The sequence below is a fragment of the Pongo abelii genome, chromosome 12 (assembly GCF_028885655.2).
Source record: "Pongo abelii isolate AG06213 chromosome 12, NHGRI_mPonAbe1-v2.0_pri, whole genome shotgun sequence".
Classification (NCBI taxonomy): Eukaryota; Metazoa; Chordata; class Mammalia; order Primates; family Hominidae; genus Pongo; species Pongo abelii.
This window is the reverse complement of record NC_071997.2, coordinates 46170509-46242597: the sequence shown is the minus strand read 5'-3', so window position 1 is coordinate 46242597 and position 72089 is coordinate 46170509. Positions and strand designations below refer to the sequence as shown.

At 44.3% G+C, this 72089-nt stretch overlaps 1 protein-coding gene and 1 long non-coding RNA gene across 4 annotated transcripts; one reads left to right on the top strand and one right to left on the bottom strand.

The window, feature by feature from the left end:
* Positions 1 to 15703: 15703 nt before the first annotated feature.
* ST3GAL5 (ST3 beta-galactoside alpha-2,3-sialyltransferase 5) lies at positions 15704 to 68128 on the bottom strand. 3 transcript variants are annotated; one of them, XM_024242638.2, is made up of 8 exons: positions 67918 to 68002; positions 46617 to 46803; positions 39905 to 40028; positions 37734 to 37845; positions 24391 to 24734; positions 22906 to 23092; positions 20925 to 21083; positions 15704 to 16939 (listed from the first exon to the last, which is right to left on the bottom strand). In XM_024242638.2, the coding sequence occupies exons 3-8, from the start codon at positions 40024 to 40026 to the stop codon at positions 16691 to 16693; spliced, it is 1173 nt and encodes a 390-aa protein (XP_024098406.1). In that variant the 5' UTR covers positions 40027 to 40028; positions 46617 to 46803; positions 67918 to 68002; the 3' UTR covers positions 15704 to 16690. The 3 variants fall into 3 exon arrangements, with proteins under 3 accessions (XP_024098406.1, XP_002811867.1, XP_024098410.1); XM_002811821.5 differs by lacking the exon at positions 46617 to 46803 and having other exon boundaries at positions 67918 to 68128; XM_024242642.2 differs by lacking the exons at positions 37734 to 37845; positions 39905 to 40028; positions 46617 to 46803; positions 67918 to 68002 and adding an exon at positions 27808 to 28177.
* A 199-nt stretch (positions 68129 to 68327) lies between these two features.
* LOC112132097 (uncharacterized) lies at positions 68328 to 71358 on the top strand. The gene is made up of 3 exons (XR_002913915.2): positions 68328 to 68896; positions 70260 to 70289; positions 70775 to 71358. It is a non-coding gene; the product is annotated as an uncharacterized LOC112132097 (long non-coding RNA).
* The last annotated feature ends 731 nt before the right edge of the window (positions 71359 to 72089 follow it).

Below are 72089 nucleotides of genomic sequence, written 5' to 3'. Positions count from 1 at the left end.
GATGTAGGCGGGGAGGCTAGGTCTGTCTCGCCTTTCCACATTTTTCTGTATGCTTTATATTTGCTGGCAGCTGATTAGATTGTGGCCACCAGATTAAGGGTGGGTCGGCCTTTCCCAGCCCACTGACTCAAATGTTAATCTCCTTTGGCAACAACTTCACAGACACTCCCAGGATCAATACTTTGTATCCCTCAATCCAATCAAGTTGACACTCAGTATTAACCCTCACACTTGGTAACAGGAGATTTCTGTAGCCAGGAAAGTGAGGAAGTGGGAATGTATCTCACAGGATGGTCCAGAAGAGACATCAGAGTCTTCCCTCTGGCCTTGCAGGGGCCTATGCAGGTAGCTGCATGGAGCCCTTCTTTGGGTCAAGGAGATGATGTCACCTTCACTGACTTTTGCACTTCCTTGAGTCTGCAGGGGAGTGTCTATCCAGCCTCGGAGTGAGCAGCAGCAGCTGACCAGATTGGAGGACATTTCCAATGTCTTCCCTGGCAGCTGTGATGTGTTGTGCGGTGGCAGCTGAGGATTGCCTGCGTGTAATCTTTGAGGTTCCAAGATGCTTGTTGGAAGTGGAGCCTGGCCAAGCAGCAGAAAGGACAGCTGGATCCATGCTGGGTGGGGTGAGGTGGGGTGCGTGTCAGGGAAGTTGGTTTCAGCTGGAACTGGAGGTTGGCTCCAGCAAAGGAGGTTGAACATCACTGATTCCTGACCTGCAGCACCCAAATGGCCACAAAGAGATGTCATGGGTTTTGAGGAGGCCACAGAGCCAACAGTTTTAGTGTCTTCAGAAGGATGAAGAAAACTTGAACAACATTTTAAAATAGCTTTATTGAGATATAATTCACATCCCAGAGAGTGCATCCATCTAAAGGGTACAATTCAATGGATTTTAGTATATTCACGGAGCTGTGCATTCATCACTACAATTAATTATAGAACTTCTTCATTTACTCAAAATACCCCAGCACCCCTTAGCTATCACCCTGATTCCTCTATCTCCCCCAGCCCTAGGCAACCATTAATCTCTTTTTTGTATCCATAGATTTGTCTTTCCTAGACATTTCATGTAAATGGAATCACGCAATATACGACCCTTCTTTCACTTCGTGTAACGCTGTCAAGGTACATCCACGTGATATCAGTTACTCATTCTTGTTATGGCCAAATCACATTCCGTTGTATGGATATACTACATTTTATTTATCTGTTCATCAGTTGGTGGACATTTGGGTTGGTTTCCATGTTTTTGGCTGTTAGGAATAATGTCACCATGAACATTCATGTACAAGTTTTTGTGTGGACATGTGTTTTCATTTCTCTTGGGCATATGCCTAGGAGTGGAATTGAGTCACATGGTAACTTTATAACCATTTGAGGAACTTCCAGACTGTTTTTCAAAGTGGCTACACCATTGTACATCCCCACCAGCAATGTACAAGGGTTCCAGTTTCTCCACATTTTTTTCAACTTTTTTTTTAATCATTTTTTTTTTTTTTTTTTTTTTTTGGAGACAGAGTCTCACTCTGTCGCCAGGCTGGAGTGCAGTGGCGTGATCTCAGCTCACTGCAACCTCCGCCTCCTGGGTTCAAGCGATTCTCCTGCCTCAGCCTCTGAAGTAGCTGAAACTCCAGGTATATGCCACCATGACCAGCTAATGTTTGTATTTTTAGTAGAGACGGGGTTTCACCATGTTGGTCAGGATGGTCTTGATCTCTTGACCTCATGATCCACCCGCCTTGGCCTCGCAAAGTGCTGGGATTACAGGCATAAGCCACCGCACCTGGCCTCATCTGACTTTTTAATTAAAGCTATCCTAGTGGACATGAAGTGATATCTCATTATGGTTTTGATTTGTATTTCTCCCATGGCTAATAATATTCAGGACCTCTTTATGTGCTTATTGGCCATTTGTATATCTTTTTTAAAGAAATAGCTATTCAGATCCTTTGCTCATTTTTGAATTGGGCTATTTGTCTTTTTATTCTTGAGTTGTAATTGTTCTTTATATATTCTAGATACAAGCAACTTATTATGTTTATAATTTGCAAACAATTTTTTCCCATTCTTTGGGTTGTCTTTTCACTGTTTTGGTAGTGTCTTTTGAAGCCCCAAAGTTTTTTATTCTGATGGCTGGTTTATCTGTTTTTTTCTTTAGTTGCTCATGCTTTTGGTGTCAATCTAAGAATGCAGTGCCAAATCCAGGGTCATAAGGATTTATCACTATGTTTTCTTCTGTGACTTTTATAATTTTAGTTCTTCTTTATAGGTCATTGATCCATTTTGAGTTAGTTTTTTTATACAGTGTGAAATATGGATCCAACTTCATTCTTTTGCATGTGGAAATTCAATTGTCCCCACATCATTTGCTGAGGGGTCTATTCTTTTTCCATTGAAAGAGGTTGGCACTCTTGCTCAAAATCAACTGGCCATAGATATATGGGTTAATTTCTGGGATCTCAGTTCCATTCTGTTGATGTATAGATCTGTCCTTATGCCCATACCACACTGTTTTGATTACTGTCATTTTGTAGCAGGTTTTAAAATTGGGTAGCATAAATTATCCAATTTTCAAGATTTCTTTAGCTATTTGTGTTTTCTTGCATTTTCATATGCATTTTAAAAGCAACTTGTCCATTGCTGAAGTCGAAATTTTGATAGGGATTGCATTGAATTTGGAATCTGGGAGCATTGCTATCTTAATAATGTTAAGTTTTTCAATCTATAAACATGGGATGTCTTTCCACTCATTTAGATCTTCTTTAGTTTTCAACAATATTTTGTAGTTTTCAGAGCATAAGTTTTGTACTTCTTTTGTTAAATATATTCATAAGTATCTTTCTGATGCTAATATAAATGAGTTTTTTTTTTTAAGACAAAGTTTTGCTCTGTCACCAAGGCTGGAGTGCAGTGGTGTGATCTCAGCTCACTGCAACCTCTGCCTGCCGGGTTCAAGTGATTCCCCTGCCTCAGTCTCCTGCGTAGCTGGGATTACAGGTGCCCACCACCACACCCAGCTAATTTTTTGTATTTTTAGTAGAGACAAGGTTTCACCATGTTGGCCAGGCTGGTCTCGAACTCCTGACCTCAAGTGATCCACCTGCCTCGGCCTCCCAAAGTGCTGGGATTACAGGCATGAGCCACTGTACCCAGACTGGAATTGTTTTCTTAACTTCATTTTTGATTTGCTCATAGCTACTGTATAGAAATACAACTGATTTTTGTACACTGATCACATATCCTTGTAAACTTGCTAAACTCATTTATTAGTTTAATCATTTTTAGTGAATTCCTTAGGATTTTCAACGTACAAGATCATGTTATCTACAAATGAAGACAATTGTACTTCTTCCTTTCCAATATGGATGGCTTTTACTTCATTTCCTTGCCTCATTGCCCTGGCTGGCCTCTTTAGTACAGTGTTGAACAGAAGCTGTGTGAACAGACATCCTTGTCTTGTTCCTGATCTTCTGGGGAAAGCATTTTGTGTTTCAGCATTGAGTGAAAACCCCTTAGCCGTGGCCTTTTCTAGATGTCCTTTATCAGGTTGAGGAGACCGAGTTCTTCAGAGGAGGAGCTGTGTCAGCTCTGAGGTGACGCACAGCATTGTCAGCTTTCTGAGTCTGAGGTCCTGGCTGGCTGGGAGGAGATGATGTCCTGAAGGATGTGGACATGATGGGCTGGGGCTCTGGGGACTTGAGGGGAGACCCCGCTGCAGACCTGGGTATGGGAATAAAAAGGCAATATCAAAGGCAGTAATTGGACCTATGGGAGTGGACCATCTTGGGAAGAGAAAAGAGCATCGGGGCAGAGATGTAGGAGAGGGGAGGAGAGCCCGAGAAATGGTCAGAGAAGGAGGAGAAAATCCAGACTGTACAGGGAGGAGAGAAATGCCCCAGCAGCTGAAGATGGTGCCAGAGCCTACTGGCTGGGGGGACCTTGCAGAAGAATGGGCCAGACCCGCTGGGGGCCACCTGGTAGCCCAGCGCTGAGAGCTGTGCACACGGCCTCACAACACCAGGTGGCGTGGTGGACCACTGTAACAGCCACTCCTCTTAGCCCTGGTGGTTTCTTTTCATTAACGACAAATGAATGAGCTGGGGCCTCGCCAAGCCCCTGTTCAACTGACAGAACCTCTGAAAGGGGCTGTGACCTTCCTGAAAGCATTACGGGGGCATTGTGGCAAAGGTGGGGCTGCCTCCTGGCCTCCTGGCTCCTATCCCAGGATCTCTCTCCAGTCACCCCTTACCTACCCCAAAGGGATCTAGAAAAGTGGCTGGCGGAATACCCGGTCAGAAGGCAGCCTGGAAGGACTTGAGGTCCGCCAAACTCGTCTAGGTCCCCAGCACCACCTGCTTTTCAGTGTTGCCTGCGGTGAGATCACCTTCCTTGGCTTTCCCATCAATTCTCTGCTCCCAGTTCTCCACTCCTCATTCTCTTTCCACTCACAGCCACATGATTTTCAGTTTAAGCTGAATTGAGTCACTCTCCGCGCCCTTCGCCCCCGTAACATCTCTCAGGGCCTCCAAATTACTCCTTACCCCCACATTCATCTCCCTCATCGCAGCCACACCTTGAGCCTATGCTCACTTTGTGATTTGGTTGTTAAAGCATGTCCTGCTTTAACAACCCTTCTCAAAAGCTGCTGGTTTTGCCTGGAATGCTCCTCCTGCCCTCCTCTTGGCCTCCTAATTAGCATTTTAGTCTCAGTTTAGACTCACCTGGTTCCCCTGGTGTGCTCCCGTGGTGCACCTCCCCTTTGCTTTGACACCGCCTTTGTCATGTTGACTTGTTTAGCATCTTTTCCCTCTAGACTGAAGCTCCAGAACAGAAGGCAGGGTCCATGTTAGGTGCAGCCTGTCATCAGCGCCCAGCCATGGCTCTCTGCAGGCCATGGGAACTAAAGGTGGTGGTGCTGGCAGGGCAGGATAGGAGCTGGCACCAGGAGCCACAGGGCAGTATTTCGAGGACAGCCCTGCTGGGTACTAAGATACAGCCAAGAGTGTCTGGAATGATGGGCAGAGCATCAACTGGTTTCAGAGTTTGAACAAATGGTGTTCAGAACAGCATGGTCTGCCGGAATGGTCAGCCAGAGTGCCAGGACTGAGGGTCCTACGGGAGGACCCCCTTTGTCACTCTCACTTCCATATTCTGGAACCGGGGGTATTTTAGTGTGTGGGAAAATAAAGCAATCGTTGAGTTCGATTTCAGTCCCAAGTTTTGGAAAACGTGTGGGTGCATCTGCAGGAGATAGGTCTCAGCAGGGCCTTTGTTCCAACCCAGTCAGAACTCAACCAGAATTGGGGCCAGTAGATCCTTGAGCCAGACAATGACAACATGGAAGTACCCATAAAGCCGAGGGGTGACAAGCACCCAGCCATGCCATTCCTGTGGATACGAGGGTTGTTGGCCCATAGGGCAAACTCTTCAAAACATTTCCCTCTCCCTTCCCTCTTGCAGCAAGTTGCATCAGTGGGTGGTAATAGAGGTCCTGAATTTCCCCAGTGCATGGGTGGGACAGCTGAGGGGCTCCATGAATGTAAGTTTGTTACACAAAGGAAGTCACCTATCTCTTTATGTACATAGAGACTTCCAGAAGGCTAAAGTAATAAAAAATGTTCTAAATGAGCTTTTCTCCTTTCTATTTCATATTTCAATGTTACAAATATATAAAATCTTTTTTTTTTGGGAGTATTCAAACTTGGACAATAAAAATTAGGCAGTCCAGAGGCTGGGCATGGTGGCTCACACCTGTAGTCCCAGCATTTTGGGAGGCCAACGTGGGTGGATCACTTGAGGTCAGGAGTTCAAGACCAGCCTGGCTAACATGGTGAAACCCCATCTCTACTAAAAAAATACAAAAATTAGCCGGGCGTGGTGGTGGGCACCTATAATCCCAGATACTCGGAAGGCTGAGGCAGGAGAATCACTTGAACCTGGGAGGTGGAGGTTGCAGTGAGCCAAGATGGTGCCATTGCACTCCAGCCTGGGCAACAGAGCGAGACTCCATCTCAAAATAAATAAATACATAGATAAAAATTAGGCAGTCCTTTGTTTCTGCGGGAAGATTTGACTCTGACAAACAGGAACAAGACTGTGGTCTTCGAATCTGGCTCTTTACCTCCAGCCAGAATCTCCTCAAAATCGTTATCCCAAACTTGCCCACTTCCTGAAGACAGATGATTCTTTCTATTTGGGGGGAAGTTAAACCAATGTACAATGCAGGAAGCAGGCAAGTTCGGGATAACGATTCTCTGCTAAATGGGTTGAAAGTTAACATTGGAAATTAGTCCAATGTAGTCATTCGGATAATGAAAATTAAATTATATACATCTCTATTTTTAGTAGAGATGGGGTTTCACCATGTTGGTCAGGCTGGTCTTGAACTCCTGGCAGGAAGTGAGCAAGGGAGAGGGGTGGGCAGAGAGACAGGAGAGGGAAAGAAAATCAGGACTGCCTCTCTATGGAGGGGGACTGAGGAAAATTCTGGAGACACTTTGAAGTAGCTTCAGGCTGAGATAGATGTCATCAGGAGAGCCCCTTCTGAAAGTGACTCCAAACATCTTGGGATAAAGGTGTTAAAAACATAAACTAGGTCACTAGGAATAAGTATATAAAGCAGTGAGTGTGGTGGTCATATTGTTCAAAGACAATCTCAGGATATTTGACTTGCTGACTGGGCAGTGTAGGAACTGAGGTTGCACACCCCAGTGTGCGTGAACCTGAAAGGAGCTGCTCCTCTGTGAAGCAGGAGGTTGAATGAGATGGTTTTTCTATGCCTTGTCAGTCTTCTGTGGGACTAATAGTGGTCATGTTGGGAGAGCTGGAGAGTTTAGCAAGAAGACAGGAGGCCTGTCCCTCTGACCTCTCCTTAGCTGCCCCCCTGGCATCACAGTGCACACCATGTTCTTAAATTTAGGCCAAGTTTGCCGACAAAAGTGATATAGGTGAGCCATCGGCAAAAGATGGAGAAGGGAAGGCCACTGACACGTTATTCCACTCAACCTTTTGTTCGAGGACAAGATGCTTGGTTTAGGCTGGAATCTATACTTTCGTTTGTTTGGAATCAGTATGTGCTATGGTCTGAATGTTTGTGACCCCCAAATTCATATATTGAAATCAAACCCCCAATATGACGGTGTTTTGAGGTGGTACCTTTGGGAGATGATTAGGTCATGATGGTAGAGCCTCATGAGTGAGATTAACACCCTCAGAAAAGAGGCCCCAGAGAGCTCCTGTGCCCCTTCCACCATGAGAGGACACAGCAGAAAGACGGCCATCTATGAACCAGGAAGTGGCACCTCACCAGACACTGCACCTTGATCTTGAACTTCCCAGCCTCCAGAACAGGGAGAAATACACTTCTGTTGTTTATACACCACCCACTCTATGTTATTTTGTTGTAGCAACCCGAACACATGAAGACAGTGTGTGTGTGTGTGTGTGTGTGTGTGTGTGTGTGTGAAGGTTTTGAAAGTCACCCCCTTTTCAGCTTATCACAATGGAAGCTCACACAGCTCTAGAACAAAACCCATAGTCAAAAGGTCTTTTGTCCACCATTATTTTAAATACAAGGTTGTATTTAAATGATCAGATCTGTAGTAATTACCATCTTTTAAAAATAATCTTTGAGCATATAATGATGGCCAAAAATTTTCAAAAAGCAAATATGCAATACAATAGAGTTATATTATCTTGGTTTCCAAATTCCATGTAATAAACTCATGACAACTGCCTTGAACACAAAACACAGAGCCTCTGACTCAGGAATTTCCCTATTAGAGTCTGAAGCTCCAGCCCACACTTTGATATACCTTGGCAGGTCTCTGAAAAGGTAGGGTACACACATATTTTGTAAACTTCAGCAGTAATCTGGTTTTCCAAAATGTATGGATATGTACACAGACATTAAATGGGCCTATCTGGCTTTTGACACTTTTAAAAATACGATTTAAATCACTAGGACAATTACATATAAAAAAAGCAACTGTTCATTTATTGCTTCAGTTACCTATATTCCATTCCTCTTAGCATAAGACTCCCTTATCCCAGATTCTAGACTCAAGAGCTCTTCATTGTATTCAATCTTAGACCATCAACTGCCCATCTTCATGTTCCACCAAAGATATGAAATCAAATAAAAGCAAAACATATTTATTTAATGCCTACGACAGGCGAGGCCTTGTTGTAGGTTCTTGAGATGGAATAATAAAATTATTTCACTGAAGAGTTTATAACTTAGTTACAGATGTACACTTGAATTACTCATTGCTTTAGGGCTGATGGTCAATTTCTTCCCACTTCAAATGAGCCAGTCAGATGGGACATCTTGATATATTATGAGTAACAGTCAATGCGAAACTACTTTTTCATTTGACTACTGTTCTCATTTTTTTTTTGAGACAGAGTCTCACTGTGTCGCCCAGGCTACAGTGCAGTGGAGGGATCTCCCCTCTCTGCAACCTCTGCCTCCCAGGTCCCAAAGTGATAGGGTTAGAATGTAGCCAAAACAAAGTGATCCATGGTTTTAGAAATCTTTAACAGGCTGGGCATGGTGGCTTACACCTGTAACCCCAACACTTTGGGAGGCTGAAGCAGGAGGATTGCTTGAGTCCAGGAGTTCAAGACCTGCCTGAGCAACATAGTGATACCCCCATCTATACAAAAAACTAAAAATTAGCTGGGTGTGGTGGTGCACACCTGTAGTCCTAGCTACACAGGAGGCTGTGGTGGGAGGATTGCTTGAGCCCAGGAGTTTGAGGCCAGCCTGCACAGCATGGTGAGACCCTGTCTCTACACAAAATAATTTGCTGGGCACAGCAGTGCCTGTAGTCCCAGCTACTTGGGAGGCTGAGGGAGGAGGACTGCTTGAGCCCAAGCATTCAAGCCTGCAGTGAGCTATGATAGTTTTCAAGATACTGGAAAAGTAAAAGAAAAGAAACTAAAAAAAGGAAAAGAAGAAAAAACTCACTATTGTGCAAAAAGAAAAAATTTGAAGGTTTAAAACCCACTGGTAAAATTAAATACATGGATAAACCCAGTATTACTTTAATACTGTAATTGTGGTATATAATCCACATCATAACTATAGTATACAAATCTATCTATCTAGTATAAAGCCCCAAATACAAATCTATCAAAAACAATAATAGTTACAGCAACCTGTTAAGAGATAGGGAATATAGGCCAGGCGCGGTGACTCACGCCTGTAATCGCAGCACTTTGGGAGGCCGAGGTGGGCAGATTATGAGATCAGGAGATCGAGACCATCCTGGCTAACATGGTGAAACCCCGTCTCTACTAAAAATATAAAAAATTAGCTGGGCGTGGTGGCGGGCACCTGTAGTCCCAGCTACTCGGGAGGCTGAGCCAGGAGAATGGTGAGAACCCAGGAGGTGGAGCTTGCAGTGAGCCAAGATTGCACCACTGCACTCCGGCCTGGGCGACAGATCGAGACTCCGTCTCAAAAAAAAAAGAAGAAAAAAGAGATAGGGAATATAAAGATATATAAATTGAGATAACATAAAGCCAAAATGTGGGGAGGATGAAGTTGAAGTGTAGAGGTTTTTTCAGTTTTTTGTTTTTACATTTTTGTTTCTATTTTCTGTGTGATCTAAGTTGCCATCTCTTTAAAATAACTTGTTGTATCTGTAAGTTTTTTTGGTAAGCCTGATGGTAACCACAATGCAAAAATCTATAATAGATTCACTAAAAATAAAAAGCAATGCGTTAAAACATGCTATCAGAGAAAATCACTTACCACAAAGGAAGACAGTAAGAAAGGAAGAGAGGAGTTACAAAACAACCAGAAAACAAGCAACAAAATGGCAGTAGTAAGTCCTTACCTATCAACAAAAACACTGAATGTAAATGGACTCAGTTCTCCAATTAAAAGACATAGAATGCCTAAATGGATAAAGAAATAAGACCTGACTATATGCTGCCTACAAGAAGATCATTTCACTTCTAACATGAAGGGATGGAAAAAGATATTCTATGTAATTGGAAACCAAAAAAGAGCAGGAGTAAGTAGCTGATATAAGTAAGTACTTACATCAGATAAAACAGACTACAGATCAAAGACTGTAAAAAGAGACAAAGAAGATCACTAATCATAAAGGGAATAATTCAGCAAGAGTAAGTATAAATATCTATGTACTGAACAACAGAGCTCTCAAGTATATAATGCAAACATTAACAGATCTAAAGGGAGAGATAGACTGCAATACAATAATAATAGGGGACTTCAACATGCTACTATAGGTAATGGACAGGTCATCCGGACAGAAAACCAAGAAACATTGGAGTTAAACTACACACTAGACCAAATTAGGCCTGACACTTACAGAAATTTCACCCAACCACTGCAGAATACACATTTTCTTCATCAGCACATGGAACATTCTCCAAAACAGACTGTATATTAGGCCACAAAACAAATCTCAACAAATGCAAAAAAGTAGAAATCATATCAAGTATATTTTCTGACCACAATGGAATAAAACTAGAAATAACAAGGGGGCCTTGGGAAATACACAAACACATGGAAATTAACACACTCCTGAATGACCTAGGGCCAATAAGGAAATTAAGAAAATTTTAAAAATTTCTGGAAACAAATGAAAATGGAAAATGACATACCAAAATGTGTAGAATACAACAAAAATAGTACTAAGAGGGAATTTTATAGCAATAAATGCCTGTACCAAAAAAGTAGAAAGACTTCAAATAAACGACCTAATAATGTACTTCAAAAAACTAGAAAAGAACAAACTAAACTCAAAATTAGAAGAAAAGATATAAAATTCAGAGCAGAAATAAATGGAGACTAAAAAATAAAATCAATGAAATGAAAAGGGTTTTTTTTTGGCAAAAACAAAACTGACAAACCTTTAGCTAGATTAACTAAGAGAGAAGACTCAAATAAATAAAATTTTAAATGAAACAGGAGACGTAACAACTGATGCCACAGACATAGAAAGAATCATTAGAGGCTATTATGAACAACTACATGCCAACAAGTTGGAAAACCTAGAACAAATGGGCAAATTCCTGGACACATACAACCTACCAAGATTGAAACCATGAAGAAATAGAAAATTTCAACAAACCACTAATGAGTAATGAGATTGAAGCCGTAATAAAATGTCTCCCATCAAAGAAAAGTCTAGGACCTGATCGCATTATTGCTGAATTCTACCAAACGTTTAAAGAAGAATGATGACCAATTCCATTCAAATGCTTCATAAAAATTGAAGAGAAGGGAATATTTCCAAACTCATTCTATGAGGCTTGCATTACCCTGATACCAAACCAGACAAAGACACAACCAAAAAAGAAAACTATAGGCCAATATCACTGATGAACATAGATGCAAAAATCCTCAAAAAAATACTAGCAAATGGAATTCAACAACACATTAAAAAGATAATTCATCATGATCAAATAGGATTCATCCTAGGGATGCAAGGATGGTTCAACATACAAATCAATAAACACAATATATCACATTAAGAGAACCAAGAACAAGAACCATATGATTATTTCAATAGATGCTGAAAAAGCATTCAATAAAATTAAACACGCCTTTATAAGAAAAAAACCTTCAACAAACTAGGTATAGAAGAAACATACTTCAAAATAATAAAGGTCATTAGCTATGAAAAACTCCTAGCTAATATAATACTGATAGGGAAATCTGGAACTAGACAAAGATGCCCACTTTCACTACTTTTACTCAACATACTACTGGAAGTTTCAGGGCAATAAGGCAAGAGAAAGAAATAAAGAGCATCAAAGAAAGAAGTTTAAATTAGTCTTGTTTGCAGATGACATGATATTATACTTAGAAAAACCTGAAGACTCCACCAAACAACTGTTGGAACTGATAAGTGAATTCAGTAAAGTTGCAGCATTCAAAATCAGCATACAAAAATCAATAGCATTTACATATGCCAAGAACAATCTGAAAAAGAAATCAAGAAATCAATTTCATTTACAGTAGCTACAAAGAATACAAAATACCTAGGAATCAATTTAACCAAAGATGTGAAAGATCTATCCAAAGACAACTATAAAACACTAATGAAAGAAACTGAAGAGGGCACCCCAAAATGGAAAGATATTTCATGCTCATGGACCCAATGACATTCTTCACAGAAATAGAAAAAATAATTCCAAAATTTACATGGAACCGCAAAAGACCCCAAATACCCAAAGCAATCCTGAGCAAAAAGAACAAAGCTATAGGCATCACACTACCTGACTTCAAAATATACTACAAAGCTATAGTAACCAAAACATCACGGTACTGGCATAAAAAGACATCAGACCAATGGAACAGAATAGAGAACCCAGACCCAGATATAAATCCATGCATTTATAGCCAACTCATTTTTGACAAAGGCACCAAGAACATACAATGGGAAAAGGAGAGAGTCTCTTCAATAAATGATGCTGGGAAAACTGGATAGTTACATGCAAAAGAATAAAACTGAACTTCTATCTCTCACCATATACAAAAACCAAAGCAAATGGATTAAAGATTTAAATCTAAGACCTAAAACTATGAAACTACATGAAAGCATTAGGGAAACACTCCAGGACATTGGTCTGCGCAAAAATATTTTGTGTAAGAGCTCAAAAGCACAGGCAACCAAAGCAAAAACAGACAAATAGAATTACATCAAGCTAAAAAGATTCTGTGCAGCAAAGGAAACAATCAACAAGTCAAGAGACAATCCATGGAATGGGAGAAGATATCTGTGAACTACCCATCTGACAAGGGGTTAATAACCAAAATATATAAGGAGTCCAAACAACTCAAAAGTAAAAAACAAACTGATTTTAAAATGGGCAAAAGATCTGAAGAGACATTTCTCAAAAAAAAGACAGAGGGCCAAGAGGTATATGAAAAAAATGCTTAATATTACTAATAATCAAGAAATACAAATCAAAACCACAATATAATCTCACCCCAGTTAAAATGGATCTTATTAAAAAGACAGGGAATATAAATGCTGGCAAGGAGGTAGAGAAAGGAAACCCTTGTGCATTGTTGGTGGGAATGTAAATTAGTACAGCCACTATGGAGTATTGTATGGAGGTTCCTCAAAAAACTAAAAATAGAATTACCATCTGATCCAGCCATTCCACTACTGATTATATATCCATATTAGTCTGTTTTCATGCTGCTGATAAAGGCATACCCATGACTGTGAACAAAAAGAGATTTAATTGGACTTACATTTCCACATGGCTGGGGAGGCCTCAGAATCATGGCGGGAGGCAAAAGGCACTCCTTACTTGGCAGTGGCAAGAGAGGAGGATGCAAAAGTGGAAACCCCTGATAAAACCATCAGATCTTGTGAGATTTATTCACTACCATGGGAACAGCATGGGGGAAACCACCCCCATGATTCAAATTATCTCCCACAGGGTCCCTCCCACAATACATGGGAATTATGGGAGTACAATTCAAGATGAGATTTGGGTTGGGACACAGAGCCAAACCATATCAATATCCAAAACAAAAGACATATTGAAGAGATATCTATACTCCCATATTTATTGCAGCAATATTCACATAGCCAAAACATGAAATCAACCTAAGTGTCCGTCAATGGGTGAATGAATAAAGAAAATGTGGTATATATACACAATGGATATTATTCTGCCATAAAAAGGTTGAAGTCTTGTTATTTGCAGCAAGATGGATGGAACTGGAGGTGATGTTAAGTGAAATAAGCCAAACACAGAAAGACAAATATCACATGTTCTCATTCCTATGTAGGAGCTAAAAAAGTGGATCTCATGAAGATAGAGAGTAGACTTGTAGTTACCAGAGGCCAAGAAGGGTAGGGGGAAATGAAGAGAGAAAGACAAATATCACATGTTCTCATTCCTATGTAGGAGCTAAAAAAGTGGATCTCATGAAGATAGAGAGTAGACTTGTAGTTACCAGAGGCCAAGAAGGGTAGGGGGAAATGAAGAGAGGTTGATTAATGGGTACAAATATAGAACTTGATAAAAGAAACAAGACCTAGTGTTTGATAGGTCAGTAGAATGCCTATAGTTTACAATAATTTACTGTGTATTTCAAAATCACTAGAATAATTCAAATGTTTCTACCATAAAGACAAATATTTAATGTGACAGATATCCCAGTTACACAGATTTGCTCCTTATAATTACATGAATGTATTAAATTATCACATGGACCCTCAAAATATGTACATCAACTATGTATCAATCAAAAATTAAAATAAAAAACCCCTAAAACTGAAATTTTCTGCAGCTCAAAGTTCTAGAAGTATGTTAAAATACAGAACATGTATAAGTCTTCCTAAATTGCCTCAGAACCAGTGATTGCATTTATGTCAGAGGGTGTGTGTGCAGGTCTAGAATGCAATACAAAGCTGTCAGAGTGGCAGTGAATTCTCAGTTACTGGAAATCAACTTTAAAACACCCAGAGGCACCTAGCAAAGGTCTGTTTTCAGAAGAGTGTGCGTGGGGTAGGGGAGTAATGGGGCGCAGCTCTGAAATGAAGATGAAACTTCCAACAAATGAATGCCAAAGTGTGAAAAGTTCTTGAGAATGATCTCCAGCCAACTCCTATTGGCTGGTGGACTCTATAAAAGGTCTACAAAAATATGCCTTTTTAGGGTATCTACTTACCACCTGAGTAAGTAAAAGTTGAGAGACATGAGCAAAGCAACCTAAGGATGCAAGAAGGGCCTTACAGGGAGGAGGGATGGGGATGGGAGTGGGCCTGAGAGTTGCTGCAAGCTGACCAAGTGGAAGCTTTGAGCACCACACATCCCTGAAACCTTGAGAAGCAGGTAGGCAAGTCTCCTCATACCAGCAAGGAGGTGCTCGCAGCATTAAGAAAGTAGCATTAAGAACATTGTCTGAGGAAGTTCCGGCTTCTCCAATAACCCCGAGGGATGTGGGGGTGGAGCTGTGTGGTGTAAGCCCAGCCCCACCTGAGCCACAAGGGAGCTGTGGACCATCTTCCAGAGTCTCAGATTTTCTAAACTCATTTGATGGGTGATAATCTTAAAACATTTTCTCTTAAACAAGCAGTAGCTTATAGAGTAGGAAATAAAATTCATACAAAATTATTTGTAAAGACACAAAACCAGAGAAGTATGACTTTTGCTCTCCTGGCCACTCTGAGCTGGATCCCAGACCCCTGGAGACTGAAGGGACTCTGCTTTGAATGCTATGATCTGACTCCTGGCCCTGCATATGGTGAGGAGGAGGGAGATGGGAAGACGTTGGAATGGGCTGGGGGCCAAGGCTGCACTGGGGCTGCACAAGCAGTTGCAGGAAGGGAAAGTGGAAGGAGGTAGCATTAGTGACAAGAGCAGCCACAGAGTGGAGAACAGCGATGGCGGCAGCCGAGTCTGGGGCAGGCTGGGAACAGAGTAGCAGATCTTCCGATATCAGAGGCTAGAGCCATTAAGAGACAGAAGCTAGGGGCAGCCTGTCCTCGGGGAGGAAGCCACCGACACCCAGCATCTCTCCAGAAGGGTTCACAGTTGTCTGGACTCAAGCAGCTGGCAGGACCAGGCGCCTTAATTCTCTGTCCCTGACTACTGGCATCCACACAGAGGTCTCCACCTAGCAGCAGCATCCAAGAAGGAGGTTTTGGGTAGATTCATAGACATAAGCACCCAAATTAACCAGACTACGAGAGCTCCTCAAAAGTTTTTATTCTTTTTCATCTTTTTAAACTGGCACACTGCCTGGTATACACCGCCAGGTAGGCATTCAGAAAAGTTTCTTTTTTTTAAATACACAATTTATAATACTGGGAAGATTTCATTTCAGTATTTCCCAAAACATTATTCCTGGAAAGGGTGTACTCTCCCATGACTCTGGATAATAGTTTTGTTCTGATTTTTTAAGTCACCTCAGACAGACACTGGAACATGTTAGATCTAACACTTAAGTGCTTTGAAAGAGCAGTAAAAAATCCCCAAGGAATTCAAGAATTGTAATAATTGCTGGGAAGACTGTGGTTTCTGCAGCCCAGGGTGGTTTCACAGTTGTCAGAGGACACAGATTCTATGTCCCTCCCCGACCAGGGACCTCCAGGACAGCTTCCCTGGTTGGTTCTCGAGTCTTTCGGCAGAAGGCAGACCAACAGAGAACGGCTGTGACCTTCTCCGACCAGCCCAGGCCTCACGCCGCTGCGTTGCAGACCCTGTTTCAGCAGCATAGCTATGGAGCACGTCATCCTGGGAGTGGATCCTCCGTGGGTCACACCAAGCAGCCCAGCAGGGAACCAGAATGAGGCTCAGGGCCACCATCAAAAGAGTGACCTCCCCTTTCCTTCCAATTAGTTATCTGTATTCAATGTGCAGTGTAAACGAACAGAAGTTTTACAAATTAAATTACTTTCTTAAAAATCAATACAACATCATTACATACAATTCTCTTTGAGAAGTCTTTCCAATTCTTAAGTTTCATTTACAAAATGGTGTGCAAAAACAAACACTGACCTCAAATAAATAGGAAAAAAAAGTGGGAAGAGCTAAAGTTTTTTTTGTGTTTTTAAATTAAAAGTTAAAAACATCAGCTGCACTTCAAAGTATTTGCAGGATGGAGAAATACATCAAGAAGGCTGTCAAAAACAGCCCTCAGAGTTAGAGTTGCATTTTCAACTGAGGTTTTCTGTGTTCAAAATTCACAATGAATGCCTCCGCTGAGGTCTTTCACCACTCCCTCTTTGACCAGCTTTAAGAGGAACTTGGTTTCCGTTGTCACATTATGCATGGTCTGAAAGTTCATAGCAGCCATGCACTGATTGTCGAAGTAGTGCAAAGGTGTTCTGGGTTGATTGAGGTCATATCCAAAACCTGCCAAACTGACTTCATCGCACAGGTGTGTGGCTAAGACAACGGCAATGACACCGATTGTGGGGACGTTCTGAGAAAGGGAAAAGAAGACCAAAAAGTAAAAAAAAATTTTAGCGCAAGTCACCATTTTGCTGGTATTATACATGCTATGCAGAGTCATGAAAGCTATATTGGGGGCTGCAATTTCATACATCACATAATTTTATATATCATGAACTTTAGAATCCAACTCTCCATTTAAGTCAGGAATCTAGGCTCTAAAACATGGTCTGTGATGTTCACACACTTTCAAGGGGCAGCCTGACAATTCTTACACCAAGTTAAAAGGTATTCCTTCTAGGCCGGGTGCGGTGGCTGACGCCTGTAATCCCAGCACTTTGGGAGGCCGAGGTGGGCGGATCACGACGTCAAGAGTTCGAGACCAGACTGGCCAATATGGTGAAACCCTGTCTCTACCAAACATACAAAATTTAGCCGGGCATGGTGGCGCACGCCTGTAGTCCCAGCTACTCAGGAGGCTGAGGCAGGAGAATCGCCTGAACGCGGGACGCGGAGGTTGCAGTGAGCTGAGATCGAGCCACTGCACTCCAGCCTGGCGACAGAGCAAGACTCTGTCTCAAAAAAAAAAAAAAAAAAAAAAAGGTATTCCTTCTAAAATGTCTACCCCACTGGTCCTTCCTATATGTGATGCCCAGAATCATTAAAAAAAAAAAAAAAAAAAAAGAAAAAAAGCCTACTTCCTCTCTCAAGGACAAATGTCTATGAGGTCTGCTCTGGGATAGGTGGCCACAGGACCTTCCACAGTTCTTCCTAGGGCACAGTTTCTGGAGCCCATCCCTTCCTGAGAACAGAGGATTCTCAGTTCTCACTGCAGAAGACTGCGTTCATACACCGGCAGCTACATCCCACTTAAGGGCTCCATTGGCTTTGCTGGCAAAAAGCACTTCCAGGCCATTTGCCTATGTAGAGCTGCTAAGCCAGTTTCTTCCCACCCTCTGTTTGGGCAAGTAAATTTTGTTTTTTCTGAGACAGGGTCGGTCTCACTCTGTTGCCCAGGTTGGGGTACAGTGGCACGATCACGGCTCACTGCAGCCTCAACCTTCACAGGCTCAAGTGATCCTCCCACCTCAGCTTCCTGAGTCGCTGGGACTACAGGCATGTGCCACCATGCCCGGCTACTTTTTGTATTTTTTATAGAAATAGGGTTTCACCATGTTGCCCAGGCTGGTCTCAAACTCCTGGGCTCAAGCAATCCTCCCGTCCTGACCTCCCAAAGTGTTGGGATTACAGCCATGGGCCACCATGCCCAGCCGCAAGTACATTTTTAGTCCTGAATTAAATATTTTCACATTTGCTCCTTTAAAAATGTATCCTACTGACCTTGGCCTAGAATCTCCATTGTCTAAACCTTTCTAGATTCTGATGGTGTCCCCACTTCCTCCTCATGTCTGGCATCTTGTCATGCCTCCGGGAATGTGCAAATCTGGCATCGTGCTTTCTGGATCTCCATGCCAGTCTTGGGTAAAAACAGTACACAGGACAGGGAGGAATACAGAAGGCCCTGCAGCTCACTAGGCCTCCTCGAAGGCTGCCACCAATCTACTAATACTCTATTAGCATCCTTTTGTATAGTTTTTCATGTGAAAATTTGCCTCCCTTTTCATTCATCTTAGTTGAGCTTGTGGCTGCCATAAATATAACTCTTCTTTTTTGTAAAGTGGAACAACAGTGGACCCTCCAGAGTTCACAGATTCAGGTGGGATTAGGGAACATCTACTGAAGCCATCATTTGTTAAAATCTGCTTCCTGCTCCTTGATGCATCTACCTCTCAAAGTCAACCTCACCTGTTAAAAAGGAACTCAACAGCCATTCTGCATGCTTGGAAATAGAAACCAAGAGAAATTAACACAAAGGACACTTTCCTCCTGTTTAGCCAGGGCTCTAGGCGTTATTCTGTCTTCTCCAACCATGTACCCCCAGTGACCATCTTGTCACACAGGGAATATTCAATGTTTGTGGAAGGAGTGTGTGAAATCAACTGTCCATTGGGGTGATATATGGAGAGAACTAAAAAACCGATGAAAAACTCCCCAAAGCACGTTATCTCTATAGCATGCCCTTTGAGATCACATTTCCTATTGCTCAACGGGCTTCTTCATCTGCTGGAAGGACATATACATGAGGAAGTTTCTGATACTGCAATTTTAGATCAGAAGTCCTCTTTTAAGTTACTGTTTTTATCCAAAAGAAAAATGCCATTTTATCAATTATAAAAATAGGCAAATATTCAGTTCAACTAATAGACAGATTATAAAGCAGAAAGTAGAAGTCTTCTACAGACTTCCCCTCTGAAGAAGGGCATTCTTCACAGGCTGGTGTCTATTTCCAAGCTTTTATACTAAACACATACTTTTATTGTTAAAGTGTTCTGTATCTTTTTTTTTTTAGATGGAGTTTCACTCTTGTTGCCCAGGCTGGAGTGCAATGGGGCGATCTCAGCTCATTGCAACCTCCGCCTCCCAGGTTCAAGCGATTTTCCTGCCTCAGCCTCCCAAGTAGCTGAGATTACAGGCACGTGCCACCACGCCTGGCTAATTTTATTTTTAGTAGAGACGGGGTTTCTCCATGTTGGTCAGGCTGGTCTCGAACTTCTGACCTCAGGTGATCTGCCCGCCTCAGCCTCCCAAAGTGCTGGGATTACAGGCGTCTGCAACCGCGCCCAGCCTAGTGTTTTGTATCTTTATTTTCTCACTTAATATACTATGGAGGTGTTTTCCTAACTTTTTCATCCTTAACAGACAATACTGCATTGACTTTATCATAATTTGTTTAAACAATCCCATAATAATGAACATTTAGGCTGTTTTTAGTCCTCTGCTGTTAATGTTATAGTGTATATCCTAGAATATCCATCTTTGCAAATTTCTCTAATTTCCTTGTAATAATGTTTTTAGTGTAAAATTGGTGGGTCAGAGATGATTCATATTCAAAATGGTTTAATATTGCCAAAATATCCTCCAGAAAAAGTGCCAGCTGATCATTCTACCTACCTTCCTGCCAAACAAGGACATTATCAAACTTTTAAGTCTTTGCTAAGAAAGTGGGCAAAAATAGTATTGTGGCTCTAATTTGCTTTTATTTGATTATTGGTAAAGTTGAACATTTTTACATGTATTCTTTGGCTATTTTAATTCTTCTTTTGTGAAATGTCTATTCCTATTCTTTGCCCATTTTCTATTGGTTCATCTTTTTCTTTTTGATTTAATAAGAGCTCTTTGTATTCTGAGAGTGTTTACTCTCATTGTACATGTGATAATTTCCACACAGGTCTTAAGTTTTAAAGACACAAGTCAAGTTATTCAGATTAAGAAGCCGCAAGTAATAAAGGCACGCACACCCCCACACCCCTGGTGGCAGCACTTGCTAATTGCAGGTAAAGAATCTCTACTGCAATAAACAGCCTAGAGCACAAAGTTCCCAAATTAGGCTGCAAAATAAAAATCGTCTAGGGAATTTAGAAAATCTTAAAACACAAAACCATTAGAATGTCTGAGATGAGACCCAGGCATTAACTGAAAAACACTGTTCTTGAGGATTAACTTTTATAACTATCACCTACAAAGTAATGATAAAAATCAATTCTCACCTGAGTGGCCCACAGAGTGAAAATGTAAATATGACTTTTCTCTGGGGTACAAGGCTTTTTAATTTTTAAAAAATTAAAAAATAAAATGTAAATAACTTTTCAGATCACGAAAGTGCCTTTCAGTGTCCTGTAGTTTTATGGAGTCCTGGATACCTTAAATAGTATCTCAGTGATTCAAGTGTTAATGTGCTGCCTACACTAAAGAGAAGAGTCACTGGAGAGAAGGCCAATTAAACAATGAGGAGCCCTGCAGCCAAGTGCAAAGTGGTAAACACACATGGAGCATCTAATCACAGGCTGGGTTTCTCCACTGGAGATGCTTCTGGGTATACAGTTGAGCCAAAGTGAAATTTGTACACATCTCCCCTCAAACAGGGGATGATTAACTTTGAGTAGCAACAAAAATACCTTATCTCGGCCCCAGAACCTTGACTGAGGCTCTGAGTACTGAAGGATGTCAAAGGCAGTCTCTTTGATGATAACTGGATTCAAAATCCTGAAATGTTTTGGCTGCAGTGGGATTTTTTCTGCCACCTGCTTCCAAAAGAAGAGTCGTACCCAGAACGGCTAAGGAAAGCAAGCAAACAGTTGTTAGTCATCCTTTTAGGGGAGGGGAGAAAGCATTCCCACTCATCAGACCAAGGCTGTGGGTATGACCCCATGTGGCCCTGTGCACTGCCTTCTGAAGCAATCTACTCCTATAGATTGCAAAAGCTACGCAAATCCAGCACTTGAACTCAAAAAAGTAACTCTAAAATAGCCACTTCATACAGGTGGCACTGGACAAAGAGAGGAATTGCAGAACCAGCTTGTATTTGTTTGAGGTAGACATTCCTCAATGGTGCTAAAGCTATCATTTTGTCCAGAGAAGCCCAAGCGAATAGGTCCAATTTAAGGCTATTAAGTGCTATAACTGCCCTCACCTTGTATCCTCTCCCACTTACTTTATTTCCTAGTCCCATGAAGTCATTCCATATATGCTTCATCTTCCAACTAGAACTTCTGCCCAGTAGAAAATCCAGAAGACCATGATGACTGATATAGAATCAGCTTTGGAAATACAAATTTGTCATCACATGGAGTTTACGTGAAAAGTTGAATACGTCCCATTAGTTTCACAGACAGCTAGTTTGTGCATATGTCTATACATGTGCACACACTCCTCGACAATTGACCTCTGAAATGTATTTGAATATAATGGGTGAGACTATAAAGTAATGTGACCAATAAAGACAAAAGGAATATGACCAAGTGAGGGCCATCTCCTCCATAGCTGCCCTTCTGGAATGCCATGAATTTATTCCAACAAGGGAACCACTGACCAAAGCATTTTTGGAGCTCTTTAGAGTATTCCTTGATTTTTATATTCTTTTGAATATCCTCAAAAAGGCTTATATCCATCTAAGTAAATCTAATTTCTGGAACTAGCCAAAAGCTATGCAAGTTCATGTCTGGAGAACAAGGTGGGTGAACAACCTCAGTAACAGCAATTTTGGTCACAATCTGGATATTCCCATTAAGTAATGATCACCATTTTCATGTGACTCTTAATTAGGTCTGGCCCATCCATGCAGAGTGCACAGCTGTACACAGACACAGGAGGAAAGCACCCACTCCTGGATTGACACAACTGCAGCAGGGCCTCTTTATAACCATCTCATTCCACTCCCGCCACCAAAAGGAAAAATATCCCCACTGTATGGTACTTTACGATTTCAACTGGGTGGGCAGGGTTTCATTTGTCTCTTAGGAGTGTGAAATTTCACCCATGAAATCAAAAGCACCAAGGAAGTGCCGGTGCTGAGACCGCACCCAACCATCTCCCACAAGCTCCTAGTATTTGTTCAGTTTAAATTATAAACACCCTCATCACTGTCTCTACCAGGAATTCTCCAACCTGCCCATGTACAAGAACCACTGGAAGAGGGCCAGGTGCAGTGGCTCATGTTTGTAATCCCAGCACTTTTGGAGGCTGAGGCAGGTGGATCTCCTGAGGTCAGGAGTTCGAGACCAGCCTGGCCAACATGGTGAAACCCCATCTCTATTAAAAATACAAAAATTAACTGGGCATGGTGGCAGGCGCCTGTAATCCCAGCTACTCGGGAGGCTGAGGCAGGAGAATCGCTTGAACCTGGGATGTGGAGGCTGCAGAGAGCCAAGACTGCACCACTGCACTCCAGTCCTCTAGCCTGGACAACAGAATGAGACTTCATCCCCAAAAAAAAGAATTGCTGAGGGGTTTCTATAAAGAGAGTGATCATAATTTGAAAGACAACACAAAAGTATGCATTCTGCTCTGTGTGTTTAAAAATAAAAGGCTATAATTACAACTAAGTAAGACTCCTTCACTTTTCACTAAGGCAGATTTAATAGAAGTATTAGTGCTTACCAGGGTTTCATTTTTTACCATTGCTTGAAGCCAGTTGAAATCAACACTCTTAAATAAAACAGCAACAAACAAGTCATTGGAATAATATTCAAGGTCAGACAGTGGTGCGCCCTCTGGATAAGTCATCCTTATAGTAGTTTTATTTCCAACATGTTCTGAATATCCCTCGACTGGTGCACTGTTTAACCTATTTAAATAAAAAGGACAAAGACACACTGACAAAGCAGGCCATCAGCCATCTCTGTACACCAGGCAGTATCCATGTCATGTCCTCCACGTCTTCTTATGACTAAGAATGAGTACATGGTTTGCAGCCTCATCTCCCCTCCCAGCTCTGTCTTTCTAGGATTTCGAGGAATGCAGCCTTTAGTCCTTGAGCGAACACTTGTATCTAATCCCTGAATGTCAAGCAATTTCATCTAGCCCTAATATTTTCACTCAATCTAAGCATATTACATTTGGGACTTTCTCTGGGTGCCAGTAAAATATCCTCAGAAATTTCCCATTGTGCTCAGATATTAGTTCTTGCCAGAATTTCAAAAAAGGAATCAGAAGGGAAAATCTAGTCCACCATGCCTGGCTGACTTTTTGATTTTTTGTAGAGACAAGTTGTCTCTATGTTGCCCAGGCTGGCCTCAATTGAACTCCTGAGCTCACGTGAGCCTCCTGCCTTGGCCTCCCAAAGTGCTGGCATTATAGGCATGAGCCACTGCGCCTGGCCAGAAAACAATTTTTAAACAGTGAAACCAAAAAAGAATCTAGGATGACTGCCTATTGGCTATCATGGTGAGTCTGAATTTCTCTGTGTGCCTTCCATGTCCCAGCCAGCACTGCCTTCCAGGACTCACTAGCCCCAAGTCCCTTCTCCAGAAGCCAGGCCCCTCATTGACTCAAGTCTCTTTCTGTGTCCTCTTCTTGCCCCTGTCTGGCAGTTGTGGTCCTTTGCTGTTTTACTTGAATCTACCCACTTTCCAAACCTCACTTCCTCTGACAAGGTTCTGCCACGTACTGTACCGGCAGCATGCTCCTCCAACTTAGGGTCAGTACGACAGTTTGGAGCATCCAACCATTTTGTGTTTTTGTTTCAACTTCTCAAACAGTAAGTCCCTTGAGGGCAGGGACTGTGAAGAGCTTCCTGCGTCCCTCACTGTTCCTGGAGCCACACTGACCAAGAGCAGTGCACTGAGTTCTAGAGGAGAAAGGTGGGTTTTAAAAGCGATGTACCCCAGTCTGGGCAATTCAGAGAAACCCCATCTCTACTAAAAATATAAAAAATTAGCCATGCATGGTGTGTGCCTGGGCTCCCAGCTACTAGGGAGGCTGCGGTGGGAGGATCTCCTGAGCCTGGGAAGTTGAGGCTGCAGTGAGCCGAGATCACACCACTGCACTCCAGCCTGGATGACAGGAGTGAGACCCTGCCTCAAAAAATAAAATAAAATAAAAACAATAAAAATAAGTAAACAAACAAAAAAAAAACCAATGTACCTTATCACAACATCGAACTGGTTCAGGGTGTGGCCCAGTTCTAATCCGTGCAGTATTCCTCCGCTTCCAATAACCACACAGCGCCGACAGGTCTTGGCTTTCAAGTGTTCAGGGAGGTCGTGCTCTGGCAAGAGCTCCAAGAGGTTCTGGACTTTACTGGAGAACTTCCGGAACCCAAAAGGAGGATCGTACTTGGACTCAGCTTCACTGTCTTTGGGGGCCTTCCGCACAAAAGGGAGTAAGTCCACGCTATACCTGTGCTCAAATAACAGTGCCATTGATGTCTTGGCAAACTTGGGACGACATTCCTTCTGCAAGACTTGCTGAGCATATTTCTGAGCTCTCTGGAATGAAATCACACCAATCTGGGTTTTAAAAACTCTCCTGCATTAAAAATATACTCTTCTAGATGACAATTTGTCCTATGATGTCTGATGTAGCTCCCGTGTTGATTACTGTCTTTTAACACAGAATATTTGCTTTTTAGAGTTAAGTTTGGCTCAGAAACTTGAAGAAACAACCTGGGAGAATCACATGACAAGGAGATAAACACAGCAGGGTATTCATTTCATTGCACAGGCAAAGCAAGAAGGACTCCCACCTCCCACCCCCAGCGTAACACTGTTCAAATACATTTGGGGTGAAAATGTACTTTGGGGTGTTTAAGACTTCATGTTTCATAAAATTCTGATACATGCTACAACATAGTTAAACTTTGAGGACATTATGCTAAGTGAAGCCAGTCACAAAGAGACAAATACTGTATGACCTGACTTATATGAGGTATCTAAAGTAGTCAAATTCATAAAAACAGGAAGGAATGGTGGTTACCAGGGTTGAAGAGAGGGAGAAAAGGGGAGTTGTTTAATGGGTACAGAGTTTCAGTTTTGCAAGATGAAAACATTCTAGAAATTTGTTTCACAAGAGTTTAAATATACTTAATGCTGCCAAATGGTACATTTAAAAATAATTATGATGGTAAATTTTATGTTTTTTTTAACCACGATTAAAAAAAAAGGTTTCATATATCAGGTTCTCATCTAGCAGGATGACAAACAGGCTTATTTATCAGTTGAGGTACAGAATGTTACAGTCTAGAATGCAAATTACCTGAAAGAATCAGGGAACGTCCCCTTAACATAGAAATTGCATTGGTTTCAAAGCATTTTCCCAGCCTGCATTTCCATATGCATTTTAATGTTTTGCCTCAGCCAGGAGCTGCCCGAATGCAACAAAACTCAGAGGAAAGGCGGGCATGGCGGGTCACACCTATAATCTCAGCACTTTGGGAGGCCAAGGTGAGAGGATTGCTTGAGCCCAGGAGTTCGAGGCTAGCCTGGGCAACATGGTGAGACCCCACCTATACAAAAATTTTTTTAAAAAATGAGTCAGGCGTGGTGGTGTGCACCTGTGGCCCTAGCTACATGGGAGGCTGAGGCATGAGTATCGAGTGATCCTCAACCTGGAAGGCTGACGCTGTAGTGAGCCGTGATTGTGCCACTGCACTCCAGCCTGGGTGACAGAGGGAGACCCTGTCTCTAAAACAAAAACAAGAACAAAAACATGACCATCCTGGCTAATACAGTGAAACTCGTCTCTACTAAAAATACAAAAAAAATTAGCCGGGCACGTGGTGGCGGGCACCTGTAGTCCCGGCTACTCGGGAGGCTGAGGCAGGAGAATGGTGTGAACCCGGGAGGCAGAGCTTGCAGTAAGCTGAGATCGTGCCACTGCACTCCAGGCTGGGCAACAGAGTGAGACTCTGTCTCAACAAACAAACAAACAAACAAAAAACCAAAACCAAAACCAAAAACACAACCTTGGAGGAATACGGTATGCGTGTCCATTCACCCCAGTCTTCCTCTTGGCTCAGCTGGACAAATGCTGCCTCAGAACCCCTGTCAGGTAGTTCTTCCTATCTTTGTGCTTTTTTATCCTTGTCTCCATATTTAGCAGCCTTGGAATTGGCCGTGCATTACTCCTCCTATTCACTACCTTCTCACAGGCAGAAGTGTGTGTGTGTGTGTGTGTGTGTGTGTGTGTGTGTAATCCTATATTTACTGGGATATTTATTATTAGGAATTTAACATATCTTTTCAACTTTGTCAGTATCATTGTGAGGATTATTACTGGGGTATAGGTTTAAATGTTCACCCCAACTATGTTTTTCCTCAAGGCCTTGTTATTTTTATTTTCTGATTTTTGCTTAACACATTTTTTTAGGAATGCGTCTATCCTATTATAACAGAGATACTTAATATATTATAGCTTTGATAAATTGTTGGCATCCGTGAAGAGAACGCTGTCTACATCCCAAGAATCTGGCCCCATTTCTGAAAAAGGAACTGATATTCTTGGAGCCTCAGAAACGCTGCTGCAGACACCATGCATAGCCACTGCCTCAGTTCACCCTCACGACACTATGGCACCCTGCAAGACGATCATTAGTATCTTCACTTTGTAAGAGGTCTGAGCTGGCCCAGCAAACCTGGCTCCTAAAACAACAGCCTCTACCTATAGAAATCAGCACACAACCACCACCATTGATAACAGATGTTTAAATACGAATTGGCATCTTCATGAGGAAATCAGCAGGAAAGCCAAGCAAGGAATCCGCCTTGACCCTGAGCTCCCGAATGGAGGGGCTCACCCCTGGCCACGCCTGCCCAGCAGGTGATGCTCCGGGTGCTTAATGCCAAGCTGGTAGAAGCAGGACACACAGAGCGGCCACCCACACTGCACATTCATCTCTAAACCCTAGGCCCGAAGGTCATGAATGGCAATTTTTAGAGACCTAAAGGCCTAACTCTCCACTAGAGAATCATATCCCAAGTGTCTGGTTTTACAAATCTCCTAGGACAGAAGGGAACATCTGAGAAGTGGCAAGAGGGACCCGGAGAAGCTCACTGATGGCCACAGGACTAGAAAGAGGTGCGTGAGCAAGCTGGATGCTCGCTAGGCTGCCAGGTCTCCTCTTTAGAAGCTTCATCTGGAAAGGAGTGAAATTTCATTCCATTTCCATTCTCACCAAGAGGTTAATTTCAGGCTTCAAACTTAATTTTCTTCTTTTTTTTTCTTTTCTTTTTTTGAGACAGAGTCTCGCTCTGTCACCCTTGCTGGAGTGCAGTGGCGCAATTTCGGCTCACTGCAACCTCTACCTCCCAGTTTCAAGCCATTCTCCTGCCTCAGGTTCCTGAGTAGCTGGGATTACAGGCGTGCACTGACATGCCCAGCTACTTTTTGTATTTTCAGTAGAGACGGGGTTTCACCATGTTGGTGAGGCTGGTCTCAAACTCCTGACCTAGTGATCCACCTGCCTCCGCCTTCCAAAGTTCTGGGATTACAGACGTGAGCCACCGCGCCCAGCCCAAACTTAATTTTCTAGACTGTGGGTAGGGCACATTTCTCAGTAGTCACCTTCTGACTGTGACCCCTCCTGCGCCTAAGTCACAGTGGATGCAGTAAGTAAATCCTGAGTGAGTGTTCTACATGCCCTGGCAACATCTAAAGCCACAGCAATTCCTTGTCCTTTTTTGTTTCAACTCGTTTAACAAATCTCCACTGACTGCCTGGAGACAGGGCTTTTTCTGTAGAGAGCTCACACGGAACTCCATCTCACAGCCACTCAGAACACGAGGACCACATGGGCCACGTCTTCCACTCTGGATGGTTTCTGTTCTTGCTTCAATGGTGCACAACCAGATATCGTTGTCTTGGGGGCTTCCTCAGAGCTTGTCCCACATCTTTAAATGAGTTGAACTGGCATCTGTCTCAGCTGCTCTCCTCCCTCTCCACCGCTTGCCCGTGGCTCACAGCTCAGAAGAAAATGCCTCGAGGGGAGCGCCCCACCTTCAGGAGCTGCAATGAAGAGAGGAAGCAGTATGACTAGGCCGTGAGGACTCCAGAGCTCCCAGGAAGGCCTCAGAGGCGTCAGCTGGGGCCTGGGTGGCATTCATCCAGATGAGGCTCACTGGGAAGCCAGGAGCTGGTGACTCTCTTGTAAAATGCAAGAACTCCTGTTCGTCTCAAATCCAGGGACAAAAATAAAGGTTTCAGTTTTTAACATCTTCCAGGCTGAGCTTGCAGGTTGCCCACGATTAAGACAAAGTAGACATCTGGTAGTGCCAATTGTTAATGCTGTGGCAGTGTGCCATAAAAACATCATGTGAAATTCACAGAAGGGTATTAAAAACAATCAAAGTAATTTTCCTCAGCAAAATCCCCACTTTCATTTCCACTCTGAAATTTTAAGGACAACCCTTCTCAGAAATACAAGTAAGTGGCATAATTCTTAGTAAAAGGCAATGTTCTATTGCACTTATTATTTTTTAAAAATCCGGAACAGGGCAGAGCATTCAGATTGAAAGAAAACTCGTGTCTGGCATTAATGAGATGTGGGAAGGAGCTCAATTCTGCCACGGATCGCGTGATCTGGGGGCATCAGTGACCTTGTGGAACTTTCATTTCCCACAACTGTAAACTCTGGTGCTGGTCGCTTCTTCGCAGGTTGCTCTGATGCCCAAAGTATTTTGCCCGGTACCTGGCATGTGTGGAGACTTGTATGATATCACACAAGGACAGTAACTGAGGGTCAAGTTATTGACATATTTTACTCACATTTAAGTTATAACTTTTACCCAGTTAGAAGCAGAAAAAAATTTAAATAACCAAGTCATGGAAAGAACACTACACTATAAACTCAACCAGTTGGTGGCAGCCTGCGGTGGGGTTGAGGGTGGGGACTGACTGCAGAGGGGCTCCGGGGAACTCGCTTGGGCCATGGGAATGTGCTAAAGCGGGATTGTGGTGACAGAGGCGTGGCTGCATAAGTTTTTAATAGTCATCAAACAATGGGCTTCAGAGGATTAAATCTTATGTAGATTTCATCCCATCAACTGTTAGAAAAAAAATAATAATCAGGAGATCTGGAGGCTGGACTCAGTTCTAGATTGATTTAACTAGCAGCGTCATCTTTGTTAAAGCATTTCTCCCTAGGTCGAGGCTTCAGTTTTCTTACCTCTAAGATATCCCAGGAAGGCCTGGAAAATGGGGAGCAGCACTAAGGAGAGAAAAGACTGGGTTTGAAGGTGCTGGTGCCTGGGCTCACTGAATGCTTCAGCAGGGAGGGCCCTGCTTCCTTTAAAGACACGGTGTAGGTCTGCAGAGTCCGAGAGAAGACGATAAAGAAGCGGCTGAGTCCATCTGGCCATAATTAACTGGACGCAATGCCGTCCGCAGGGAGATAAGGTCTTTAGCTCTCAGAAAGGAGAGAGGGCCAAGTTCAAAATGCTGCTACTACACAGCCCAAACCGAAACTGACATCAACGTGCCCTCGTCTCTCTTTAAACATCTTTTAAATGCAATTTCACATCTGAACCACACTTTCAAAGTGTCCAGGCATCCCTTCAGAGCCCACTGGTAGTCTTTTTAAGAACTGGCACATTAAGGGACATATTTAAATAGAAAATACAAAACCCACAACTGCCACAGCCACACTTCTTCTGCTGCAGTAATGAAGGCGGTGACCGGTGTCACCAGACAATGCTCACGTCTAGCAGGGCTGGCAGGGTCCCACTCACACTGTGGGTTGCAAAATGGAACCAACAGAGCTAACAGGGCCCCACCCTTACGGCTCTGAGATCTTCTTCTGCCCATATACATCCACGATAATTCAAATTTGTCCACATGCTCTGGTGGTAAGGATCAAATCTCCACTGACTGCCTGGAGACGGGATTTTCTTCGTAGAGAGCTCACACAGAACTCCATCTCACAGCCACTCAGAACACGAGGACCACACGGGCCATGTCCTCCACTCTATTCTTGCTTCAATGATGCACAACCAGATATCAAATTAAGGAGCTGCTTCGTGCTTAGTGTAGCATTCAAGGCCTTTTGCTATCTGGCCCTGTCTCATTTTCAGTCCCATATCCTGTGATCCCTCCTCCCCAAATCCTCAGTGATAGGCAACTCTTGCCATTCCTCTTATGTGCAAAGCCTTCTGAGGCCTGCACTTCTGCACAAACCACCTCTTCTGCATGGAAGGAAGCAGGATATCCTGTCAGGACTGTTTTGAAAAGTAGAGCATTTTAACAAGGTCAAAATGTTAAAAACCTACTTAAAAAAATTCTCTAGTAACACAATAAGACACCCTCAATTCCACCATAATTATAGCAGGCTTTCACTTTCTATTTCACTAGTTTCAAACTCACGGAGTTTTACAAACATGTTTGACTTACACAGCTGCCCCCCATTCCTTCCTCTTTCTCTATGAAAAATTACAGGGGACTTTCTCCTTTACTTATTTCTGTATTACTTGAATTTTCGGTGTTTTTTTAAATAATTGAAAAAAGTAACCTTTTAGAAATCGCTCAGCACTGGGGTGACATGGTAGATGGACACTGTGGGCTGCTCAGTTTTGCTTAGGTGGCTTTGGCTCCTTCTCCAGGCAGGTGTGGGACCAGGGAGGCCAACTCCCCCATCAGAAGTCCTCCCACCACCCCCCATCAGTGATTGGTCAGGAGTCTTCACTGAAGCCCATCAAAGCAGGGCATTGGTATCTATGAAGGCTGCTATTGGTCCAGCCATGAGCTTAGGTCTAAAAATTGGCCCAGTAGCCTAATGAAAGGACTTACATTCCATGGTTCAGGGAGAAGGGGCAAGGAGCAGGTGCTGGGCTTCTCCCTGTCTACCAGTGGATATTTAGGTTGAAGAGAACTATCAGTTCTGCTCCTCACATTAAACCTAAGGTGCATTACTGAATGTACTCAAAGAATTACATGTTATAACTGGATTTTCTGTACAATCTAGAGTTCACAGGTAATGGAAGATTGCACTGTGATTCAAGTACTATCTCCCCTTCCCCCTGAAGTTGAATATACATAAGTGCACATTCACTAATGTAAGATGTTAAGCACACAGCCCCTGTCTCCCAAGACCTGGCCTGGAAAACAAGTGGGGAAGATGAACAGCTGAAATCCTACAATGATAAACATCAGGATTAAGGCATGAAGGGGCTCTCTCACACACACAGAGGGATGATCAGGGATAGCCTCTTAGAAGGGGTAACTGCTGAGCTGAGACTTGACTTAAAATATGAGTAACAGAAGGGCGAAGGGCAGGGAAAGGCTCTAGGCAGCAAAGAAAGAAAGAATGCAGCAAACAGAGGAAAGTTCTTTTCAACAAATGGTCCTGGGACAACTGGAGAACAACATGCAAAAGGATGACCCTGGATCCTGACCTCACACTGATATGGTTTGGCTCTTTGTCCCCACCCAAATCTCATCTTGTAGCTCCCATAATTCCCATGTGTTGTGGGAGGGACCCAGTGGTAGATGACTGAATCATGGGGGCAGGTCTTTCCTGTGCCGTTCTTGTGATAGTGAATGGGTCTCACGAGATCTGATGGTTTTAAAAATGGGAATTTCCCTGCACGGTTTCTCTCTTTTGCCTGCTGCCATTCATGTAAGACGTGACTTGCTCCTCCTTGCCTTCTGCCATGATTGTGAGGCTTCCAGTGCCATGTGGAGTTGTAACTACAATTAAACCTCTTTCTTTTGTAAATTGCCCAGTCTTGGGTATGTCTTTATCAGTAGTGAAAATGGACTAATATACCATATACAAAAATTAATGCAAAATGAATCAAAGACCTAAATGTAAGAGGTAGTACGTTATAAACATACTAGAAGAAAACTTGGGACTAAACAATAGTTTCTTAGATATGACACCAAAAGCATAAACGACCAAAGGAAAAATAGGTAAATTGGGTTTCATCAGAATTAAAGACTTTTGTGCTAAAAATGATACCATCGAGAAAGTGAAAAGACAACTTAGAGAGTGGAGAAAATACTTGGAAATCACATACCAGATATAGGGTACTGGTATCCAGAACACAGAAAGAACTCTTACAATTTAAGAATAAAAAGTCAAATAACCCAATTAAAAATGGGCAAATGATCTGAATGGGCATTCCTCCAAAGAAGACACACATATGGTCAATGAGAGCACATGGAAAAGATGCTCAGCATCATTAGCTATCAGCAAATCAAAACCACAATGAGATATCACTTAACATCTATCAGGATGACAGTAGTAAAAAAGGAAAGATAATAACAAATCTTGATAAAGATACGGAGAAATTGAAACTCTGGTACCTTGCTCACGAGAATGTAAAATGATGCAACCATTTTGGAAAACAGCTTGGCAGTTCCTCAAAAAGCAAAACATAGTTACCATATGACCCAGCAACTATATTCCTAGTATATACATAAAAGAACTGAAAACAGGTACACAAATACTTACATACACATGTTCACAGCAGCATTATTCATAATAGCCAAAAGTGGACACAACCCAAACGTCCACTAACTGATGAATGGATAAACAAAATGAGGTATATCCATACAATGAGGTATTATCCAGAAATAATGAAGTACTGATACATGCTACAACGTGGGTGTACCTTGAAAACATTATCCTAAGTGAAAGAATCCAGTCACAAGAGATCATGAAATGAATAACATGAAATGTCCATAATAGGCAAATCTATACAGACAGAAAGTAGATTACTGGTTGCTTAGGATTTGTGGAGAGGGGGAAATAGGGAGTGACTATGAATGGATATGGAGTTTCTTTTTGGGATACTAAAAACCTTCTAAACTTAGATCATGGTGATGGTTGCACAATTCTGTAAATCACTAAAACCACAGTGTATTGCACAAAATCACTGCACTGTATCCCTTTTTTTTTTCTCAGTGTCTTGTTCTGTTCTGTTGTATGGGCTGGAGTGCAGTGGCATGATTATAGCTCACTGTAACCTCAAACTCCTGGGCACAAGTGATCCTTCTGCCTTAGTCTCTGGAGTAGCTAAGACTACAGTTGTGAGACACCACACAAGGCTAATGTTTTTATTTTTAATAGAGATGATGTCTTGGTATGTTGCCCATGCTGGTCTCAAACTCCTGGCCTCAAATGATCCTTCCTGCCTTGGCCTCCCAAAAAGCGGGGATTATAGACAGGAGCCACCATGCCTGGCTGTACTGTATGCTTTAAATGGGTGAACTATGTGGTGTGTTAATTATATCTCAATAAAGATGTTTTGAGGGCAGGGCATGGTGGCTCATGCCTATAATCCCAGCACTTTGGGAGGCTGAGGCAGGAGGATCACTTGAGTCACTTGAGTCCAGGAGTTTGAGACCAGCCTGGGAAACACGGTAAGACCCTGCCTCTACGAAAAAAAAAAAATATTAGGCACGTATGGTGGTGCATACTATAGTCCCAGCCACTCGGGAGGCTGAGGTGGGAGGATTGCTTGAGCCTGGGAAGTTGAGGCTGCAGTGAGCAATGACCGGGCTACTGCACTTCAGCCTGGGTGACAGCGTGAGGCCCTGTTGAAAAGAAAAGAAGCTGGGCTCAGTGGCTCACGCCTGTAATCCTAGCACTTTGGGAGGTCGAGGCGGGTGGATCACCCAAGGTCAGGGGTTCAAGACTAGCCTGGCCAACATGACAAAACCCCATCTCCACTAAAAATACAAAAATTAGCTGGGTGTGGTGGCACGTGCCTGTAATCCCAGCTACTCGGGAGGCTGAGACAGGAGAATCACTTGAACCCAGGAGGTGGAGGTTGCAGTGAGCTGAGATCGTGCCACTGCACAGCAGCCTGGGAGACAGAGTGAGACTCCGTCTCAAAAAAAAAAAAAAAAAAAAAAAAGAGAAAAGGAAAGAAGAGAAGAGGTTTACCCAAGGACCTGTGAGGGGTTGAGTGTGCCTAAAATACATAGAGCTGGGACAATGGAGGTGGCACAAAGAGACTGGAGAGATCAGTAGGAACCAAGTGATGAATGGTCTTCTGGGCCAGACTAAGGAGTCTGGGTATTTTCCTGAAGGTAAAGGAGAGGCACCAAAGAGTTTTAAGGAGGGAAGCAATATATTAGATTCAAATTGTAGAATACGACTACTCCGGCCACAGTGGGGCGTGGCTGGCTGCAGGAAGGCAGGTGAGGAGACACACAACCAGGGAAGCAGGAAGAGCAGGTGACTTTAAAGGGCAGCCCTCGCTCACTACACCTTTCCTTAGAATGCCACGTACTATGTATTTTTACAGACACAGTCCTTACTCTCAAGTAACTTATACTTTAGATGGCAGGATGAGAGGCTCGTATGAATTAGGATAATACCAATGGAACGTGGCAAGCTTCAGAGGAGCTTGGAAGTAGCCGTGAGGTTCAGTCGGAAAGTCACTGAGTTGGGGACTGGTTGGGCTGCATGCAGGTGTTCTTTGAGAGCCTTCCGTTTGAGACAACTCCACCCAGAATTCAGAACTGGGAAAGCCCCAGGTTACGAAACCAGCCTCCATCTTCCAGTCAGGCACTGGCAAATTGCCGAGAACCACAGAATCTCAGACCTGGAAGGGATCAGAAAGGCCCCTGAGCCCCTCCCTGTCTGATGTCTGAATTCTACCTACAGGACCCCTGGCTTTTTTTTGAGGCAGAGTTTCACTCTTGTTGCCCAGGCTGGAGTGCAATGGCACAATCTTGGCTCACTGCAACCTCCCTGTCTTGGGTTCAAGTGATTCTCCTGCCTCAACCTCCCGAGTAGCTGGGATTACAGGTGCCTGCCACCATGCCCAGCTAATTTCTGTATTTTTAGTAGAGACGGGGTTTCACCACGTTGGTCAGGCTGGTCTCGAACTCCTGACCTCATGATCCGCCCACCTCAGCCTCCCAAGGTGCTGGGGTTACAGGTGTGCGCCATCACACCTGGTCAGACCCCTGACTTTCTTAAAGATCTCCAGAGAGTCATCACAAAGGTGGTCTGTTTATCCCATCTTTGGATGCCTGGGACTGTCAAACCTTTCTCCTTTGAGCTTGGCTGCCATCCCCTGCTACAGAGCTCTGCCATTAAGGCCACCTGGGCAGGCCCATCCTTCTGCGGTCTGAACCTCTGGCTCATTGACACTGACCGCCATGTGCCCTGCACCAGGTCTTCTCTCCTTAAGGCTACACATGTTCCTATCCCTTCCATGATTCCTCAGGGAGGTGATCTTGAGTTTCTCCTCTGGTCATTCTTAGAAATCACTAGGATTCCTTTGGGGAGCCTTAACAAGTAACAGCCTAACAACCAGAGCACTTAACTGACCACTGCAGAGACAAGCAGACCACGTGGCTTAAGTTCAAAATGATCACAGGCAGCCAGTGCACAGGTTGACACAGATGGCCCTGGCTGGACAGGAAAACTACTAAGTTGATTTCCCCCAGGGTATTACTAAAACACACCTTCTCCACCCTGTGCTTGTGGAATAGTATGCTTGGCCCTTGTACAGGAGAGCGCACCTCTCTCCTCAACGGACCCAGACTTTAGAACAATCACTTTACAGTTGTTCAGATGGTAATGGACAGGAAAAAGAGGAGGCAAAGAGAAAGTGGAGAAGGGCAGCAGAGAAACAAAGGGAAGAGTTCCCAGTCCATCAGTAAGCCATACCAAGTGCCATCATTTAAAGACTTTCTCAGAAGACAAAAACAGAGACAGGATGTCTAAAACCTTTATCCAAGAGAGCTGTGAAGGGCCGTGGAATTGTAAAGGACAGGGGGAGGTATGTCTGCAAGGCCAGACAGTCCAGGAAGAAAGGGAAACCTGAACAGACGGTAGTGGACACATCCTACTCGACCAAAGCAGATATGTTAATGCTGATGAAATGACATGAGCCAGCAGACACCTGAGGACATCTATGCTGGAAAGGCTGGCCCCATGACCAGCAAGACCCTGAGACTCAATAGTTTTGCAGAAGCCAAGCTATGCCTTTGCTAACTGAGCTCTTCATTTATTTGTTTATACCTGTCTGTACCACAAAAAAAATCGGAGGCACTTCAAAGGATGTACAAATTAAAGTAGAAATGTATGAATAAGAATTAGGACCAAGAAAGGAATTTTGTGTATTTTGTCTTACTCAACTTCTACATTTCACAGTTGAGAAAATTGGGACTCAAAACAATCAAGTCACCTGCCTAGGGTTTCACCATTACTAAGTGGCAGTTAGATTTGAATTGAGTAAAACATTTAAGCTCTTTCCTCTCTGCACCATGTTGCTTTTAACTTTGGGCTTCTCTGTGGACACTCCCTATCCAGGCAGAGAGCAGAGTGGTCAGGAGCTCAGACTCTGAAACCACACCACTGAGTTCAAGCCTGGGCATCACCACGTACTGCAGCAGGTGACCCTGGGTAGGTTACTAAATCTTCCTGCTCCTCAGTTTCCCCGCCTGTGAGATGGGGATGATTGTAGCACCTACATCCCCAGGAATGTGATGAAAGTTAAATGAGCTAATATTGCTAATACACTTTTAGAACAGTTCCTGGCACACAGGAGCACTAAAGCACATTATAAACTAGCAAGCTTAACTAGACATGAACTTGGGTGAGCAGCTCAACCTTTCAAGCCATCATCTGTAAGATGAAGATGATACTGGGATATCTCCCAGTCACAATGACTAAAGGATATAATATATATAAAGCATCCATACATGTCAGTTATCATTCCTCCCATGCTACTTTATTTAAAATCATCTCTTCCTCCATCCTGGGCTAAATGTTATTGGATAATCCAGACACTAAAATAATCAGTGAAATGAGCATTCGATATGTCACTTGATTTGGAAACATAAATGTAAGCTGAAAGAAAAATCTTGCAATGCAACGTGAATTCATTAAAATTAAAAATAAAACACAGGAAGGACAGATGATACTAAGAGAATTTCTGGCCAGGCATGGTGGCTCATGTCTGTAATCCCAGCCCTTTGGGAGGCCAAGGCGGGAGGATAGCTTGAGCCTAGGAGTTCAAGATCAGCCTGGGCAACATGGCAAGACCCTATCTCCACAAAAAAATTAAAAAATTAGTCAGGCATGGTGGTGTACACCTGTGGTCCCAGCTACTCAGAAGGCTGAGGTGGCTGTGTTCTTGCCACTGCACTAAATCCTGGGTGCAGAGTGAGATCCTGACTCAAAAAAAAAAAAAAAAAGGCAGAAAAGAAAAAAGAAGAGCACTTCTTTGTTGTTTACTTTATAGCATCAGGGCAATTAATTCCACGAGAGGAGCCCTAGAGCCTGTTGGGTTGAGCCCACCTCATCCCACACCCCAGCTGCAGTAAATGGGAGAAGGATACTGGGGAGTAGTTAGTGGTAGGTTTTTAGAAGAAGGTTGTCTTTGGTTTTGGAGTGCTGAGATTAAGTGCTTTCCCCTCTGAGTTCAAACTTTTATTAACATATATTTGTAACACAGTAGACTAATGATATTATAGTTTAAGCATACGCTTGGCAATGTTTTCATTTAAACCACACCAATGGGATATCTAACCTTTACACGGTCAGGGTCCACATAATGCATTTTTTTCATGTCACATTCTTCAGTAGTATAATTTAACTTGAGGATATAAAGGATCCACACTCCAAACACAAGCAATGTGCATCTGGAAAAAAATCAATTAGGTATTATGATGTAGTCATGTGAGAATCATGAGATGCAATGTGACACTGAAAACGGAATCCTAAATGAGTCTGCCTGCTATGCAGCATAAAACTACAATCTTTAAGTTGACGTTGGGGTGAAAGGAAGGGGCCATTTCCTATTTTCCTGACAAGATAAACTAGTCATTTATGATTGTCTTTGTTATAAGCAAACACAGAAAAAACTTTTTTTGCAAGGGCACTGTAACAAAATCTGAATCACAATGTCAATTATTGAACTTAAAATCAAGTAATAGACTTGAACTTTAGAATCTCGGCTTCAATCTTTCGTGACTTTAAAATTCTGTCAGTCCTTAAAAAAAAAAAGAAAAGACACAGTTTATTCACAGTGCTTCTACAGAATTCTATCCAGAAGTGAGGCCGACTGAGAAATGAGACAGGACCATTAGTTACCCTTAAGATGACCTAAAAAATATTTTTAAAGATCTGATAAATTCACACCATTATATAGTTTAATACACACACACACACACACACACACACGCACACACACGACTTGGAGAAAAGAGCTGAGTCTAGTCTTAGTTTTAGAAATCTCATTTTTACTAAGTTCTCCAGTGACACAAGCCGCAAGCTAAAAAGTTTCAACCAAAATTTAAGAACCACTGCTTTAAACAATTCTGTTCTTGAAAAAACAAATGTAAGAAATAATTAAAGAGAAAGTAATCCATTCTCTAAATAAAGGGGCAGTTTTTTTTTTCAAAAAAAGCATCTAGCATAATATATTATACATAATAGATGCAAAATATTTCTTAATATTTGAGGATGAGAATACAATGAAGTGTTGCTGGGAGTGTTTTAAAAACTTTAAAATTCTCGTTTAAAACAGGCTTCCCATGACAACTTGGACAAGTTGGGATTATGTATAATGATAAGTGAACAGGATGCTATCAATTTGTGTAAAAGTGGGTTTGGGCAGGGGGCATGGCAGAGCACACACACACAAAATATTTCTCATATACACAAAAAACTGGTGACACTGGTTATCTTTAAATATGAAGGGGAAATGGGGAGCAGGGATGAGAAGGTGTTTCACTGAGACTGTTTAATACCTTTTGAATTTTCAATCTTGAAAAGCTAGTATTACCTATTCTTCTCTTCAGCCCCAGAAAAGGTGTTACATTCAGTGCATATACTTCCCTTATTTTGATTTAAAAAAAAAAATAAAAGGGCGTGAAGGCAAGCCCAGTGTCTGTAGCACATATCAGATTGTGCCTTAATTCCTGGCGCGAGTCCACCTCACTCACAGCCTAAGCAGCACAGGGCGCAGGTCTATCTCCCCTGCTGCCTTGTGGCTGGCGCCCAGCATGACGTCATGAACATGGTGGGCCTCAACAAATATTGATTGGTGACTAAAGGGAGGCTGAATGTAACATAAGCCTTATTCTTATAAATTTCCTTTTCCCCTACACTTCCTAAGTCAGTAAAGTGAGACAGAAGACTAGACTGCAAGGTTGGATTTCTATGTTTAGACATGAATAAAGGGCAATTTTCAACTGGGTTTGACTGGTATATACGTAAAAAAACACCTGCCAAGTCGCTCCTTGATTAATTCTACCACTTATTAGGATATAAGGGTGACCTGGCTCAAACACCTGTCATCATTTTTAGTATTCGATATTTAACAGTATTCAAGGGCCTTCAGGGAAATTTAATTAACCATATTTTAGATTAACTTACAATAGCTAAGGGAAAAGCCCTCTTTTGTTAAATAAGGGCATGAAGAGCAGTACACGGTGAGAGCTGCTCTCCCAGGCATCCAGGCCAAGGTACAGAGCCTGAGCAGCTACTGGGCACTGTGCACTTACAAATACAGCCAGCTGTACAGGCCCACTCTGGCTGTGCACTCAGTCTTTACTCAGACGTGCCTTTGAATAATCCTTTGACCAAGCATGCCTCTCCAATATTAGCCATCTTGAGGGCTCTCATTGAATTTTTCCTCCTAGTTCTACAAAGTTGACCCAAAGCAGGGGGATCTACAGTCCCAGGGGCGGTACTTACTTGAGGATGTCTTTTAATAACAAGCTGGGCCTTCTCATCTTGCTTTGAGCTCGGCTGTACCATTGCAGGGAAGGCCTCGAGCAATCACTTCTCAGTTTCACATAGGTGTACTCACTTGGCATTGCTGTGAAGAGAGGGGAAGAGGGCAGTGGGGAGAAAGAGAGGAGAGAGTTAGGAGGATGGATTATGGTTTTCAAAGAGCCTTTATATGTTGCATCCACGCCATGGAATAGTAACTGGCAATAAAGAATGAACTGTTGTTACATGCAACAAAGTGGATGAATCTAGAGGGAACTATGCTGAGCTGATACCAAAATGTTACATACTGTATGATTCTCAACATTCTTTTTTTTTTTTTTCTTTTTTTTTGAGATGGAGTCTTGCTCTGTTCCCCAGGCTGAAGTGCAGTGGCGCGATCTCAGCTCACTGCAACCTCTGCCTCCTGGGTTCGAGTGACTGTCCTGCCTCAGCCTCCTGAGTAGATGGGATTACAGGTGCATGCCACCATGCCAGGCTAATTTTTGTATTTTTAGTAGAGACAGGGTTTCACCCTGTTAGTCAGGCTGGTGTCGAATTCCTGACCTCGTGATTCACCTGCCTCGGCCTCCCAAAGTGCTGGGATTACAGGCATGAGCCACTGCACCCGGCTGATTTTTAACAGTCTTAAAATGACAAAATTATAGAAATGGAGAACAGACTAGTGAGTGTCAGGGGTTGTGGAAGGGGAGGTAGATGTGGCTATAAAAGGGCAACACGAAGGACCTTTGTGAGGATGGAGATGTTCTACATCTTGACTGTATCCATGTTAGATTCCAGCTGCGACATGGTACTATAGTTTTGCAGGATGCTATCATGGGGGAAAATGAGTAAAGCATACACAAAATCTCTCTAGATTATGTTTTACAACCGCATGTGAATACAATTATCCTAAACTTTAAAGTTTATTTTTTTAAAAAAGGACCTTTTACCTTTTAGAGCTACATACAGAAATATCTACAGATCAAATAGTGAAAATGAGATCTGCTTCAAGAACTCAGGAAGGGGATAAGTGGAGGGCCGGGGAGAATAGATAAAACCAACTTTAAGCTGATAACTTACTAAAACTGGGAGATGGGTACCAGGGCTCACTACACAATTCTCCCCACTTCTGTGTACGGTTAAAATTTATATAATAAAAAAGTTTAAAAAGAAACTTACATCAAAAACAGAAGTGTTACATCAATAAAAAGGAAAAAAGAGAGAATATGGCAATTTAAAAACACTTTTCTTAAAAAATATGTTCTTAAGTGTGCCTGCCTATTTATTCTTTTGAGATAATTTTATTAGCAATTTTCAAGTTCTAAATAATATTCCTAGAGTACTGTAGTAGAAATTGGTCCGTCTCCCCCATATTCACTTTCCCCTAACTCAGCTTAACAGAGCTCTGGATTTTTAGTGGGGCATAGTACCTCCCGGAATGAAGACTACATTTCCCAGTCTCCCTTGGAGCTAGGACTCAAGACTAAGTTTTAGCCAATGGGATATGAGCAGAAGCATCCTGTGCAATTCTCAAGGTGCATCCCTTGGCATACTCTGGCTTCTCCTTTATCCCCTCTTCCTCCTGACTGAAATATGGACCATGATCTGCCACTCTGGACCACCCAGAGAGGACATTACTCAAGGATGGTAGAACAACAAGAGAAGGAGCTGGGGCCCCTGGGACAACCCCATAGGGCAGAGAGCTGCCACTCCACTTCTGGACTGGTCTATGATAGAGGAATAAGCTGCTGTCTTGTTTAAGGAATTGTTAATTAAAGGCAAAATTATATCTTAACTAATATAGGCACTAGTTACTATTATAATAAATGCATATATTAATATAAGAAATAACGTCTTCACTATAGTTTTTAGTTGGATGGAAGAAGTTATATCTCATTCACTATTCACTTCATTTTTCCCGTTAGGGTTTTGCCATCTTCTTTGAAAAAAATCTGTTTATCTTAAACTAAACAGGCATTCAAGTTTTTTTTTTCTGCTACTGTAAACAATCTCTTCCTTAACTCCTTAATTCTAATTCTGTGTAGCAAGAGTTTTTATCATTATGTATAATTCTATCAAAATAGTTTCAATAAGTGTTGAGGGCCTTATTAATAAACCTGTGCTGAAGAATCTGCTGAATTATTAAATGAGAAGTTAGAACAACTGAGATCCTGGAAGGTTTTCAAACACCACAGTTCTGTGGTCGCTTCACGTACAGTCAGCCAAGTGGTGGGAAGCAGCAGGCTACCTGCAGCCTGTGCATGTTTAAAATGGAAACTTCTGAGATGACCGGAATGATACTCAGTTCACACCAAGTGGACCTCCAGAGAACAAAGATGACTGTGGTAAGAGTATGAGAAAGACTCCAGGGCCTCCGCCTTCAGGTGCTCTGCTGCTGAGCCAGACAGTGCTCTGGCTCGTGTTCTACTCTGCCCGTCAGACTATAAGCCTGGAAATATTTTCTGAACTCGCTCCTAGCTGCTGGCTTCTCGTAAAGCTGTGATCCTAGGATGTGCTAGTGAAAGACCGGGAGACAACCTTTCTTTTCCCCGACTTGGTAAAGCTTTGGATAGCAGTAGTAGCAGGCAAGGGAAGGTATCTACATGTGACTCCTGCAGCAGTCGTGGGCATTCGGATTCTTGGGTTTTTAGGCAGCAGACGCTGTGGCACTTCCAGCAACTTTGTGACAAGTACAAGCTTCAGACTAGGGGTGACAATGGCTCCCTGAAGACCAAATCCATCTCTCTAATGTGGACCTCTCACCTAAGCCCAGACCTGTATACCTAATGACTTGTTTGCTATCTTCACCTCAAGCAACATTCCTAAATGGAACCTGGCATTTTCTTCTATTCCTTTCATTCTTTGGTATCTGAACCATCTGTTCAGCCATAAGATGAAAACCTGCAGGTCAACCAGACTTTCATTCTCAACCCCAGTCAATCCCCAGGCCTGCCAATAATACCTCCTGAATTTCTCCTGTTCACTACATGCCTTTAATAGAAATCACTTACCTCGAATGCCCTGATCTCAATTTTATCGCCTCAAAGCCATCTTTCAAAAATACATATCTGCCTACTGGTTCCCAGCTTATTTCAGATTCTGTGACTCCATGTGACAAACCTGTCTATCACACTGCACAAAGAAGTACTGTTAGAAACCTGGATGTGCCAAATTGTTACTTCAGTGCCTTTGCATATGATGTGCCCACAATCTGGAATCCCACCCAACAATCTGCCTGGTAAGCTACTTTTCATCCTTAAACCCAGCTCAAGCATCTCTTTCCTTATCTCTGAGGTCATTTTTCAACACCACACCCATACCTGGGCACGTCCCTATCTCTGTTTACCACAATGAACTGAATTTTCTTTTGCAGACTCCTGGAGGAATGAGCTGTAGAGCCAGAACTCTGTTCACCTTTGTATCCCTAACACCTAGGACAGAGATTGGCACACAGCAGCCCCTTAAGAAACATCTCGAATGGAATGAAATGTGCATTACATGTCTGTAGCCTGTCATCAAACAAGATAAACTTCCAAGAAAAGCATTTTCTCAATACTGATTAAGAGTAAAACTAAAACTGAATGTTAACAGAAATTATAATGGCAAGAATAAAGCATAAACTCTATTGAAACATCTAAAATGGCTGGGTGTGGTAGCTCACACCTTTGGGAGACTGGGATGGGAGGATCACTTGAGGCCAGGAGTTTGAGACCAGCCTGGGCAACACAGTGAGACCCTGCCTCTACAAAAAAAAAAAATAAATAAATAAATGAAACATCAAAAATGTCGAACAGCAGGAAATTTGTTGGTAAATTACAGCACAAACTACATGAATACTCTACAGTCCTTAAGATCTTGCTACACAGCAGGGTCTCTGACTGACAGCATCAGTGTAACCTGGAAGCAGGTTAGAAATGCAGAGTCTCAGGCCTGCCCCAGTCTTGCTGACTCAGCATTTTAATGAGATCCTGGGACATTCATATGCACATTCAAGTTTGAGAAGCACTAGCTTTAAGTACTCAGTACTTACATTTATTGACACTGAAAAATATAAGAAAAAGGCAGTTTTATAAAAATCTATGCATCTACACATGTAGTTACCTCCTGGGATATATCTATTAAAGGTATGTGCTCTGTGGTAGGCAGGCATATGCAAACCCACCCCCAAAGGCCAAGGAAGAGGCTGACGAATCCAGTTTCTCAGAAAGAAACATGTGATGGGGACTTATGAACAGAAGCCATGTCCTGGATGGCGGCGAGACAGGATAATGGTTGCCCATGCTATTACTTCCCAGACTGAGGGCGTATACACCCAGGTCTTAAATACCATACTGAAGGAATGTATAGGACATTGACATCCAACCCTCAGGAAAATGCAAGAATTTACCGAAGGGCAGGACTTACGGTATAACAGCAAGACTGTTTTGACCTAAGGGCAAGACTTACAGTAAGTATATGAAACTAGAAACCTTAGAAGGCTTCCTGGGACTGGGGTTAGTCAGAAGTCAACATGGCAGATTAGCATCCAAGATGGGGTTGCTTTAGCCTCCACAGTATAAGAGTTTGACTTCCCAAGAAGTTTCATCAAATCCCTCTACTTCAGCTCAGCAGGCATTACTTCTGATTTACAAGGGACCATGTGGATTCCATGTCCCTCAACATCACGAGAAGGGCCAAGCTGGGTACAACAGACAAACGGCGGAGTGGCCTCTCCATGATCCCTTGGAGAAGCCAGGGCTTATCAGCTGAAAGTCATGATCACCTTGACACCATCTGGACTGTTTTCATTCATTTCTTTTGTTTGTGATTTTCTGTTTGGTGAAAAGGTGGCAGTTGAAGGTTGGATTATATGAACATTGAATCAGGGGCATGCTTTGTTAATTGCTAGAATAACTGTGTCATAAATTTCAATACCAATTATACTTTTGTTTTTTGGTTTGAGATGGGATCTTGCTCTGTTACCCTGGCTGGAGTGCAGTGGTGTGATCACAGCTCACTGCAGCCCTGACCTCCTGGGCTCAGGCCATCTTCCCACCTCAGCCTCCTGAGTAGCTGGGACTCCAGGCACACACCACCATGCCGAGTTAATTTTTTTTTTTTTTTTTTGGTATAGACGGGGTTTTGCCATGTTGCCCAGGCTGGTCTCTAACTCCTGGGCTCAAGCCACCCACCAGCCTTGGCCTCCCAAAGTGCTGGGATTACAGTTGTGAGCCATCATGCCCAGCTGGCAAATTAAACTTTTTTTTTTTTTTTTTGAGATGGATTCTCACTCTGTCGCCCAGGCTGGAGTGCAGTGGTGTGATCTCGGCTCACTGCAATCTCTGCCTCCCAGGTTCAAGCGATTCTCCTGCCTCAGCCTCCCGAGTAGCTGGGACTACAGGCACACGCCACCACACCTGGCTAATTTTTGTATTTTTAGTAGAGACAAGGTTTCATCATGTTGGCCAGGCTGGTCTCAAATTCCTGACCTCAGGTGATCCACCCGCCTCGGCCTCCCGAAGTGCTGGGATTACAGGCGTGAGCCATCGCACCCGGCCGGCAATTATACTTTTAACCAACAAAAAATGATCAGACTGCAGGGGAGGAGTGTTCATGTAGCCATAGGTAATTATAGGTGTAGAGGCATCTGCAATAAAGCACACCTGTCATCAACAGGTGGTACGATTGTTTTGTTTTTGTTTTTTTAGAGATAGGGTCTTGCTCTGTTGCCAAGGCAACAGTGTAGTGGTGTGATCATAACTCACTGCACCTTCAAACTCCTGGGCTCAAGCGATACTCCCACTTTGGTCTTCTCAGTAGCTGGAACTATAGGCATGTGCCATTGCACCCAGCTATCTGTTTATTTGTAGAGATGGGGTCTCTCTATGTTGCCCAGGCTGGTCCCAAACTCCTGGCCTCAAGCGATCCTCCCGCCTCACCTCCCAAAGTCTTGGGGTTATGGGCTTGAGCCACCATGCATGGCCTGGTGGCGCAATTGTGAGTGAGTTTATTTCTTTTTGCATTCCTTTTTTTTTTTTTTTACTACCTGAATTCCATACATTACCAGTTCTATTTCTGAAAAACTGAAACTACTTTCACTTAGGGAGGAAATCCTTAAGCTATGATTGAAATTTAAGCCATGAAAAGACATTTGAAAATCACCCCAAACAAAATATTTTTAGGATCCCTTGATCATCTCTTTAGTATGGGACAAAAATATCCCCAAAATTAAGCATTTAGACTTAAAAAGCAGAAACAAATCATGAGGAACTTCACTAAGAAAGGACCACATGTTTGCTGAACTGGAAAAAACCAGATTTATGGAGATGCAAAATAAAAGATGTCAGCAGTCAGTAAGTCCAGTTTGCCTCAGGGGGCAGGAACTGGGTTGCTCCCTTTCTGTGGAAGCCTCACTGGGCTTCCAAAGAGATGGTGAGTGAACCCCCGACAGACAAAGGATGACGGAGGCCCCTCCCTTCAGAAGGCTCACACTTTCTCACCTGATCTATTCTGGCACTGCAGCTTCAGCTAGAGACACAGGGTGTCATAAATAGCTCCCCACACTAAAGCCACCCAGCCAATGGTTAGCGCGCACACACATGAACACATAGCCTCCGTTCAGTTAAGCAAACGAGACCCTCTCCTTAATTCAATAAACTTACATAATGTGAATGCTTGGGTTAGAATAATAAAACTACAGACATGCCCCACTTACCAAAATTGCTTATGTGGATATTCCTGTATGCATGCTTTCTTTTTTCTTTATAACACTAATCATGAGACATGTGATTCTTCATAAGTTTTTTACTTTTGAATTACACGTTTGTCGTGTCTCCCCCACTAGAATGCAGATTCCATACAAGCAGGGGTCTCTGCTTTGCACACCACTGTCTTCACAGTGCCTAGGACGGGAAGAGGCATATAAAGGGCATCCATATCTGCTTACTGAATAAATACCCAGTTTCTTATGAGGGTTTCGGAGGCGATGGTGGTTACAGGCATTCTTCCAAGGCTTTTGTTGGCAGGCCATCACAAGGCTGGCCTGTCTTCTTCTGTCCTGTGGCTCCCTCCTCGTTCTCCTTTTTCATCTTCTAAGAGTTAGGATCCCCAGGGCTTAACAATTTGATACTCTTCTCACTCAGGCTGCCAGGAACAGCCTCTGCATCATGGCTTCAGCAACCACCTTTATGCAGAAAAGGTCTGACTTTCAAAATTATATTTTTCTACCCACATATTAAAATGTAACAGATTCTTCTTAAAGGGCCCATATGAAAAAATAATTCTTTTTTATGTGCTTTTTAAAATGATAAATAATCATACACTTTTTTTTTTTTTTTTTTGAGACGGAGTTTCGCTTTTGTTGCCGGGACTGGAGTGCAATGGCACCATCTTGGCTCACTGCAACCTCTGCCTCCCGGTTCAAGCGATTCTCCTGCCTAAACCTTCCAAGTAGCTGGGATTACAGGTGCCCACCACCATGCCCAGCTAATTTTTATATTTTCAGTAGAGACAGGGTTTCACCATGGTCTCAAACTCCTGACCTCAGGTGATCCACCTGCCTCGGCCGCCCAAAGTGCTGGAATCCTACATGTTTATGGAATACATGGGATATCTGGATACATGCATACAATTTACAATGATCAAATCAGGGTAATTAGGATATCCATCACCTCAACCATTTATCTTTTTTTTTTTTTTCCTGAGACAGGGTCTCACTCTTTTGCCTAGGCTAGAGTGCAGCGGTGCAATCATGGCTCACCGCAGCCTTGACCTCCCGGCTCAAGCAATTTTCCCACCTCAGCCTGCCAAGTAGCTGGAACTATAGGTGTGCACCACCATACGCAGCTAATTTTTTTAATTTTTAGTAGAAATGAGGTCTCACTATGCTGCCGAGGCTCATTTATCATTTCTTTGTGTTGGGAATATTTCAAATCTTCTCTTCTAGTTACTTTGAATTACACAATAAATTACTGTTAACTATAGGCACCCTACTATGCTATCAAACACTATAACTTATTTCTGTACTTTCAATAATTCTTAAGGCCCTAATGAAGAAATATAAGGGCAAATTTGGGCTTTCAGTCAATTTGTAAGACATTTAACTTCTTCCAAATTAAGAATTAACCATTTAATATGAGTAGAATAAATGCCATAAAGCAGTACATGATGAATTGCCAAATTAACTGTAGAGATAATTACCGGTGCATGAGTAAGGCACTGATATTTATTGAGAGGGATAAGCCAACATATGATCTCACTACATCCTAAAAAAACATATCACTGGATTGCTATCTGCATTTAACCTGCCAGAGGTCACACATGGGCAGATACAGAGCTGAGAACTCCAGCCCACATCTACCCACCTCCATACCCATGCTTTTCCAGCAGCAAGGTGGTCAGGATGGGGAGGACCTGGAACAACAGGAGGGTATTTGTAATGTTGGGAGGGGGCTGCTTTTTAAAATAGTGAAGTCACATCAGGGCACAGACGGTTATAAACAAAAATCTGAAGTTGGGAAAGCAGAGAATAAACCAACATGGCTGCAGTGGACTGTGTGGGAAGGTGAGCAGGTGCAGCTTATAGGCTAATATGGCCAGCAGAGCACACTCTGTGGGGGGGAAGGATTCCAAGAGCAGGACTTCCGAGCACAGCAGGAGACAAGGAAGCCTAGTCTGCTGCATGCTGGGTGGGCGACAAGGAAGGATCCTGGGCCCTCCCTACTGTGGTGTCCAGGTAGGAGGGGAGCCCGAGGCCTACCCTGGTGAGGGGGACGGGGAGGGAATGGGGACAGAAGTCTCTGAGCCAGAACAAAAGCAAGACTGGTGATGAACAGAAGCACACAGGGACAAACCTCGGTTCCAATCGGAGAAAGAAATACGAATGGAAGTCATTTTTTGTCCTTGAGTGGAGACGATGCATTTGAGATGATAAATTACCACATGAAAATGTCCAGAAGGCGAGGCAGGCGGATCACCTGAGGTCAGGAGTTCGAGATCAGCCTGGCCAACATGGTGAAACCCCATCTCTGCTAAAAACACAAAAATTAGCTGGGCATGGTGGCGCACGCTTGTAATCCCAGCTACTTGGGAGGCTGAGGCAGAAGAATCACTTGAACCCAGGAGGTGGAGGTTGCAGTGAGCCGAGATTGTGCCATTGCACTGCAGCCTGGGCAACAGAGTGAAAAGCTCCATCTCAAAAAAAAAAAAAAAAAAAAAAAATGTCCAGGAGGTGCTTGGGAACATGCATGGGGCCGGCTGGAACTTCTGCAGCAGGTCTGACTGAAGTAGGCCTCAAGCCACCCACTGTGCAGAACAAATGAACTGCCCTCTCCCGTGCACCTAGACTGGTACCAGGGACCTACCATCCATGGGGAAGGGAGAAAACAGCCATTCAAGTCACTGTTGGAGTTTTGTGTTTGAGATGAAGAATTCCACTTGGCAAAGGAGAATGGAAGACAAGGCAGGAAGCCTTACCTCAGCCACGAAGACAGCGTTGGGATGCATGCAGGTTAAAGCCACCTAGCGACAACATGCAACAGCTACAACTATAGCAGCGGCACAGGGGGCGGCCGAGAGGAGGCAAGACATGGTGTGCTGTGGGCAGACAGAATGAAGGGGCCAAGCAAGTCCTGCCCCAAGGTGGGGCTGGGGGGTGCAGGCAGGACGAGAGCAGTGTTGTGGCCCTGCTGTGGCCACTGAATGTTGGCTGCTACTAGAACATGGGTGTCCCCTTCTCTGCACATCTGCCTTCCATCCCCAGACACTGAATGACTGACATGTTAAAGGCTGGCCCCCTCGCCTGGAGATGGGACCACCGTGAGAGCAATTCAAGCCCCCGAGCTCTAGGCTGAGACCATGGCTTTGCTCAGCTCTGCCCGGGCCTACTCTCTTCATCCTGGGAGCTCCCTCAGCAAATCAGGAGTCAAGTTTGGTTAGCAAGGTCAAGGTAGATTAAGGTCAAGGTCAAGAAGATCATGGATGATGAGGGGCCCTGGAGGATTTTATTCAGGAAGGGGACATGAAACGTGGAGAAAATCATGGGGCAGCAGCGGGGACAAGGGAGGAGAGAGGCTACTGAGGGGCTACCGCAGCGCTCTGGGCACCACAGGCTCAGCATGGACAGGACCTGGGATGGATCAGATGAGGTGAGAGTCAAGGGAGAGGATGACTCAGGTCACAGGGAGGAAAGAGGAGCCCTCTGTAGAGAGAGGCCACGAAGAGGAGAAAACGCCATGGAGACACTAAGTTCAGCTTGGCCTTGCGGAGTCCCAAACACCTGTGGGCTGCCAGGTTGGTAAATCCCACAAACAGCTGAGAACCAGGCCTGACGCCCCAGGAGGGACCTGAGCTGGAGCATCAGTCAGGGGTTGCACTTGGCTTTGGGTAATAGAAACCTGGCTGCTGTGGCCTTTAACCAAGAAGAGGTTTATTTTTCTCACAGAACAGTAAGCCTGGGGACAAGCAGACCAGGGCTGGTGCAGCGGCTCTGTGACGCCAGGATATCCCCAGCTCCTGGCATCTTCTGCTCTTCCAGCATCAGCACGTGGCCATCCTCTGCCCCATTCAGGCCGGAGGAGAGGGAGACACAGGAAGAGAGGGGCGGCTCCTATATCAGGCAAAGAGGGAGATGCAGGAAGGGAGCAGCAGCTCCTAGATCAGGGAAACTGTTCCCGAGACCCCTGACGGCCTTCCATTCACATCTCCTTGGCCAGAACCCCATCATACGGCTGCCCCAGCTGCAGACTAGGCTGGGAACTTTTTATAAGCTGGGCAGGCTGCTTGCCCAAATAAAGTTAGGGTTCTGTCAGTAAGAAAGGAGGAGAGAGAGAAGCTTTAATAGGCATTAGTAGAGTCCGCCACAGCTGGAGGAAAAGACCTGGGGCTATTTGAATAAAGAAGACAGTTAAGGGCTACTAGAAAGAGGCAAGATCCCCAAGTGGAAGAACAAAGTGCAGGCCTATCTTGACTTCAGGAAAACTGACCTTGAAGGAGTAGGGGAGAAAGAAAGAGGCGTTAAACAAAATGTGGAATTCTCATGTGCCAATTTCAAGCCTAGTTTCAGACTCTGAAATGACCATTATTTAAGAAAGCAACACACTAGTTCCTAAACAAAATGCATTTAAAATCACTTTAACCTAATTATAAGTAACATAGATACCCCCATTGTATCCACAAAAAAGTGTAATTTCTAGAAGTTTCACTGATTCCTCCAACATACTATGGAGCCCTCTATGTGAGGACGTAAAGGTGATGGACCAAGACCCAGCTCTCCAGAAACCCAAGGTCCTGAGAAATAATGGGACTGTAACTACAGCAGCGTGGAGAGAGCTTTATGGAAAAGGGACCTTCCAAAGTGTGTCTGACATGCAGCACCCACACAGTGAGGTCAGAGAGCGTGTTCCTGAGGTGGGCTCACCGACACCACCCATGGGTATGATGACAACAGCCGCAGGGCTGGGGCCCAGAGGCGAGGATGCAGGGAGTACAAGCATATTCTAAACTAAACTCTCCTCTACCCCTACCCAAGAGGGAGCAGCAGCTTAGGGTGCGGCAGGGGGCAATGCTCTAGTTGGAAATGCTCAAGAGCACCCCAGCCCTGGGCCTTCTCTGTGGCTTATGGAGCTCTTGTTGACACGCTACTTCTCTCTTATGATTCCAGATGTCAACCTGTCCTCCCTTGTCCTCCCAGCTTGTCATCTTTGTACAATCTAGGTTGCTAATTTCAAACTAGTTTTAGAAGCAGAACTCTTTTTTTACATCAAAACTCACTTAGAATCCTAATCTATCATAACGCAGATATACGGTACTCAATTGATCTTTTTGTGGGGTTTCTCAACCTCAGCACTAATGACATTGGGACCAGGTAATTGTTTGTGCTAGGGGCTGTCCTGTGCATTGCAGGATGTTCAGCAGCAGCTCTGGCCTCTGCCCACTAGATGCTAGTAGTATCTCTATTCCTCTTTCTCTTCCCCTCCAGTTTTGTCAACCAAACATGCCTCCAGACATTGCTAAGTGTTCCCTGGGGAGGGCGAAATCACCCCTGATTTTAACCATTGGGATAAAGTCATTGTATACCTTAAAATTTCCACATGGCCTTATTTTTAAAGTCAATGAGGGTAATGAGACAATGCAATATTGCCTGTGGTATAAACACTGATAACACAAATTTTAATATCTAATCTTTTTCTAGGTTTGTTTGGATTGCACAATCTCAAAAATTCTTGACTCATCAGGAAATGTGTTTGTGTCCTCACCTGTATAATGGTGCCTAAGCCAACAGACATACGTGGGCCTGAATCCACACACTGACCCAGACAGAGCAGCTGGCCCATCCATGCAGAGTGTACAGCTGTACACAGACACAGGAGGAAAGCACCCACTCCTGGATTGACGCAACTGCAGCAGGGCCTCTTTATAACCATCTCACTCCACTCCCGCCACCAAAAGGAAAAATACCCCCACTGTATGGTACTTTCCGATTTCAACTGGGTGGGCAGGGTCTCATTTGTCTCTTAGAAGTGCGAAATTTCACCCATGAAATCAAAAGCACCGAGGAAGTGCCGGTGCTGAGACCGCACCCAACCATCTCCCACAAGCTCCTAGTATTTGTTCAGTTTAAATTATAAACACCCTCACCACTGTCTCTACCAGAAATTCTCCAACCTGCCCATGTACAAGAACCACTGGAAGAGGGCCAGGTGCAGTGGCTCATGTCTGTAATCCCAGCGCTTTGGGAGGCTAAGGCGGGTGGATCACCTGAGGTCAGGTGTTTGAGACCAGCCTGGCCAACATGGTGAAACCCCATCTCTACTGAAAATACAAAAATTAGCCAGCCCGCCTGCCTGCAATCTCAGCTACTTGGGAGGCTGAGGCAGGAGAATCGCTTGAACCCGAGAAGCAGAGGTTGCAGTGAGTCGAGATCGTGCCACTACACGCCTCCAGCCTGGGCAACAGAGTGACTCCATCTCAAGAAAAAAACAAAAAACAAAAAAACAAAAAACAAACAAACAAAAAAAACCACTGGAAGAGGCTGCAAAGCATGCAGATTCCCACACTTCATCCCCAGAATGTCCCACCTGGTGGCAGGTCCGGGTGAGGATGCTGACTGTGCATGTTAACCAAGTTCCCCAGTGATATGTGGGTACAGCACTTTGAGAAATCCTGCCCACCAGCAAGTTTCTCACAGCTGGAGGAAAGCACGTGTAATTAACAACAGATTTTTAGCCTACATATTTTCAGATTCTCCTACAAACTGAGCAGAGTTATGAGGACCTACCTTCTGCAATGAAAAGAATTAAAATGTTGCTGTGTGAATGCACAATCAATACTATACTAATTTTGACCATCAACCAAGATGCAAGCACTTCAATGATTCTTGTGCTTTTTAATCTACTTCAAATCTACTATTCCTCTAGTGTTGAGAACACATTATTACTATCATCCAATTGCCTGCTTTTTATAAATGTAAAAGTGTTAAGGCAATTAATTCTGAGCCCTTGGACTATATGAACATTCTCTAAAACTATAATGTGCCCGGCACGCACGATGGGATTTCTCCAAGACTTTACTGAAGTGGTAAAGATGTCAGGAGGGCAGTTACTCTCAGAGACCAGTTCCGCTTCCACCTATCTCACGCTCTCCTCCTCACTCCATATCAACCAAGGGGGCCTCATGCTCGACTTGCCCTTCCTCTGCTGCCCCTCTGGATGGCTCCCTCCCCACCATCTCCATTCACGTTTTCATTCAAAAGTTGCCTTCGTTGACCACCCTCTGTAAAACACCACTTCCACTCCCTCTTTCCTGCTTCATAGCATTCATTGCCACTGATACATATTTGCCTATTCTCTGCTCTCCCCACTAAAATATAAGACTCCCACCTTAGGGACTGTGTCCATTTTGTTCACAGCTGTAATCCAGGAATCTAAAAAGTACCTAGCATATAAAAGGCATTTAACAAGCACCTGCAGAGTGAATGAACAGATGAATGAATGATCAGTGGCCTGCAACTAGATCCCCACACCAAGTTAACCCAAATTCACCACGGTCCTAACAAGAGACCACTGTGAAGACCAGACCTTCCAGGTGTCCCAAGTATCATAATCATTGGGCATTTATTCAATGTCCAGATGGCACCAGGCACATGGAAAACAGGGATTGAGATCCTTTTTCAAACAAGACCCACCATATGTGTTTGTTGAGGGGAGGCTAGGTGAACAAGATAAAATGACTGTCTCCCCCCACCATGGAAGAAAATGGCAGATGGATCTTTTTGTTGTTGTTGTTTTTGAGAGAAGGTCTCGCTCTGTCACCCAGGCTGGAGTGCAGTGGTGTGATCACAGCTCAGTGTAACCTCGAACTCCTAGGCTGAAGTGATCCTCCTGCCTCAGCCTCCCATAGCTAGGATGATAGGTGTATACCACCACACCTGGCTACATTTTTAATTTTTTTGTAGAGATAGAGTCTCAGCTTTATTGCCCAGGCTAGTCTCAAACCCCTGGCTCCAAGCAATCCTCCCACCTCAGCCTCCCAAAGTACTGGAATTTGCAGGCGTGAGTTACCACACTTGCCTGATTTTTTTTTTTTTTTTTTTTTTAAAGAGAAGAGCAAAGAGATGAAATACTCAACTGTTTGGCTATTTGATAACAGCCAAATCACTCAATCTCTTTGAGGAGGTTTGGTAATCTGTAGAAAGCAGGGTTGGGTGACATTTCTATGGCTCCTTCCTCCAATAAAATGTTATGATTCTCACTCATCTACATTTCAAGAGAAGAACAAGAAACATGAAGCTTAGCTTACTCAATGGATGCTAATATGTTATAGCCATCTAGAGGAGAAAACCAGAAAGCTGGAATAAGTGGGAGAAGATGGATTTAAGACAATAAAAATGAAAGAGAGTGGGGGAACACTGGGGCGGAGAAAACAGAGTGGAGGTTGAGAGACAGGAAATTCTGGGAAGGGAGAACTGGAAGGAAAAGACAGGAACAGGAAGAGAAGTCCCAGCACTGTTCTTCTTTCTGTTTCCCAGGGCTAGGGAGTTTCAGAGGAACTCCTCTTTGCGAATTCTTATAAGCAGACCGATTACAGGCAGCGCCTCACAAGATTACACAAAGCGATTACAGGCAGCACCTCAGAGATCCTCCTCTGATTCCAAGACCTGCCACCTGCTCCCCTCCCCACAGGAGAGGTTCCAGCCAGAAGCGTAGAAGGTTGCCCTAAACTGGGTTTTAAAAGTGGGGCTGAGGAAGGACCCTCTTCCTCATGCAGGACATAATAAATTCGCGATTTCTGCCAAAACATACAACCTGAGTTCTGTCAAGGTAGCGGAAAGACCCATCTTTAACTGGCAAATGCTGAGGATTTGGGTAAAACGCACCCTCCAAGGGCTCCACCAAAGCACCCTGGTGAAGTGCACTGATCTCTGTGCACAAACACCCTCAAATGTGTTTAAATATATTTTAAAACTTATGATCTGCCTGGGAAGCCTCTTTCAGGGGCAGCTGTAGGGCTAGTCTAAACCAGGTAAATGTATGGGTCAGAGTTGGTTGACCAGATGCCTGAGGACAGCTACAAGGACTGCAGTCCCCTAAAATAGCAGTGACAATGGTTGGTTGGGGGCTGGAAGGAACCTTCAGGTTCAGCAAAGCTACATTGTTAAGTGTTCCTCCACCCTGTTTTCTTTTCTTTTTCTTTTTTTTTTTTTTGAGATGGAGTCTCACTGTTGCCCAGGCTGGAGTGAGGTGGCACGATCTCGGCGCATCCTCTGCCTCCCAGGTTTCAAGAGATTCTCCTGCCTCAGCCTCCCGAGTAGCTGGGATTATAGGTGCATGCCGCCACACCCGGCTAATTTTTGTATTTTTAGTAGAGACGGGGTTTCACCTTGTTGGCCAGGCTGGTCTCGAACTCCTGATCTCAAGTGATCTGCCCGCCTCAGCCTCCCAAAATGCTGGGAGGTGTAAGCCACCATGCCCGGCCCTCTACACTGTTTTCTGATGGTACCAGAGGAGACAAAACAAATTCTGCAAGAAAGCTCAGTGCTATGGGCATGACTTCTGTAATGACCACGGAAAGGGCAGACACTGAAAAGCCCCATGGTGGTTTCTGATGCTAGACTGGCCACAGCACCCATGACCTAGAGGCTGTAGTTTTTAAACTTTATCTTGAAATAATTTCAAACTTAAAGTTGCAAAAATAGTATAAAGAATTTCCATCTGCCCTTTAACCAGACTCCCCAGTTGTTAGCATTTTACCACATTTGTGCTGCCATTCCATTGGTATACTGTGTGCATATTTATTGGACCATTTGAAAATTGAAGACATGATGACACCTACCCCTAAATATTTTATTATTTCCTAAAAACAAAGATATCCCCTTTAAACAACCACAGCATAATGATAATTAGGAAATTAACACTGATTCAGTACTGTTATCTAAATACCTTATATAAATTTCTCCACTAGTCCCAGGGATGGCCTTAGAACAAAAACAGCAAGAATATATGTTATTTTCTTATTTTCTGTTACAGGGTCCAGTCCAGGATCATTTGGCATTCACTGTCATGTTCCTTTAGCCTTCTTTAATCTGAAACCATTCCTTTATCTTTCACAACCTTGGCATTTTTGAAAAGTACAGGCCAATTATTTTGTAGAAAGTCCCTCAACTGGAGTTTGTCTAATGTTTCTTCATGATTAGATTCAACTTATGCATTTTTGGCTGGAATATCACAGAAGTGATCCTGTGCCCTTCTCAAAGCACTTCTCAGGAGGCATGTGATGTTGATTTGATTAAGGGTTAAGGTGGTAGACGCCATGTTTTTCCACTGTCGAGTTAACTATTTTCCCTTCGTAATTAATAAGTGACTTGATGGGAGATACTTAGAGACTAAGTAAATATCCTGTTTATCATCAAATCTACTTGTTTCAGTACCCACTGTAGATTCTTGCAGGAGAAGGATATGACTCTGTGAGGTCAAACAAATTCAAACCTCAGGAATGAAACTAGGGCTGGATAAAACAGTAGGTGATGAACAAAAATTAACATGTAAGACTCCTATCAGACTTAATTTCCCCATTTATGTTCACTCTTAGCTATTAAGAAAAAAAAATAACCTCTAGATTTGCTTTTGAGAATACAGTATATATGAGTTGGGAGTATGGTAATTTCTCTATTGGTGCTTCCACGTCTGCTAGAAACTTAGCCCTTCAATTCACAAAGTGTCCAGTGGCAGCAAGAAGAGACACCCAGGTCCAGAGAGCTAACAGCTGGAGCCATCCTCACACCAATGCCTGATTTTCCAAGGGCAACGCTGCGTGGCTCAGCTTGGTGATTCCCAGTTTACTATGGTACAATGTAGGCAGCTACATTTAAAAACGAGAACTCTACTCTCAACTGATGTCCAGGTTTAGAAACTCTGATTTGCCTTATCCAAGAAATATTTTAAAAACCCTGTTAGGACACAAGTAGAAATTTCAGAAAATAATATAAGAACAGAAAATTAAAAAATCACTGTTATCTTACAACCCAGTGATACCCACTGTTAACATTCTGGTCTGTATTCTGTCAGCCTCTGCTCTTTGCATAGATATATTATCATGACGGGGGTCATGCTATCTACACCAGCCTCATTCAAGGTGCATTCCACTAGGGAATGAAGTCCTACAAAAAAGAATAGATTTTTCTCAATTCTCCCAGGAATGATCTATAACTAGAATCATTCCAGAAGCAAGGAGAGAAGTTAATTCATAACATACAATGGTTGCCTGACAGTATTGGGGCAAAAGTCTCTTGTAGAACCTCAGTTGAGAAGGGCTGGTCTGTATAGTTGTCTTAATTTCCTTTGTTTACCTAACTATCCTTTAAATAAAAATTTCATAAGCTTCTTCCATACACCAAGCACTGGGAATATAAAAATAAATAAGACACAGCGCTTTCCTCTTTAAATGAATAATCCAGCTAGGAAAACTGAAAATGCCCAAATACTCAAAATACCAAATAACGCTGTGATAGAGGAGCTACAGTAGACCTTGCGCATCCTGGGCAGGAAACCACAGGCTCCATCAGAGGAAATCAGGGAGGCCTCCCTGAGGAGGTTATGTATGAATGGGTCCTCAAAGAATGACTAAGACTCTGGAGACAGGACAGAGAGAGGAGGCGGCATTCCAGACAGAACGAAGGTAATGCCAAGACACACAGAGAGAGGTGTGTGCTGGGGCCAGATTACAGGGGCCTGGGGAAGAGTGGGCAGACGACGCAGCTAGGAAGGAACCAGGCCCTCTTATGTTACACAAAGGAGGATGGCCTTAAGTGGTTCTTAAGTAGGAGAGTGGTGAGCTCATACTGGGATGAAAGAGGCCAAGGGACAGGGTAGTCAAAAGACCACTGAGAGCAGTGCAGTGAGGGGTGACGGAGGAGCTGACACAGCCAGAAAGGCCGGAAGGTGGCCAACCAAGAGATGTGGAGGAGGAAGGTGCCACAGGACTTGGTGACCAAGCTAGGAGGGGCTATTATTATAGCACTGGGCCAGCCAAGATCCATCCTGTGTAACAAATTCAGGTGGCTAAAGAGGGGAGTCGCAGGGGAGAAGGTATGCAAGAAGGCTTCAAATGTTACTGTTTCTCAAAATGATTTAATGGTGAAGGTAGGGGTGTCCCTCAAAGAGAAAGAGACCAGAGGGAGCAAGACATGACACTAGGGGTAAACTGAAGAAATTGCCCCTAGAACTGCCCCTCCCCTTGGGGTCCCACCAAGCTTTTACATAATAGCTCTCCTGTGGTGGGCCTGTGTGACAGCACATTATACACGCAGAATATGCTATGAGAGAACAACTCTGTGGCAACCCCATGAATGCCCCAAATAAAGCAAAATCTAGAAGCTAAATGTTTAATGGAACATTTCCCTCTTAACCCAAAGGAAATACAAGTAGTTGGGCTGAATAAATAATACTTAATAGGAGAAAGTGAAAGTCAGCAGAACTGACAGTTAACAAAAAGCAATTCTGGGACCCAGTACCCAAAGGCTCCAACATGTGGGCCTTTTACTAAACTTGAGCAGAATGGGGAACACAGGGTATCAGATGATGGGAAAGTTTGTGGGCAAATTCTAAAACAATGAAGATCCCACTGCCCCAGAAAGCGTAAGGGTGAAAGTTCTTAAGGTTTTGGACCATAAAACTGATATCACCAAATAGGACCTTAGAAATGTTCTTCAGGGAACAGCTGTCCAGGTGGATGGGAAGGGAAGATAGGGAATTTGCTAGGCAGTTTTTTCCAATAACCCATGGTATTCAGTAATCCTATATACCTTATATGAACAGAAGAACCAGAGGAGTCATAGAAAGCTCCAACTCAGAAAATAATGACCCTAGAAAAGGAACTGGAGGGACAGTGACAACCCAGAGTTTGGTAGGACCTGGCAATTTAGGGTTGGAAGGAGAGGGAGGAATTGTACAGGGGACAAAAGGAGATTTTGTTTGGGCTGCTTAAAACTCAGAACAAGTTACATTTCCATTTCTAAAACCAACAACATATATTCAGGTCTAACTAAAACATATAATTTCCTTTTATACCCCACTCACATCTCTTTTACTGTTGGCTCTGAAATTCTGGGAAACTAGCATTTGGGTAGGCTCCCCAACAGACATAACAGTTTTTAATTATACAACCCATTTTTGATCAAATAGGAGTATGTGCCTGGGGAGATAGCAACAAGAAACACATACACTGTCCCTCCTTCAAAAAGCTCTCATAGGCCGGGCATGGTGGCTCATGCCTGTAATCCCAGCACTTTGGGAGGCTGAGGTGGGTGGATCACCTTAGGTCAGGAGTTCAAAACCAGCCTGACCAACATGGCAAAACCCTGTCTCTACTGAAAATACAAAAATTAGCTGGGCTTGGTGGCATGCACCTGTAGTCCCAGCTACTCGGGAGGCTGAGACAGGAGAACCAGTTGATCCTGGGAGGCTGAGGTTGCAGTGAGCCAAGATGGTGCCACTGCACTCCAGCCTGGGTGACAGAGCAAGAATCTGTCTAAAAAGGAAAAAAAAAAAAAAAAAAAAAACTCTCATGATCTCATTTTAAAAAACAGATCAGTAGGTCTATTTTAACTTATCTATGTTGGACATGCGGGCAGAGTGTCAGATGATGTTTCAGATTTGGGGTGTATGTGTGATATGGTTTGGCTGTGTCCCCACCCAAATCTCAACTTGAATTGTATCTCCCAGCATTCCCACATGTTGTGGGAGGGACCCAGGGGAGGTCATTGAATCACGGGGGCTGGTCTTTCCCGTGCTATTCTCATGATATTGAATAAGTCTCACGAGATCTGATGCACTTATCAGGGGTTTCTGCTTTTGCTGCTTCCTCATTCTCTCTTGCTGCTGCCATGTAAGAAGTGCCTTTCACCCTCTACCATGATTGTGAGACCTTCCCCAGACATGTGGAACTGTAAATCCAATTAAACCTCTTTCTTTTATAAATTGCCCAGTCTTGGGTATGTCTTTATCAGCAGCATGAAAATGGACTAATACAGTAAATTGGTACCAGTAGATGGGGCGTTGCTGAAAAGATACCCGAAAATCTGGAAGCAACTTTAAAACTGCGTAACAGGCAGAGATTGGAACAGTTTGAAGGGCTCAGAAAAAGAAAGGAAAATGTGGGAAAGTTTGGAATTTTCTAGAGGCTTGTTGAATGACTTTGCCCAAAATGCTGATAGTAGCATGGACAATAAAAATCCAGGTTGAGGTGGTCTCAGACGGAGATGAGCAACTTGTTGGGAACTGGAGCAAAGGTGACTCTTGTTATGTTTTAGCAAAGAGACTGGCAGCATTTTGCCCCTGCTGTAGAAATGTGTGGAACTTTGAAGTTGAGAGAGATGATTTAGGGTATCTGGTGGAAGAAATTTCTAAGCAGGAAAGCAGTCAAGAGGTGACTTGGGTACTGTTAAAGGCATTCAGTTTTAAAAGGGGAACAGAGCATAAAAGTTCAGAAAATTTGCAGCCTGACTATGTGACAGAAAAGGAAACCCCATTTTCTGGGGAGAAATTCAAGCCAGCCGCAGAAATTTGCATAAGTAGCAAGGAGCCTAATGTTAATCCCCAAGACCATGGGGAAAATGTCTCCAGGCAATGTGAGAGACCTTCACAGCAGCCCCTCCCATCACAGGCCTGGAGGCCTAGGAGGAAAAAGTGGTTTCATGGGCTAGGCCCAGAGTCCCCATGCTGTGTGCAGCCTAGGGACTTGGTACCCTGTGTCCCAGCCACTCCAGCTGTGGTTGAAAGGGGCCAATGTACAGCTTGGGCTGTGGCTTCAGAGGGTGGAAGCCCCAAGCCTTGGCAGCCTAGTCAAGAACTGAGGTTTGGGAACCTCTGCCTGGATTTCAGAAGATGTATGGAAACACCTGGATGCCCAGGCAAAAGTTTGCTGCAGGGGTGGGGACCTCATGGAGAACCTCTGTTAGGGCAGTGCAGAAGGGAAATGTGGGGTCAGAGCCCCCACACAGAGTCCCTACTGGGGCACTACCTAGTGGAGCTGTGAGAAGAGGGCCACCATCCTCCAGACCCCAGAATGGTAGATCCACCGACAGCTTGTACCGTGTGCCTGGAAAAGTTGTAGACACTCAACACCAGCCCATGAAAGTGGCCAGGAGGGAGGGCATAACCTGCAAGGCCACAGGGGCAGAGCTGCCCAAGACCATAAGAACTCACCTCTTGCATCAGCATGACCTGGATGAGAGACATGGAGTCAAAGGAGATCATTTTGGAACTTTAAGATTTGGGCCAGGTGTGGTAGCTCACACCTGTAATCCTAGCACCTCGGAGGCCGAGGTGGATCACCTGAGGTCAGGAGTTCAAGATCAGCCTGGCCAACATGGTGAAACCCCATCTCTACTAAAAATACAAAAAAAATTAGCCGGATGTGGTGGTACACACCTGTAATCCCAGCTACTTGGGAGGCTGAGGCAGGAGAATCACTTGAACCCAGGAGGTGGAGGTTGCAGTGAGCTGAGATCATACGCCATTGCACTCCAGCCTGCGCAACGGAGAGAGACTCTGTCTCAAAAAAAAAAAAAATTTGACTGCTCCACTGGATTTCGGACTTGCATGGGGCCTGTAGCCCCTTTGTTTTGGCCAATTTCTCCCATTTGGAATGGCTATCCCAATGCCTGTACCCCTATTGTATCTAACTTGCTTTTGATTTTATAGGCTCATAGGCAGAAGGGACTTGGCTTGTCTCAGATGAGACTTTGGTCCGTGGACTTTTGGGTTAATGCTGAAATGAGCTAAGACTTTGGGGGAGTGTTGGGAAGGCATGATTGGTTTTGAAATGAGAGGACATGAGATTTGGAGGGGCCAGGAGAGGAATGCTATGATTTGGCTCTGTCTCCACCCAAATCTCAACTTGAATTGTATCTCCCAGAATTCCCACATGTTGTGGGAGGGACCCAGGGGGAGGTAATTGAATCATGGGGGCTGGTCTTTCCCGTGTTATTCTCATGATAGTGAGTAAGTCTCATGAGATCTGATGGGTTTATCAGGGGTTTCCGCTTTTGCTTCTTCCTCCTTCTCTCTTGCCTCCACCATGCAAGAAGTGCCTTTTGCCCCCCACCATGATTGTGAGACCTTCCCCAGCCATGTGGAACTGTAAGTCCAATTAAACCTCTTTCTTTTGTAAATTGCCCAGTCTGGGGTATCTCTTTATCAGCAGTGTGAAAACGGACTAATACAATGTGTGTCTCAGGAAAGGGTTCCCAGAGGAAAGAATGTTTCTGCCCAGGCCTGAATAGGAACTGGAATAGGATGGGAGAGGCAGGTGCCTCGGGAGCAGGGACAGTGGGGACGGAAGGCAGAATGTCAAGGGCAGCGTGCCTAAAGAACGCCAAGTGCAGTGTGCCTAAAGCGTCTACCCAGGAGGGCACAGCACCCTGAGACTCTAGAAAAGCAAGCAGTCCATGCCACAAGGAGCTGCAATTTTACTCTAAGAATAAAAGGGAGCAACCGGTGGTGAAGTGGTTTAAAGTGGAATTGGATTTTGGAGACCTCTCTCGAGGCTGGACTGGAGATGGGGAAGTCCTCTCACGAAGCAGGACCAGTTAAGAGGCTGCTATGGAGCTCCAAGCAAGCGATGATGGCACTGCCCAGGAGTGCACTCACCTGACAGGATGGAGCCATCTCTCAGGCCCCTAAGATCATCCTCGCCAATTTCACCAGTAGCTGTTCCAAGGGGCAGGCTGGGAATGCCCTACAGACCACAAAGACATGGATACGACAGCCTCATTTACCACCTCTAGGCCAGACTGCCTGAGTCTGAACCCAGCTCTGCCCCCGACGGCTTCTTAACCTCTGTTCCTCAATACCCTCCTTTATAAAATGGGGATGACAATGGCACCAAACACTGAGGGCTGTGGTGAACATTACATTAGTTAGTATATGTAACATGTCTACAATAGATGAGAATAAAGTGAGTAGGAAAGCATTTATTTCTTTTTGTCATATCTATGTTTTGTAGCATGTGGGTTCATTTGTGGGGGCAGGGAGTGAATTTACTGTGAAAAGCAGAATATAAAGCAGCTCATTAATAATTTACATAGTGTGCAGCTGTGTTATTAGGTGCATAAGAGTTTAGAAATGGAAACTTTTTGGGAAATTGAAACTTTGATCTACCTGTTTCTTTTCAATTTTTAAAATGTAGTTACTAGAAAACATAAAATTAGACATGTGGCTCAGGTTATATTTCCACTGGACAGTGGTGATCTAGAGGAAGGATGAGCAAGAAGCCCACATCAGTCCCCAAGTCCTGGGTGACAACAACTGGATTGCAGAAAGTGACAAGCAAAGAGAGGACAGTATCAGAGGCCATACTTGTCCTACTCTCTTCTGCTAGAGTATAGATTAGAGATGAGAATAAGATGTTTATGAAAAGCAAAAAGGCGGTGAAGAACAGGGCAGAAGAGGATAAAAACGCAGAGGCTGAGGAGGAGAGAGGAAGGCTGAGGAAGAAACGATGTGTAACAGAAAAACTGCCCCTGCTCAGAACTCAATACACATAAGCTCTGAATTATGAAAAAGACATGGTTTTAAAAACAGCCTTAACAGTCAAAAGACAGAAGTACTATTCCACCAAAGCAGACCTTTCTAATCTGTTATTTTTATCAAACTGATCCTATCCTATCACATGATACTTAACTGTTATAATTCCAGATGTTAAAAATTGAAGGAAAAAAGGAAAGAATTCATGGGTACAGGACTTAGTGAACCATCCAATAACTTAATCCTGAACATTTTTCCATGCTGTAATAACGGGACAACAAAAATGTCTTACATGGCCTCAAAAACCCAAATAAGAAATGGGCTTTTCCTCTAGGTCACGGACAATTTTTAGCAGAAATGCAGAGAAAGCAGGCCACAGAAGTAGACATAAAGTATAGGAAGTACAGTATTATGAGAGCTCAGAGAGGAGGGGTTTGTTTGCAGCAAGAAGGGTGGGAGTTGAGACCAAGCCAGGCAGTTTCACCAGAGAAACACTTCCCTTAGGTCAGAGGCTCTTGGGGAGCTAAGGGTTCCTCACAGCTCAGCTTGCCCTGCTGCCTGACCCACTGGGAGACTGGGGCCTATAGGTGACCACACTTGCTGACACTATACACAGCCAGGTAGAAACTGATCCTGACTGCTAGAAGGACTCCTGATTCCTGCCCCAGTCTCCTTAGAACTGTGGCCCTCATCAGCAAACAGTGAGGAACTACCAATGTGATCATTTCAAAACTGGAATAAGGCCGGGCGCGGTGGCTCACGCCTGTAATCCCAGCACTTTGGGAGGCCAAGGCGGGAGGATGACGAGGTCAGGAGATCGAGACCATCCTGGCTAACACAGTGAAACCCCGTCTCTACTAAAAATACAAAAAATTAGCCGGGCGAGGTGGCAGGCGCCTGTAGTCCCAGCTACTCGGGAGGCTGAGGCGGGAGAATGGTGTGAACCCTGGAGGTGGAGGCTGCAGTGAGCCGAGATAGCGCCACTGCACTCCAGCCTGGGTGACAGCGAGACTCCGTCTCAAAAAAAAAAAAAAAAACTGGAATAAAATAGCTGTGCCCGGGGCTCCTAAAACAGCAATACCATGCCTAGGTATGGACCTATCAGAAATGCAGACACATATGTACCAAAGCCAGACACTACAGTGGTCACAACGGCACTTTCTGTAACAGACAAATGCTGGAAACTGCCCAAATGTCCACTAACAATGCGTGACTAGTGGTATATTCACCCAATGGCCCCTATCACCAATGAGAGTGAACATGCTTCAACCATGGGCAGCATCATGAGTGACTCTCAGAAACTCAATGCTTAAGGAAAGAAGGCATACACTAGCCAGGCACAGTTGCTTATGCCTGTAATCTCAGCGCTTTGGGAGGCCAATGTGGGAGAATAGTTTGAGGCCAGGAGTTGCCAGAGACCAGCCTGGACAACACAGTGGGAGCTGTCTCTACAAAATAAAATAAAACAAATTAGCTGGGTCTGGTGGTGTGCGTCTGTAGTCTCAGTTACTGAGGAGGCTAAGGCAGGAGGATTGCTTGACTCCAGGAGTTCAAGGCTGATCCGGAGGGAGGCTGTGACTGGAGTACAACACAAGGGGAGCTCCCAGGGTCCTGGCCAGTTCTGTTTGTTGATCTAAGTGCTGAGTGCATGGGCATGTTCAGTCTGGAAAATTCATTGAGCAGGACACTTATGGTATGTCTACTTTCCCAGTATCTATGCTATACTTAAAAACAAAAAAAAGAGGGAAAAAAAGCTTTGTCTGTCTGGTGTCCAGGTAAGACAAGCCTGGTAGTGTCCTTGAAGCCTCAAAGCTGATTTTTCTCCTGCTCCCTTAAACATTTCACTTGCTTCTCCTCTGCACGTGTGCTTAAGCTGGCTGTCTCCCGGGCGAGCCTGCGTGTCACTGTCATATTTATGGTTTCCTCCCACACCAGGCCTGTGATTCACCCCACTTTGGATGCCTTTGCTAACTTATGCCACCCACACTGATCTAGCCCTTGCTTTTCCTTCCTCAGCAGTTAGGCAGCTTGGAGCATCATTAACGTGTGTATATTCCCAGTTGTTTTACTTCTGCCAGAGCTTCCCAGCAGACTAAAACCATGGGGCATGCCCTTCGGGAATGATCTCAGTCCTCCATCGTGTCCACAGGCAGTGCGGATTAAATCGCTCCTCAGGAGCCAGGAGGGTGTAGAAGGTGAGCCTTATCCCTTCTCCCAGAAACTGCTGGCTCCAAGACACCCACCTCAGCCCTCCAGGACCTGGAATGGACTCCCACAGAGGACTCACCAACCTCTTTTCATTCATTGCCTCCCGAGAGCCAACCTGCTAGATAAATTCCCCTCACTCTGCAAATAGTCCCACAAGGCAAGCAGGGGAGAACTAGAGGAGCAAACCAAAGAACAGAGTGTGTTCTTATTCTGCCACGGATATATCCTTAACATTCATCACCAATCTATTTTGATAACATGCAACAATTTACAATTTATGCCAAAATTATAAGAACTGTCCAAATAGTCGTAAATGTGAACTCTCAGAATTTATGCCTGTCAGCCCTCTCTCTTCCATGAGCCCCTTCATGCTTTCCTATCTCACCTATTTCTTTTCTCGCCTAGACGAAGAAACGCTGATCATAACCAAGAATATCCAATGGTCATTTCATCTTACAAAAACAGCAGCACCCATATAATAGGCACACGGGTAAAAGACTCAAGACATGCTGGTTATATGCTCTCGCAGTTCGTATGACTCTCTCCAAGTGACAGCTGGAATTCAGGTGCTTCCAGGCTCTGTTACTAGCAATGTTAGACACTCCTCGAAGCTGTCAAGCTCTCAGGATTATACAAGTGAAACCACAACCTGTGCTGACTGTATTCAAGTCTGTGCCCCTTCATGCAGCAGAAATGGATTCCTCTTCCACAGTTTCAGCAGCTGTATCGTTCCGTGGGATTAGCAGCCATAAGCCCGGGGGAGGGCAGCTAAACACCAGTGGGCAGGAGATGAGTCTCCTTCCTCTCTGTGACACCCAGCACGGCCCTGCCACGAGGAGCAGGCAACCACTGGTGCCAGATGAAGCGCAGCACATAAAACCATTTTCCCCTTCAAATGAACGATGCCTAATTAAGCAAAAGCCGCATGCATGACTTAAGACATGAGGAGATAAAATTCGTCTTCCGAGTCAGCTAGAGATTCTGCAGGATCCTCTACCCTCGTAAACGTATTTTTTTATGATTAGAAAAACCCGGGGCCTGGAAGGGACCTCGGCCATCGGCAGGGTAAGCTTCTCAGGAGAGACCATGAGCCCGAGCCCCACTGGGGGATCAGTGTCTGCCAAGGTCACCAAGCGGGTGTGGGGCAGGGGCAGGGCTCCTCGGGGATGCTCTCGGAAAACCCTGCGTTACTTACACACGCAAGGCGTACAATGCATGCACACCCGCGTCAAGCCACGGCTTACAATTCAGAAGAAATCAAAAGGTCGCCAAAACCTGTCTTCTCCGCAAGGCTGGCTGCAGAGAGAGTGCAGGGAAGGTCACCGGCGAATTTCTACCAGCGGCCCCACATCACGCCTCCCCGATGGATGCAGAGAGCGGTTTCAGGAGCTGCTAGTAACCTTGCAGGGGATCCCCTAAGCCCATCCCAGGAAAACGAGTTAACTCGGCTCTGCTAGCTCCGAAGCTTCCAGCAATGAATTAAATCCCGAGCTGCAGCGGAAAGCGGCGGGTAAAGGGCCACGGCGGCGGGACCCGACACCCGGCGGTCCGCCCCACCCTCCACCGCGTCCACACCTGCGTGGGCCCCCCCGCCCGGTCCACACGGCCCGGGACCACGACTCTCCGCCCGCGCCCCAGCCGGGCTCGCCTGAGGGTGCCGTGCCCTGGGCGCTGCCCGCGGGGTTCGAGGCGGAAACGCCGCGCCCAGCCAGCCCGGGCAGAGACAGGTCGCCGCCGCAGCCCCCAGCCCGCGGGTCCCCGCGACGCGGAGGGGGCTGCGCCACGTACCTCGGCCGGCAGGTGCCGCCGCTGCCTCGGTCCGCGGCTGCAGGGGACGCCGCTCCGCGCAGCCCGCCGCCTTCGTCCGCATACTAATGAGGGGGCGCCGGCCGGCCGCCAGCCCGGTACCGCGCGTCCCCACCCGCCCCCAGCTCCGCGCTCGCGCCCATTCAGCCGGGGGCCGCCGCTCCCCCACGCAGTTGCGGAGGAGGGGCGCGTGGGCGGGGTCTGGCGTCACGAGGACGCGGACGGCCAATCGGAGAGCACGATGCCTCCGCGGCGGCCCCGCCCCCGGGCGCGCGGCCAGTCAGCCCTGCGATGCAGTGGGCATTGCCGGAGCAGGGCGCCCCCTGCAGGGACGCACCCAGGGCGGGGGCCGGGCTGGGGCCAGCCCCCCTTGGTTTTGGAGAGGAAATGATATACAGTTTTTAAAAGCATAAATATTCGTGAAAATAAAAAAATTCAAGAAGGAAACAAAGCTTAAGGCAGTGATTGATAGGTTATTTCTTGGACACAGCTGAGCGTATACTGTGTGCCTGCAACTTTCCGGTGCTTTCGGACCCGACTTCAGTGAAGCCAGTGAAGTCGGTCGACTTGCATAACTTCCTTTCAGAGGGGCAGACGCAGCACCGCGGCCGTGTGCCTGTGATCTCCTTCTGGGTTTGAAAAAGAAGATCCTAGACACCGAGCCAAATATGTTTGCATAAACGGGGAGCCTTGTTGCTCTTTTTTGTAACAGCTTGGCGCAGGGCAGCTGGTTTGGAGTTGTCTCTGTTCTTCCCTTGGTGGGGGTGCCGGAAAAAATGTGCTGCCTGGGCGATCGAGGTTGGGGCAAAAGCGTTGCAAAGGAAACGGTGGGAGGACTCTACTTTCACACTTCCCAAAAGGGTTTTACCATAAGACTATTTCTGGATTGTTCTAACGTGAGGATATTGGGAGCATTTTGAAAATATTGGAGGAAAAGCTGTCACTGGGCGATTTAAATCCGGTAAGTTGGCCAAGGCAGAGCAGCTGCTGGGGTCAGCGACAGCTGACCCTTGCAGCTGAGTACGTTGCCCTCTTAATCTTGGAGATCAGCCCAAGGCCCATGTGTTACAGGAAAGGGGTCCCGATCTAGACCCCAAGAGAGGGGTCTTGGATCTCATGCAAGAAACAATTCAGAGCAAGTCCACAGTGCAAAGTAAAAGCAAGTTTATTAAGAAAGTAAAGTGGTGGCTGGGCACGGTGGCTCACGCGTAATCCCAGCACTTTGGGAGGCTGAGACGGACAGATCACCTGATGTCAGGAGTTCAAGACCAGCTGACCAACATGGCAAAACCCCGTCTCTATTAGAAATACAAATATTGGCCGGGCGTGGTGGCGCAAGCCTGTTGTCTCAGCTACTCACGAGGCTGAGGCAGGAGAATCGCTTGAACCCGGGAGGCAGAGGCTACAGTGAGCCGAGATCGCCACTGCACTCCAGCAGGGCATTCCTGAAAATAAGAGGAGGGACATATCCAACTAAGGTACAATGCTTGTCATGCTTGTATATATGGGGAGATGTCTTCTGCTACAAGGGTTTGTGACAATAAAGGATTAATTTTTCCTAATTACTATAGTTTGCAATAATCAATATTATTATTTTTAAAGCAAAATTAGGAATGCCTTTGTTCTCCAGATATCGGGATATCTGGACACTCTCAAGTCTGGGTCTGTTTAGTAAGCATTATTAATTTGTTCCCTTAACCATAAACCTCTAGAGGCTAGGAATGCCTAACTTTCAGGAAATGCAGCCTAGCAAGTCCCAGCCTCATTTTTCTATCCCTCACTCAAAATGGAGGCGCTCTAGTTTGAACGCCTCTGACACATGTGCTTGATGCAACACTCTTTACTGCTCTTTGTCTCCCCTGCCCTTCCCCTTCTCTTCCAGATTCCCCTTGTCTGCAAAGCCAGGCGCTGATAGCATTATGGCTGCCATGAGAGTCAGCAGTATCCCAGCTTCCAAGGATGGGTGTAAGTTGGGGGTGAGGAAGAAAAGGAACTTGAAGCTGCCTCCTGTCTCAGAATCACAAGACATCTGTTAAGCCCTTACTACCTCATTCACTCCACTCACATTAGGTTGACCCACTTGGGCAGCAAGACAAGCAGGCCCGCAAACTTCCTTTTCATCAGCCACAGAGACATCCTTAGCTATTATTCTGGATTAAGACAGAGATCTCCAAACAGCAGACTAAGATCAGCCTCTAGATCTCAAAGCCTTACTGGTATCTCTCCAAGTCAGTGGCTGATCTCAGAGAAGCTTCTGAATAGTGACTAGCAAAGAGTCACTCAGGCTACTTACAAATCCAGGACAGCAACGCATTTTTTTTTAGAGACAGATTCACTCTGTCACCCAAGCTGGAGTGCAGCGGCACGATCCTGGCTCACTGCAACCTCCACCTCCTGGGCTCAAGCAATCCTCCTACCTCAGCCTCCCAAGTAGCTGGAACTACAGGTACCCAACACCATGCCAGGCTAATTTCTAATTTTTTGTAGAGGCGGCAGTCTCCCTCTGTTGCCCAGGCTGGCCTCAAACTCCTGGGCTCAAGTGTTGCTCCTGCCTGGGCCTCCCAAAGTGCTGGGATCACAGATGGGAGCCACTGCATGCAGCCAAAACCAGTTATTTTTTGGCTGGGAACGGTGGCTCGCACCTGTGATCCCAGCATTTTGGGAAGCCGAGGTGGGCAGAGTATTTGAGGTCAGGAGTTTGAGACCAGCCTGGCCAACATGGTGAAACCCTGTCTCTGCTAAAAGTACAAAAAATTAGCTGGGCATGGTGGCATGTGCCTGTAATCCCAGCTACTCAGGAGGCCGAGGCAGGAAAATTGCTTGAACCCGGGAGGCAGAGGTTGCAGTGAGCCGAGATCATGCTAGTGCACTCTAGCCTGGGTGACAGAGCGAAACTGTCTGAAAAAAAAAAAAGTTATTTTTTATCAATATATATTAACATGCAATGGATTTATTATTATTGTTATTTTATTTATTTATTTATTTTTTACTTGAGACAGAGTCTTGCTCTGCCACCCAGGCTGGAGTGCAATGGTACAATCATGGCTCACTGCAACCTCCACCTCCCAGGTTCAGGTGATTCTCCTGCCTAAGCCTCCAGAAGTAGCTGGAATTACAGGCATGTACCACCATGCCCAGCTAATTTTTGTATTTTTAGTACAGATGGGGTTTCACCATGTTGGCCAGGCTGGTCAAGAACTCCAGACCTCAGGTGATCCACCCGCCTCAGACTCCCAAAGTGCTGGGATTATAGGTGTGAACCCACAAAGCCCAGCCAGATTTATTATTTTAATGACTTAATAAATATTGTAAAATTTAAATATTTAAGTTAATTAAATATTTAAATTGAATTAAATATTTAAAAATTTCTCAGTTTTAATTTCTAATTTGGCAAATATCAAGAGAAAGACCATGTCAAAAAGATTCTTTGGGATCCTCAGTAATTTCTAGGTGTGTAAATTGATCCTGAGACCAGAGTTTGAGACTTACTGGTCTCAGCCACCCAGAGTAGCCCCATTGCCCCATCCTCCTTGCCACTAGGAATGGTTCATGGGTAGCCATAGGAACCACACTGATCCAATCAGATGAAGTCTCAGGAATTTATTGGATGCTGGGGGAGAGATGCTTTCATGTTCTGCTAGACAAGAACCAGGCAGTAAGTAGCCTCAGAAGCTGTTGGTAAGACAGACATCTTGGACTACAAGAAGAGCTTATTTTAGGAAGAAAGTAATGCTGTGGGAAGCAGAAGACCACAGTTAGAAAGAAACCATTTCCTTTATGACATTGTTGAGTCACTAAATCAAACCAGTCCTGAAGTCCATCTTGCCTCTGTACATTTCAGTTGTATGAGATAGTAAGTTCCTCTGTGGTTTCAACTAGCCAACCCCAGGTGCCCCAACTGATTCGCCATGTACTGACTTATGCAACACAAGTTGCAGTGATGAAATGAGGCTGGAAGGCAGAGAAGGGTCCAGGAGGAAAGTACCTAGCTCAGGCAAATGGGATCTTCAGCAGCATATGATCGTAAGCAGCAAGATTATAGCAGATTTTTACTTCTTATTTTTATTTTTGCTTTTCTGTATTTCCCATATTGGGCAACATGCATATGCATTGCTTTTACACTGAGGAAAAATTAGAACCTATATTATTACTTT

Coding starts and splice junctions, on each gene's coding strand:
- ST3GAL5 (XM_002811821.5), bottom strand. CDS start 67,999: ATGCGGACGAAGGCGGCGGGCTGCGCGGAGCGGCGTCCCCTGCAGCCG. Junction 24,735..37,733: donor TGGACCCTGACCGTGTAAAG/GTTAGATATCCC, acceptor ATTTCATTCCAG/AGAGCTCAGAAATATGCTCA. Junction 21,084..22,905: donor TGGTAAAAAATGAAACCCTG/GTAAGCACTAAT, acceptor TGCTTTCCTTAG/CCGTTCTGGGTACGACTCTT.